The sequence below is a fragment of the Mytilus trossulus genome, chromosome 12 (assembly GCF_036588685.1).
Source record: "Mytilus trossulus isolate FHL-02 chromosome 12, PNRI_Mtr1.1.1.hap1, whole genome shotgun sequence".
In the NCBI taxonomy this organism is placed as follows: Eukaryota; Metazoa; Mollusca; class Bivalvia; order Mytilida; family Mytilidae; genus Mytilus; species Mytilus trossulus.
Window position 1 is genome coordinate 19403649 of NC_086384.1, and position 72089 is coordinate 19475737.

Here is a 72089-nt window from a genome sequence, read left to right on the forward strand (position 1 = left end):
AAGTCGTATCGGACAAGGGACTGACTTGATAATGCGGACTCTAACATTAAGTAAGTCGTATTAGACAAGGGACTGACTTGATAATGCGGACTCTAACATTAAGTAAGTCGTATTGGACAAGGGACTGACTTGATAATGCCGACTCTTACTTTAGCAAGGCGTATAGAACTATACAGGCACTGACTGGGCAATGCGGACGTTTTCGTGTATCAAGGCGTAGGAGAAAAGTGAATGACTCTAGGCAATACATATTCTGACATAAACCAAGGTCTTTCATAGCAGGGACTTATGAATGGGCAATACGAACTCTTGCATTTCACTCATCTGAACAGAGAGTGACCGCATGGGAATTCTAAGCCGGGGCAAAACAGAGAATGACTGAGCAAGAAATACGAACTTATATAAAAATGCTAGTATTATCAGTTGCTTCGGAAGGTTGAGTACATTTGTCTATAATATATAATTGTCAATCACCGAGGGCATCATCCGCACATTATCAGACATTGACCGTAATGATATGACGTACGTAAATCAACTATTAATATTCAGCAATTAATTATCAGGAACTAAGGCATCAACAATTCTTATTAATTTCTCATACAAATGATGAGAATACAACCAATAGCCATCTGCTATCTTAATTCTAAATGGCCTGGTTATTTAACATTGTAGTATAATAATTATTTGTTGTTATGTCGCGATTGGAGTTAATGTTTGCTCATTACATTTGTTAAAAGTAATTATAAAAAATCGGTCAAAATATTTGTTCGCTTTGTAAACATGTCGTTGTGAAAAAACGGACTTACACTTTGTAAAATATACAAATATAATTGATAATACACGATAATCAATTGATATTATAACAAATTTGTATAAATCAATTTAAATTTTTTTTAAATTTTTGTCGAAGATAAAGATCTCTACAGTGGAATCATAGACTTCCGGGCTTAAGTTAACTTTCAGGTGTTTGTCTCTATTGTTAAAATATATGCATATGGTATTTAAGTAAAACCGAAGCGTGCTCCCGTGGTTTTCCTATGATTTTTCCTTCAATTTAAATTATTAATATATGTAACCAATATCCGGTTTAATTTTCTATGCAAACTATTGATTCTTCTATTCTTCAAGGCTCCAATAACATGGAAAAATATTTCCGACTTCAGAAATACTTCACGGGGTCGGTTCTTTTACGTAGGATAACAATTTTTTGCCAGAAAAAACTATACCGACTCTTTTTCCAATAAACAATTTATCTGATTCAAGGTCATTTTAAGCATGTAAACATAACCCTATTCGTTAGTCCAAGGTTATATTCATTGAACGTAAACACAAATGACGTAGGAATGTTTATTATTGAATGGCTTTTTTACAAAATAATTGTCAAGTGGTGGTCGCCTATCGATTTAATTATTTAGTTGTTAAAGACAATTAGATACCCTTTTTAGTGGATAGAAATATTTAAAAATTAATTTTGGTTTAAATCCAATAAAAGTAAGAATACGTGCATTCACAAATTGAAGATGATAAATAAGTTCAATTATCTTTTCTGTTAATAGAAATTAAATTGTTTAAGAATATTTTTTTTTAGTTGTATGCGGTCTTTCGTCATTTTTGGATTGTATAAAAGCAAAACACAATAGATCTACAACTTTTAAGAAATATACATTATTTTTTTTTAATTGAACCATTTTTTATTATTTTTTTTTAACTTCGGTGGCTTGTATTATTTCGTAATGCTACTGGCTTTCCTAAAGCTTCGCTGCCATGTTTTGACATTATTTACGGCTTCAGTATTCACAGGTGAAAATAAAAACTGTAGCTTTGAAACATGGCTGAAAATTCACAAATATGTTTAACCTCACCACACTCTGTTTGTGCCCATATATCCTATACCAGCAGCCTGTTTAAGTGGTTTTGTTGGTAAAATCTGTAAAATCTTAATTTGTAAATTATATCAAATCAAATGTAGCTACATGTATCACATATTTTGTATTGATATGCATATGTATGTTTTTGCATGGCCAATAATAGCCGGAAGTCCCTCTGGCTTGATATGGCTGATACGGCAGGGCAAATATGGAAAATACCATGCAATAATCTATAAGTATTATCATGTTTTAAAATGACGGTCTATAAGACAAAGGATTTGTATAGTTAGAACTTCTAATTATACAAATCCTTGATAAGACCGACTAAAAATATCAATGATCATAACATATGTATATTATATTATGTCAATTCAGGTTGGCAGTGCACTTAATTTTATTCATTCATTTATTCAAATACATAGTTTTAACATGAACGAAATATCTCCAGAGAATTTTATATACCTTTTTTTACGAAATCATCTTGCACTATGAAAGTAATTTCACATGTTTAATACACGGAACATGTACTTTATTGAAGTAAATATATAAATGCACTATTACATAATGTATATCCCAATGGGGTTGATGACATACATGAAACTTAAATAACACATAACTCACGGTGGGTATGGTTGTCCTGCGAGAGAACGTACTGTGCTGGTGATTCGGTCCTGACTGGTGCTGGTGATCAATGAAAAAATGTAAACAAAGACGAAAATGATGATTTTTGACGTTTTCACTCATAAAAAATGGGAGAAAGCAATTGAGATTTTTCAATTTCGTTTCTTATGGGTTTATATATAAACCATTAAAAAAATGACCCTCTAAACTGTTTCAGTTAGCGTAACACAAAAATGCTCATTTTCAGAAAATCTCGAACTGAAAAAATAAAACAAAAATGCTCATAGAGTCCGCTTTCTATACCGCAATCCACACGACAAAACAATTTTGTGAAAAAACATTGCAATTTATTAAAATTTAGCATTTTCTCAATTTATTCATGTCCTGATACTGTGCTGGTGGGTCCTGTCATTGTGCTGGTGGGTCCTGATACGGTGCTGGTGATTTTGGATAAGAAGTTGGTCATATTTGAAACAAATGTTACAAAATCAATAAAATATAAAATAAGTTAAACATTCCACAATACTATATAATTCATTTTATGTGTCAATTTGTTCGAAAAAAGTCGAAAAGAATACTTTTTTTAATGTCATGATTATATGTCAATTCTAGATCTATGCTTAGCATTTATTTCAGATGACCTGGACTCCTCACCCTGATGACCCTGCTGCCTTTCATAACTGTATCCGTATACATATATTAATAGATAAACAAAAGGCTGCATGCAACACGTATTTTTGTCGAGATTTTTGTATTTAAAATGATTAGTTTAAACATATTTATTTAGAGTGGATTGGGAAACAAGTTTTGCATCTTATATAAATCCCTTTCCACTTTGCGGGTGCGAGTGCTACCTTGTAGCGGCATTAGCCTACTCTTTTTCGAAATCTACAAGGGTGTTTTTAACGTGCAAGAGATATGGCTCTCTCTTAACACGGGTCAGACATTTATCGTCCCCTTCCGACGGACTATCATCGTTTGGACCATACTCGCAAATGGTGTCAAGAGAGAGCCGAAAATTGAGTTCCTGAAATTTTCATCCCAACGGGAATCGAACCAGGAACCTTTGTGTTAGCAGTCCGATGCATTAACCACTACACCACGGCTCTCATTTAAAATGATTCGTTGTAACGAGAATATTTGTGGTGAATGGAAACTGTCAGGGTCACAATCTTAAATTGCTTATAAATGTTGCTGGAACCAGTTTCGTTATCTGATCTGAATTTTCTGAAATGTGCAAGGTAGATAGACATTTTAATTTTTTTTACTCGGTAATGAACCATTGTGTTGATCCCATGCTAAACATAACAAAAATCTCTGTACAAAGGTCTGTGAATTTTCTACAAAAATAGTGATTTTATTTTCACTAAATTCTCTTTTTCTACTAAATACAATAATGAACTATAAATAATAATGCTTGCAAGACGTTCCTTTTGATATATATATACAAAATTATATCTCTATTATTCATTGTCTGTGCTGTTTTGATACTATTGCAGTTTGCACATTTCGGAATTGACAGGCCACAGGAGGGGTCATAAACCGAAAAGATAAAATATTGATATAAGTACTTAATTTGCATCTTTGAACCCCCACCCCGGCTTGTTTTTTTTTTTTTTTTTTTTTTTTAAGAGCCTGGAGTGTCTAAAATGGTCGATTACAGACAGCCGAGAACGCATTTTACTTTTCAGGCGTGTTATTGTTGATAGTTAAAGTCCTGAAAACGGATAGATGGAAACAAAAATGTTTAATATAAATGGCTTCAGATTCAGTTTTTTTTTAAATATAAATTAAGGCTACATTTTAATATAATAATTCTATTATTCACAATATAAAAAAATGCAGAAAAAAAATGAATGAAGTGACATATCTTAGTAAGGAGTCATTACTACAGAGATGGTGTGTTTGACACACAAAACTTAAAAGCTTAGTGTTATTACCAATATTAAAATAAAAGTGTATTTTAGTTGGGTATTTTTTCCATTCACTCACTTTCAATTATAATCAAGGCACATTTTATTTTTATTCATGAAAAATATTTATATATAGAAAAGAAGGGCACATTGTTCACTTCCTCCCCCGTAATTCTTTATCAAAAATATTTATTTTGAAATGAAAAAAGCTAAGAAATCTTAATTTTATTTGTGTTCTCTAGGTTATCTCGTCTTCATTCTCTGACATATTCTAGCCTGCCCTTTCATAAAATAGTGATTTTTTTTAGTGTTCTATCGAGATTTCGAAAAAAACAACCTGATAACCGTTTAGACAAAAAGAAATTGTTGGAAAATTCTTACAGCAAGTGATTCTTAATAGCTATAAGATACATTTTTCTTTTACAATACAACTTTTAAATCTTACGTTTAACTATTCCAAGCTTTCACTGTAACCTCGCTCTAACCATCCCTCCCCCCCCCAGAAAAAAAACCACACTAAACAAACAAACCCGCAATACTATTGTCATTCTCATAGTAAGCACTCAATTGTTCACAAACAAATGTGTTTTAAGCTGCTAAAGACATGATTCAAACGCTCAGAAAGTACTTTGTTCTATACTTTTGCTCTCAATTTTTATGCAAAACCTTTTACATTTTTATTTTATGGGTTATTGTTGAAGGTCGTACGAAGGTCGTATGGTTGTTAACACATACTTCCTTTGGTTTCTTATGGAAATTTGTCCATTGACAACAAACATACCACATCATCTACTTTATATAAGTATTGTATAAATTACAACGTATTTTGGTGATCTTGCAAAATGATCGTAATCCCGAAAATTGTAAAAATATTTTCTTATCTTCAAAGGGGGCAAGAAGGGTTCCATTAACAGGCCAATAAATAAGATTACAGTTAGTTTAAAAAAAATAAAAAAATAGGTTTTTTTTTCTCTCATAATAACAGTAAACAGATTCACAACAATGTCAATTTCAAGAAAGCAGACAACAGCTAATAAGTCAATAACAGTACAGCATCAATGATCTTGAATATATGCCACTTTTAACTAAAATATAAAAGCACAGAACCAGGACATAGGAGCACAGAACCAGGACCGTTTTTCTTATCACCAGCACAGCGTCAGGACAATTCCGTTTAACGAACTTGCACGACTTTTGCAATACAATATTGTTGTAATATACTTTGCAAGGTACTTGTGACACATCAGAGAAAAATTAAGCAACAAAACAGTCGTTTTATTGCCGTTCTGATACAATGCAAACCAGCACAGAATCAGGACCCACCAGCACCCGTCAGGACCAAATCACCAGCACAGTACGTTCTCTCGCAGGACAACCATACCCACCGTGTAACTTAATATATCACAACAAGAAAGTGTCCTAAGTACACGGATGCATCCCATCCGCACTATCATTTTCTATGTTCATTGGACCCTGAAAATGGGCTAAATCTCTAACTTGGCATTTAATTTAGAAAGATCATATCAAAAGGAACATGTGTACGAAGTTTCAAGTTGATTGGACTTCAACTTCATAAAAAAAAACTACCTCGACAAAACACATTAATCTGAAGCGGGACAAACGGTCGAACGAACTGACAGACGCACATACCAGAACACATCATCCCCATAAATAGGACACAAAAATAGTTTTAAAAAAAGACATTGATTCATATACAACATATCATGCAGTTGACTTGTTGAATCCACGCTTCTAAGTGAATACGGCTTTTTAATAAAAGGAGCCGTATACCGCATAACTGACGGAGATAAAAGACATTAAATCAATTTAACCAATTTATTTATCTCATATAATTTAAATAGATATTTGTACTTTTCCTTAAGAATTTAAGAAGGTAGACCTAGGTTAAGGGAAATAACTCTTAAAATCATCAGTACGTTTGTGTCAACCATTTTCATAAATATATTCTAAGCTTCAAGGCTACATAGATTATTTCAATCTGTTTCAGGTAAATGCTTAAAATACATTGATGAAACAAACGTAAAACTGACTAAAAGAGTTGTCTCCCTGAACCAAGGTTTACCCCCCTTAAGTCTGAAGTGTTTTTGAATAAATGATGATATACATAAACATAGGGTAATTTCATAACTGGATCATTGTAGGTGGTGGAACAAACATTTGAAAACTGTTGTAACAGAACATTATCTACGTAAAACATTAAAAAAAACTGTAACAACCTTTAAATAGGCGTAAATAACATGTTACAATTGACAACACTGGACCTAAAAACAGTGTAGCAAACATTGTAAGACTGCGTCAGTATCATAGAAGTTGACGAAAATAATTCAAAACTGTCCTATAGCTTAACATTGAAAGGTTAGGACGAACATCATGCAATTGATACATCTTTTGGTAATACTGTATCAAACATATTAGATAATATAACCACTGCATCAATGATTGATGAAACAAACGTAAAACTGATTTAAAGAATTGTCTCCCTGAACCAAGGTTTATCCCCTTAAGTCTGGAGTGTTTTTGAATAAATAATGATATACATAAACATAGGGTGATTTCATAACTGGATCATTGTAGGTGGTGGAACAAAAATTTGAAAACTGTTGTAACAGAACATGAACAGAATCGTAAACATTTAAAAACTGTAACAACCTTTAAATAGGTGTAAATAACATGTTACAACTGACAACACTGGACCTAAAAACAGTGAAGACCTGTTGATGACCTTCTGCTGTTGTGTTTTTTTTATTTTGGTCGGGTTGTTGTCTCTTTGACACATTCCCCATTTCCATTCTCAATTTTATTGTAAGACTGCGTCAGGATCATAGAAGTTGACGAAAATAATTCAAAACTGTCCTATAGCTTAACATTGAAAGGATAGGACGAACATCATGCAATTGCTACATCTTTTGGTAATACTGTATCAAACATATTATCCAATAACCAATAACCACTGCATTTTTTATGCATTTTTTAATGCATTTTTATTTTTGTGTATATTATTCTTTAACTTCTCTGTAACCTTTGTACTTGCATGGTTTGATGAGAATAAACTATCTATCTAACTACCAGTACTCATATGACTGTGGGTAGAATTTTTTTACTCACAACCGCTAAAATGTCGAGACAGACATTATGATTATCAAATTAACTGTCACAACTTTTACAGTCATTATCAGTAATTATCAGTACATTTGACAGACAGTCATTTTCAGTCTTCCAGAAAAAAAGACAGTTTTATAATAAGACTGTTACTGGTATAGACATTAACAAGTCAGTTGCTTTTTCCAATATTTATGTATAAACGTAGGGTAGGAATGGGTACATGAGAACGCCCTTAGGTTTTTCTTTTATGGAGTTTGTGTTGCTAAGTCTTTTATTAGTTTTCTATGTTGTAATTGGTAAACTAATCATAGATACCAGGACTAAATTTAGTATATACGCCAGACGCACGTTTAGTCTACAAAAGACTCATCAGTGACGCTCGAATCCAAAAAAGTTTAAAAAAAAATAAAAAAAATAGGCCAAATAAAGTACGAAGTTGAAGAGCATTGAGGACCAAAATTAACCGACTGTAGTTTGTCTATTGATCCTTGTTTTTGTTTCCTGCAAAGGCTTCTGTCTTCGACTTATGACTTTGAATACCCTTTTTTTGGTATCGGCTCAAACACAGAGAGATGATTGTTCTCGGGGTTGGGGGTAGCTAAATTCAGTGTCTTACCAGCCAGTAGGATAACCTTGAATGTTCGACCATTAATAAGAAGAAATGAAAAGATTTATTGACGGTCTTTATAACGTAATGGTATTGGGAATTTGAAAAATGGAAGTCATTTAAGCATATGTGAGATGTTACATAACTCACTAAGAACGAAGTCTGCATGGAGTCAAGGTTGTGTACAGCAAAGGCTCGGAAACAATTGTATAGTAATTACAGTTAATTACATCAATAAATACATATATGACGCACGAGACATACGTACAAGAATTTACTATTGTATGGAGAACTGCCAGGGATAATGTATTTATCAAAGTTCACAATAAATATGTTCGCAAATAACCAAAGTGCGGTGTAATAATTAACTTATATTGTATGGAAAAATATGATGGTTATTAAGTTCGATATCATCAATCAATGACCATGTCACGTGACTCTTTAATTATAATTTATTTTCTTAAAGTACATTCTCAGAGATTGTTGAACTAAAAACGATCCTTGAAACTTACAAACATGTAATGAACAATTTAACTAAGTATGTTAAACGATCTTACATACAAAACCATATATTTGTCGTTTCGTGTTATGTTAGTGTTATCTCATTTCGTAGCTTTTACTTAAGTGCCAGTCTTTATAAGAATCAGGCAATTTAGGTAAAAATCAAAACATGATTAGAAAAAACCCACCGAGCTAATCATGCTATTTGATACTAACCATCATCCTGAGTTAAAAATTATTAGTCTTTCTTTTGTGTGTGTCTGGTAATATCAAATAACTTGGTTAGAAAATTGGTTAGAATGATAGCAAATTACAGAGTTATCTCCCCTTATTCGTTAATTTCTAGTGCATTTCAACCAAATTGTATCTTCTATTACCAGAACAAAAAATGGTAATGAATGTTATTTTTGTGCTTAACTACATATTATGAACTGAAATCAATGTCAAATTGGGTGGGTTTTTTTGGTCATGTTTTCACTACTGCCTGATTCTTAGGCAGACTGGCACTTAATTGTAATTATTTTAATTTATTGATTTGATTATTGATTTGTTGTTTCCATTCTTTTTTGTGTTCGACTATTTGAACACTACATTAAATAGACTAAGTCACCCTCAAAGTTGACTAATAACGGTTTACTTTTACAGAATTTGACTTGGATGGAGAGTTGTCTAATTGGCACTCATACCACATCTTCTTATGTCTACTTAGACGAATTGTAGCTATATGTTATAGGTCCATGATCGTCAGGCTTGCATATATCCTCACGTTTTCATTGATATATACGTAAATACAGCATCGGCTCTTAATATTTTTAGTTCTTGTTTTGCTCCCCAAAGTAAAAGAATAAAATAATATGTGCATATTCGTCTATGGGATAGCAACACACATTAAATTAAGGATAGGCCCTTTTAAAGTTTTATTGAAATCTATATGTCCACGACAATTTTTCTCATTTTTTTTTTACTTTTGGCATTTACATTTAGTTGAAAATGAATAATTCGTGGAAATGTAAAGTTGTATGCCTTCAGTTATTTCAACAACACCAAGCTACATGTATTATTACTTTAAGTCGGTACGGCCTTCAACAATGAACAAATCCCATACTTCAAAGTCAGCAAGACGTTTTAAATAGACTCCGATATAAAAAAAAAAGTAAAACAGTTCAAACGATTTAACTAATGACATAAATCATATAAAAACAATATTAAACGAAAAAATTATGATATACAAAAAATGACAGCCACTGAATTACAGGTTCTAGTCTTGGGCTTGGCATATCAGAAAGTATCTGGGTTAACATGTTTGCCCGGCGGGCACCCACAATTCCCCTTACCTAACCAGGCTTGTAACAATACATCCTGCCATTGTGTTAATTCATATTAAATAATAATAATCTTTATTTGTCATATAAGTAACATTATACTTGTGACATAAATTAAAAAAACTTTAAGACCTAACAAACATATACGTTTGATCATATTAATTATAACTTAAATTTGTTGTTTACGAACACATGCTTTTTACTCTTTTAATTTTAACTGAAATAATAACAAATAAATTTAAATCGGATGTTTACGAACAATTAAAGTCATTATTAAAATCTCAAACTATTGTTTTGGTCTATTTTTCGATTATTTTAATATCGACAATATGACATTAATAACTTTATTTGTAAATTTTGCAGCTAGGAAAACAAAAATAAATTGTCGTCTGCTGGTTCCAACTGTTTACGAAGAACCATAGTGAAATGATGTATAGCAATATAAAAGGAATGCACTGCATAGAACAGTCTCTGTCCTTGGATTTCTATCAACAAATAAACATATCTGATTTTATAATGATCAATTCAACATGTTACATGACGATTTGGATGTCGTCTGAATCCTAAAACCGATATATTAAGTACATGCGTACTTGAATTATATCCAGCCTAGTGTCACGAAATGAAATTGTATATAGTGTTTTATCTTTCTCAATCCTGAAATAAGGTTAAATTCCTGATTGAAAGACCCCTTTCTAAATGATTGAAAGTTAAGAACGTATTTATATAACGTTTATAAATTATATTTATCCCATTGGTTTAACGCCCACTGAGGATTTATTTGTATAAAGATTTTTACCAGTAGTAAATAGCCATTACTTATGGTTTAATGTTTTCTTTATTTAAATATACATTTGATCAATTAGAATTAACTGAAAATAGCTGATATGAATAATAATAAGTAAAAAAAAAAATTCTTCCACTTCATGTTTGATTTAGATATCCAACTGTTTTGTTCCGAGCGCCAGTAATGAGTTCTCTGTTAATAAAACGCGCATCTGGCGCGCAAAATTATAAGCATGGACCTGATATTTCTGATGAGTTTAAACGCATTTAAAAAGTTTCTTCTTTGGTTTACTTTGGATGATTATGATGTGATAGTTTCCTTTTACTTTAGTTAGACCGAGCCCCAACAGCTGATGATGGTATCAAATTTGAAGGACAAATACCGCACTCAAACAAAATATTACATGCGTAGCCAATTTTTCCTTTCCTTTTAACCGCTTGCAAAAATAAGTCCGTCTGCGTCATAGTTATGAATAACATTTTTATTTCCGCTAAAAGAAAATTACTTGTATTTAATGTTAAAGATAATTTTCGATTTTAAGAAGTAATTTGAATAAGTACAAGAAGATACGTGTATAAATAAATACAAAGAATAACATAAATTACAATAGACCACCGTGACCAACAACTAACACTACCAAAACTTCATGTTTTCTATCAGTCAGAAACAAGATGAACGCACTATTAGAGCTGGAACTACTTTCCTTTCGGAAGGTCGTCGCCATGATGCCACATGAACTTGGTAGACAGTTATAGGGATATACTTATTAAGCTTCTATTGTTTATATCTCTTTTTAATATTGGCCTTTGTTTTGGTATTTTTTTCTGTTCTTTTTTGTGTGCTCAACAACTTTTCATAATTTTACAGCTTTTGATGTTTAGTCTTGAGTAAAGGAAAAGATTACATGCACCTTTTTATTTACATGCCTGGTCTGGGTAAATTACTACTCGTAATACATGCAGTTGTATGAATATGGCCTCCAATTGTTGTTGAAGGTCTTCTTATATTTTCCGTTTATTTATAAGCTAAGATCTTGGTATAATCTACAATTCCTTAACCTAGTAATATTATGCCTTTAATTGTGGATGACCCCTGTTAATATAACCTCTGAATGTTCTGTGTTGTTTGATTCCTGTCTAACTCTTACTGTTGTTCACCTTGAACACCTATCGGAAGATATAATAAGGAATAACGGGCAAAACAAAATAACGAAGATGCCACAAGAAATGATCAGGAATTAAATAGTAGAGGAAATGGACCTATTTCCTCAAACCCAGGCCTTCATACATGTACATGTATTCAGAATCTATCCACGTCATGTGTACATATCACGAAGAAGCACAGTATAGGTCCTACCACTTCACGTCAACAATTAAATCGATATTGTAATAGCAGGATTGGTCTGGATAAACAATTCTACGAAAACCAACCTACAGTCAATGATCTGCACTTCAGAATGCATAAAAACAAATTACATTGTTTGTTTTTAGCAACAAGTACGTCTGACCTTCACTGACCTTCACGCTTGTATGGAATCATTAACTTGTTTTCATCAATAATTATCCAATATTTGGTCGGAACGTGTGGGAGGAATTTAACATGTTTGTAAAGTCATATTTTCTAAGCCTGTAATGCATCATTTAATATTAGACATTGTTTGACAAATTAACTTTATATCTGGAAATATATTCACAAAAGTACAAAAAATGTATTTTCAAGTTGAAAGTCAATAAAAGTTGGAGCATATTGCATCCATCTATGTCATTCACATTGGTGACGGCTGTAAATGAGTTTATAGAACTTTAAATGAATGTACGTATATTTAATCGAATAAAAGCTTCTCATTTGGTATTATATAAGATAATATTACATTCATTTCCAATAGAGGACCCGTGACGGGCAAAATACGTATAACACACAAATTGTATCATAGAACTAATTTAGTTCAAATCTGAAAAACAGCACGAGTTAATTATAAAACATATATATTCTATAATCATGCTTATAAAATATGAACTCCAGACGGAAGTATTTGGGAATGCCATTAATACTTTTTTATGGTTAATCATGATAAACATGTATAACTTTTAATTCATGTGAAAAGACAAAAACAAGTAGAATTTGAAAAAAGTACTTTTATTGTTGACAAATTGTTGAATTAAGTTCGTTCATACATTAACCAATCAGAATGAACGAACTGTAGATTAAAAATTTGTTTATTTAAGTGACACATCAAAACTTATCTTTATATACGAAGTATCAAGGTGGCAATAAAAAACATAAGATGGAGAAGAACAGACACAAACACCGACAAAATGGAGAAAAATGAATGAACGAAATCGGCAGTCGACACAAAAAAACTCCAAAGATTGAGTAAAGCTAATCCAACTGAAAGCAGGGATGAACTCCGTCTTTCCTCGAGGGTATACACGTTTACCCGTCTCAGTGTATCCCAAACTCCGTCTTTCCTCGAGGGTATACACGTTTACCCGTCCCAGTGTATCCCAAACTCTGCCTGACCGACAAAAGATATTTCGGTCAGACCGAACTTTTAAGAGTTTTTAGTTGAATTTATAGTCATGCAAGTAGTAGAAGAGTTCACTCACATTTCTTTTCGGTCAGACAAATCCTAAAACAGTTTTGTCAAAGACTGTGTGGCGTTCATACTAATGTATATATAAGTTAGAACATTTGTTTGAAAGCCATAGAGTATATTATACAATGACAAAGTGTGCAGTAGAGTACATTTAAGGTCAATCAGTTTTTTCAGCAAATTGTTTAAATGCTTTCATTGTTAACAAAATGTTCAAGAGAAGAAGATGTACTGTTAACTTATTCATTTTCTTGGAAACTTTTCTTTTTTAACCGACTTTTTTTTTCATTTTGAGGGGAAACTTATTTTTTTGTTGTTCTCATATTAGTATGATACAGTTAGAGACATATTTCGTGACGATTGCTACGCACTTTTCTATTCAAGAAATTTAGACGGTAAATAAATCGTTCACGAAATTCTATTGGTTTACAGTACAAGTATACATATTTAGGTTCAAAATATTATTGTCAGAAACGTGATGTAACATGTAAAACTATGGTGTTATTGAATGGTTTTGGATATGTACTGTGAAAGTGCGGTTAAAGGGTAAAAAAGATTACAAACTGACGTAAAAGATCAGGCGCGTTTACGACAGATCACTTTAAAACAACTGTTTATTTAAACCTCAGCTACAAGTATGCGTGGGTTACAAAAATGCGGTTAGAATATAGAATGGTTAGGGCAAAAATTCGATCCATGACATATCATTGATTCTCTTAATTTCTGTTTTATAGACACGTACTATTTAAATTTTCCCCTTTAGCGTAGTAGGGGATATATACAAATGATTACAGATATTTTGCATACGTTGCCACAATGAGTTTATATCATACTAGTTTTTAACATATGATAAAAAAAAAGTAAATAGGTCACCTACCTAGTGTTAAAGCTGCAGATTGAGGAAAAGTTTACACTATTTAAAAGGATGAAAGAAAAGTTCAATAGGCATCATTTGGATTTATAGAAAATTAAACGACAAAATATTGAATTGAATATGAGAAAACTTTTATCTTTTTTAGTTCCATCGTATCACCATGCTTTTAAAGTTTGAGAAAAAATGGATCAACGTATAATTTTTCCTTGTGATACTACAAAATTAAAAAAAAAATGCTGTGCGTTCTAATATTAAATTGAATTATATGAGTTATCTCTATGGAACGCCGTAACTGCCTTATGGTACTTCATTCTTTATCATGATGAGATTTTTCTTTATCATGATGAGCTTTTTCTCTATCATGATGAGATTTTTCTTTATTATGATGAGCTTTTTCTTTATTATGATGAGCTTTTTCTCTATTATGATGAGCTTTTTCTCTATTACGTTGAGCTTTTTCTTTATTATGATGAGGTTTTTCTCTATTATGATGAGGTTTTTCTCTATTATGATGAGCTTTTTCTTTATTATGATGAGCTTTTTCTTTAATATGATGAGCTTTTTCTCTATTATGATGAGCTTTTTCTTTATTATGATGAGCTTTTTCTCTATTATGATGAGTTTTTAAAAAATATGAAATTAAGAGAATTAAGATTAAACAAAAATCTCAATATCAGAAATGTTGAAAGTTCTACGGAAAGTTGGCTTGCTCCAGGCGCGGGAAATATTTGATAACGAAAAAATAACTCCTAATATTGTCAGCATGCTTTCAAAAGTGCATACCTGTCAACTGTAACTATTTGCGGGGGATTTTCCCCATAGAAGCTCCCAAAATGATTTTTTGAAAGAGCAATTTTGTTCACAATTTTAAACAAACAATTAATTTAACAATGACTTTAGGCTTCTTAAAGTATGATTCTCAAGTATGAAGAAGCCAAAACACAACATTAGATATATTTAAAGGCTGCCTTGAAGGATTATAAGTCCCATCTTGCACATAAAACCCCCATGGGCATTTTGAAAAGTTGGCAAATACTCAAAACATGAACTGAAATATCTAGAAGTTACCATTCCAGCGCATAATAAGAATAAGAATAAGAATAAGAATTTTATTAGTTTGAAATCCAAACAATAGGATTGTTACTAAAATACACAACAAAAAAAACAAACAAACAGGCATATTAAAATTACAAAACGATAGTCAATAAACAGTTACACTACAAACATGTAGCATTGAAAGAAAAACAAAAACATAGATTAATAGTATTAATTATAATACTATTTTTGACAGCATGCCTCCTCTTTAAAGATATGATGACACTGCTTTTCTCACTTCTGCCGCCAACTATGCTCCTCACGACTATGCATACGTTATAGAGAATTCGTTTCCACAAATACCTTAAAGTTTACTTAATTCTTTCATATACACAAACATTAGGTTTCAAAGTTTGGTTGTACTTTAAAACTTATTTCAAACGGGATACATGTAGCACATCCTCAATTTTTACAGAAATTTTGTTTGTCGTGCCCGGCACTTTTGAAACTATCCTGGTAAACTTATTTATCCTTTAAATAAACTCATTCTAAAAGGTTACCAATTCAGCACTGTAATTAGATCATTGAATATTGTTTTATTGGTATTGATATTGATTTTGTTATCAGTAAGACAAGTAAATATCATTTTTATATACATATATACACATTCATGGATCTGCAATATGACGACTCATGTATCTTAGCATAGCACAAGGTCAGTTTTTTCTCGGACTTTTTATTGACGTCTTTGCACTAAATTCATTGGATGTTTGATATGTACTGATTAATTATTTAGTCTTAGATGCATGATTTTATTTATTAGTTTTTTGTCTCTTTGTTGTTTAGATTTACAAGTATCCGGCCCATGTCCGCTTGCATTTGTAGTATTTGCATGTTTATCCATCTGAGGATCGATTTGAGCCTTCTCAACTTATTTTTATTGTTCGTTCTTATGTTGTACCACTGTCCCAGGTTAGTGGAGGGTTGGGATCCCGCCACATTATGTATGTGTGTGCCTGTTCCAAATCAGAAGCCAGTAATTCAGTTGTTGTCGTTTGTTTATGTGTTACATATTTGCTTTTTTTTTTCCATTTTGATGCCCCATTTATAGGCATTATGTTTTAAGGTCTGTGCGTTCGTTCGTTCGGCCGTCCGTTCATTCGTTCATTCGTCCGTTCTTACGATCGTTCGTCTATTCCACTTCAGGTTAAAGTTTTTGATCGAGGTAGTTTTTGATGAAGTTGAAGTCCAATCAACTTGAAACTTAGTAAGCATGTTTCCTCTGATATGATCTTTCTAATTTGAATGCCAAATTAGATATTTTATCCCATTTTCACGGTCCATTGAATATAAAAAATGATAATGCGGATGGGGCATCCGTGTGCTTAGGATACATTCTTGTTTGTATATAAATTAGGCCGTTAGTTTTCTCGTCTGAATTGTTTTACATTGTAATGTTGAGGCCTTTTATAGCGGACTATGCAGTATTAAATTTGCTTATTGTTGAAGACCGTGAGGTGACATATAGTTGTTAATTTCAGTGTCATTTGGTCTCTTGTGGAGAGTTGTCTCATTGGAAATCATCAAACACTTTCTTTTGGTATAAAGGTGTACCAGATGAGTTCTATGATGGATATAACAAAACCAAGACTAAAATGGGGAGGGGGAGGGGAACAGGCCAAAAAATTATAGACAATGATCATTTATAACATTGTTATTGTACGCAAAAATAAGGACAGTTCAATCAGGCTTGTGCAGAAAGGATTTCAACACAATTCAAGAAGTCATTGATGCCAAAGTTGGTACCTGTCCTATTAAAATCTGCTCTAGTTATTCGTTAGTCATTAATTGCAATGTTCATGTGGTTAAAAAAAATTGCCTTCCATCATCCATAAGATTAGCCGCATCAATGTTTCCTTCTAATTCATAATCAACTAAATCTCGTTCATTGAGCTGTGTACCAACTGGATTCTGTATGTGACCGGTAATCCAAATATTGACAGGAGATGATTTTGTTGTTCTCATTCTATGGCTTGCCCAAACTTGAGTTCAAATATAAAGACTTCTGTTAATTTTATATATGTAAATGTAGAACAGGGCTATTAGATGCAGTCCATTTAGTTGATCGGAAATCCCCTAGTCTTCCAAAGGATAGAATAAGTTATAGAAATAGCACAAAACACTCTCGTTAACGTCCCTTCACAAGAAGGCTCTCTATTCTCTGACTGTGCGTGCTTGAGTCTGTAATCACTGCCGTCACCATGTTTTGTCAACATGAAATCCGCCACATATAAATTTTCTAGTCCCTTATCTGACCAGAGGCGTATTAAGAGGAGACCTAGGGGACCCACCCCCGTTTTTCTGGGAAAAAATTGGTTGATTATATTGGGAATCACTGATGCATGACCGGAGCGGGCCCTCTCTTAGGCAGTCTTTGGGAGGACTCACTTATAAAAATTTCTGGATTCGCCACTGCTGACAGAACGTATACAAAAAACCTACTCCTAAATACGTACGGTGGCGGAATTGTTGTTGCTACGACAATGTAGAAACATAATAAGCCTACTGAACCCATCAGCTCCACCCAGTATAATGATTCTCCATCTTACTAATTTAAGGTTAGTGTATATGTGCCATAAGTGGTTCGGTGCCGTAATTTTATATACGAGTCTGTGCAGTCGGCCTTTTTTCTCTCTCTCTCTTGGGTACCAGCGAAGTATATTCTAAGAATGGCATCTCTTTACCTCAATCTTTGTGCTATTTTCCTTTCAGTATTTCACGCAACATGCGTTCGCCACAACGAGAAAAGTCAACGACAATGCCAAAAGTATACTGTCAAGGTTGCCATCTTCAATGTCAGAAAAGTCTCTTTCTGTAGTCCAAAATGAGACACCCGTTAATATATTGTTCTCTCTGAGAGTTATAAGAAATTTCCAATGTCGATATCTTGAAGTCACATTCCAACAACGATTCTAATACATTTTTGTCTACAGGGTATTTTTGATTGCCATCCAAATTATCAGTTTTCACAGGTTTCATGTTTCCATACTTGATGCATTCCATTCGCAGAATCATCATATGGGCTGGAATGGTAACTCCTAGATATTCCAGTTCATGTTTTGAAAGCATGCTGACAAAATTTGGTGTTATTTTTTCTTTATCAAACATTTTCCGCACATGGAGCAAGCTAACTTTCTGATTTGGCCATTTTTCTTTTTGTTTGACAGTAATTCTCTTAATTTCCCATGATTCCCTTCTAACAGCTCATCATGATAAAGAAATTTCATCATAAAGAAAAACCTCATCATAATAGAGAAAAAGCTCATCATAATAAAGAAAAAGCTCATCATAATAAAGAAAAAGCTCATCATAATAGAGAAAAAGCTCATCATAATAAAGAAAAAGCTCATCATAATAGAGAAAAAGCTCATCATGATAAAGAAAAAGCTCATCATAATAAAGAAAAAGCTCATCATAATAAGGAAAAAGCTCATCATGATAAAGAAAAAGCTCATCATAATAGAGAAAAACCTCATCATAATAAAGAAAAACCTCATCATAATAGAGAAAAACCTCATCATAATAAAGAATGAAGTACCATAAGGCAGTTACGGCGTTCCATAGATCTCCCTATTTTGATAGCCTGTATGTGTTTGTGATAAAGAAAAAGGAAAATAATGGATGTTAGAAGATAAAATGTGTCTTCATTTGCATCATAAGTCTTTCAATTGATTGTTTAAAAGTTCTGCTAACAAAACGGTTATTTCGTTTTTTAGAAATCAAATTCGTCCATTTATGAAGAAATATGTTTTTACTGACTACTGTCAGGAAGTACATTAGTAACAGACATCAGACATCGGAATGTCATAATATAATTTTCACAAAAGACCATTGGGATAGTTACATAACAACTCTGTCGCTATCATTGCTGAAGAGAAGAGACGTTTTGTCCTGAATTTTTTGTTTTAAATTACAACATATAAGGTTTTGTTTAGAGGCTAACGATCTGTTATATATTGGTTAATATATTCTGTTAACTCCCCATTATTGACCAGCATAATAAAAATAGTTTACCTTTTTTTTTCTTTTATCATGACAAATACGTAATATGAATCCATTCAATTACCACGAACGATGTCCGTTAATAAATATATATATGAGTTCCATATTAACAATGGGATATTGAACCGAGATAGTCATTATATCTCGACAAATTAATTGTAAATTGGTATGGCGGATCTGAAATACATGTATAATATAAGGTGGGAGATACAAAATAAGGTTAATTATCCAAATTCATGTTTTTAGATAACAAGGAAAAAATTAATGATTGAAATATGACCCTATTCATACTAAGGATTTGTATAGTTAACTATCCATGTTTATACACACAAAACATTGTATCCTTCAAGAATTTCATCTAGAAACCTCGAAACCATGATAACTTCGTGTTTGACCAAGGATTTGAAAAGAGTAGGTTCAAATTCGATAAGGCTCTAAAATGGCCCCAAATCTTAGCGTAAATTTCGAATAAGGATAATATATTGACCAATATCACAATGAAACATAGCTAATATAATGACTAGATAGAGAATACGCCTTTTTTGTTTAAAATTTACGTTCCTGCGTTTTATTCATGATGCACAAATAGAACTTATTTTGATTTTCCACGAAAAAAAACCCAATGAAATGGGTAAATTTCGATTGATTATTGGACAGGAAACATAAACGCATACGTCGACAAAAAAATCTTTTAACATTGACCTTCAGTTTGAACCATAAAAATTATATCAAGGTCAGATGAACCATGCCAGGCAGGCATGTACAGCTAAAAAAAATCCATACAACTAATTTAGTTGACCTATTGCTTATAGTTTAAGAAAAACAGACCAAAACACAAAAACTTACCACTTAGCAATGCACCGTGAAATTGAAGTCAAGGTCAAATATAATCTGCGTGACTGACATATAGATCATAAAATATTTCATGCACCAAATATAGTTGACCTATTGCATTTAGTAATAGAAAAGACTAAAACTCACAAACTAAACTTTGACCACTGAACGATGAAAATGAGGTCAAGGTCAGCTGACACCAGTCCTGCCAGCTAGACATGTGCACCTTACAATCATTCCATACACCAAATATAGTTGAACTATTGCATATAGTATCAGAAAAAAAGACTAAAACTTAACTTCGATCACTGAACCATGAAAATGAGGTCAAGGTTAGATGACACCTACCAGCTAGACCTGTACACCTTGCAATCATTCCACACACCAAATATAGTAGACCTATTGCATACAGTATCAGAAAAACAGACCAAAACACAAAAACTCAACTATAACCACTGAACCATAAAAATAAGGTCAAGGTCAGATGACACCTGTCAGTTGTTTATGTACACCTTACAGTGCTTCCATGCACCGAATATGTAAGACCTATTACTTATAATGTCTGAGATATGGACTTGACCACCAAAACTTACCCTTGTTCACTGATCCATGAAATGAGGTTGAGGTCAAGTGAAAACTGTCTGAAGGGCATGGGGACCTTACAAGGTACGCACATGCCATATATATTTATCCTATTACTTATAATAAGAGAGAATTTATTAACAAAAAATCGGAACTTTTTTTCAAGTAGTCACTGAACCATGCAAATGAGGTCAAGGACATAGATCATGTGACTGACGGAAACTTCGTAACATGAGGCATCCATATACAAAGTACATGTATGAAGCATCCAGGCCTTCCACCTTCTAAAATATAAAGCTTTTAAGAAGTTAGCTAACGCCGCCCCCGCCGCCGGATCACTATCCCTATGTCGAGCTTTCTGCGACAAAAGTCGCAGGCTCAACAAAAAAAACACCCGCAAAATCAAATAAAAACACCCATTATAAACAAAAACATAAAAAAAATCGAACATACACACACGAATTCATTGGACAACAACTAACGGAAGGCCATACCATAACCCAAGTTTAAACACATTTATCTATTAATAGTGGATTTGGAAAGAAGTTATAACAACTTATATTAAACTTTCTCCAATTTACGGGTGCGAGTGCTGAATAACCCAAGTGTACTAGTATACAAATGTAAGTCATGTCTAATGATATTTCGTGATATATCTGATGTTGCCCTGCTATCAAGATCTATCAATATAATTGCATGAATAATTTACTTTCTTTATAAATTCATAATTATAGATAAAATATATTAAGTTATTTTTTTAATAACAGTTGATTTTATTTATTGATCTTTTGACTTAAGGAAATAATTATAGCTTCCCTGCACTACTTTAAGCAAACTTTGACCTTGTATATACATTCTAACATCATAGAAAAACTATTTTTAGACTGACATTTAGCTTCTGATTGGTTTTCATCTCGACAGCGACAGAATTAATAAAACTATGTTCATGTTTTATTAAAAAAGTACACAAAGGAATTTCGATCGTATTTTACGTTCGACTTGTTCCAACATCTTTACCATTAGTTGGCAATCTTTTGACATTTTTCAATATATGTATGGCGTATTTTATGTATGACAAAACACAAGGATAAGTTCACAAGCGTCAGAACAAGCAGTGCAACTATGTCAAGGTTAATGTGTTAACTTAGTACAGAATACTATAAAGACGTTTATAGTTTTTGATGTTAATGTAGAAAACTGCAATTCCCTATTAAGGTTTACATCTTTTAGACAAAATCTATGTTAACATGTACAGCATACCTAAAAATACTGGATGTCACTAATCACCACACTTTAAGCGCGGAAATTCGGTCACTAAGATCAAGAGATGAAAGAAAAAATCTCGTAGTCAAGAAAACATAATTTATGTTCTTTCAAGGGCAAACAGGTTATTTTAGGTCATTTTTATAAGTGAAGTGCAATACAACAATAGTTAAAATTAGAATATTTTATTGTCTATTCAAGGGCACATATGGGACATACGTCATATAGCAAAAAGTCAAAAACAAGTACTTCATGGATCAACACAAAAACGAAACACATGAAAATCATCAAATAAACAATAAAACAGAAATAGTATAAATTAAAATGCACTTTAAAATACGTCAACATTGTTCGTTTTTGGAATGGTGAACGTCCGGGTCACAACTGTCTTAAAATTATTCAAATTTAGTGCACCATTGGTTCTAATTTGAAAAAAAATCTATGTTTATGTTTATTTTATCTGAACTATACAATATATGTAGTTAATTAAGGGACCTTTTATAGATGACGGTACATGCAGAAGGGGTTTTGATCATTGCTGAAAACCGTACGGTGAACTATTGTTGTTTACCTCTGTGTCATTTGGTTTGTGGTAGAGTGTTGTTTCATTGGCTTATTATTCTTATATTTACATCAAGAATAAAAACCGAGAACTTTTTGATTACTTTTAGAAAAAAAGAGATGTTTGGATATCTGCCGCAAAGTATAATGAGGAAACCATTGATGGTTACAACAACAACTTACGTACCTGTACAGTTGCTGGTCTATGTTTGAGGAGAAGATAGAAAGGGACAATAAAAAACCATAAGTCGAAAGAACAGAGATAGTGCCACAATGACCAAAAGAGAAAAAGTTGAGCAGTCAATACCGAAAATTAGACATTGAATGGCAATGATCCCATCCAATACCGAAAACTAAACATTGAATGACAAAGATCCCATCCAATTCCGAAAACTAAACATTGAATGACAAAGATCCCATCCAATACGGAAAACTAAACATTGAATGACAAAGATCCCATCCAATACCGAAAACTAAACATTGAATGACAAAGATCCCATCCAATACCGAAAACTAAACATTGAATGACAAAGATCCCATCCAATACCGAAAACTAAACATTGAATGACAAAGATCCCATCCAATACCGAAAACTAAACATTGAATGACAATGATCCCATCCAATACCGAAAAACTAAACATTGAATGACAAAGATCCCATCCAATACCGAAAACTAAACATTGAATGACAAAGATCCCATCCAATACCGAAAACTAAACATTGAATGACAAAGATCCCATTCAATTCCGAAAACTAAAATTTGAATGACAAAGATCCCATCCAATACCGAAAACTAAACATTGAATGACAAAGATCCCATCCAATACCGAAAACTAAACATTGAATGACAAAGATCACATCCAATACCGAAAACTAAACATTGAATGACAAAGATCCCATCCAATACCATGTGCTCGAGATTGAACTAAATTTCTCTTTTTAATTGTTGTACATATTTTGTTTCGGTGCCTTTCATAGTTAACTTTGTGGTATGGGTTTTACTCATTGTTGAAGGCCATTCGAAGACCTATAGTTGTTAATTTCTGTGTAATTTATTAACTTTGGTGTGGAGATTTGTCTCACTGGCAATCTTACCACAATGAAATCTTCTCATTTTTTAACACTGATTTTTTTCTGACATGGATAAAACAACAGGCATCTTCATTCCGAGCCATTTTGAATGTTTATCCACATCAGCCTAGGAATGAATAAAACCAAATACATATTTTTTTTGTGGGTTACATAAAAACATATCTGTACTATATTTGCCTGTTAATATTAAATGTAATTGTTTTGCCTTTCTTTTTAACTTATCATGTGCATGGCTGTGATCTGGTCTGTCTAGGGCTTATAAAATCTTAGAATTGAGATGATTTATTCATTATATTTTATATTATTATCTAAATCATTGTAATAAATTTCATTTTTTTCATGGTCCCTTTAATTGGAATAAGAATATCGTATCTAGAGAACAATACTTTTACTTATGTGTCACATGAATGACATTGCATTATCTTAAAGCAAATGTAATTAATTTTCTTACATAAACATATATAATTTGTCCGTAATGAATGACATAGTATAATTTCTACATAGTATTGGATTTGTATTGTTTAAGGCATTGTATAAACATGTTTATTTGTCCACAAACATAAAACCAAACCGGATGCTAATGTCCTTTAGTCCATAAAAAACGGTCACGAAATCTGAAAATAAACAAGTTGATTAAATTGAACAATTCAATAATTGCGGTATTAACTACAGTTTTATAAGCCATTGTACATGGTATTTATTCTTGTCAAGGTTAACGCTCAATATAGTCATTAACCCTTTGAATCACAATTAATTGAATGTGAATACACGCAGTATTGATATAAAAAAAACAAAAATAAATGATTCATGGAACGAAGAAGCCAGTGCAGATAATTTAAAGTATTTACAAGGCTATTAAATAAAAACAATATGGGTTCGATCGCTAAAAATAACAACAACAAAAAACTAAACAAGAATTTTGAAGAAACTGATCATGACCACATCATTAGGATGAACAACGATCATCTGTTAGATTTTGATATTTTCATTTACACTTACTCGAATAATTCAAGCCCTTTCCGTGTCCTATTTTCTCCCACACGAGGTTAATGTTGCCTTCGTAGATCAGCGGAATATAGCGACTGAATTATTCGGGTTACATTTACACATGATACTCATATATGTCAGTAACCCCAATAGGACTTTGAGTATAACTGTATCTAAATTTAAACACGCTTCAAATTGATAATTCAACAGATTAAAACATAAACATAGAATGAAAACATGAAAACGAATTGTTTTTACTATGATAAAATGATTAGTATGATATTCCCCATACCATTTCCAGGTGGCCAAACACAATACACCCTTTCACCATACGCCATATACATCACCATAGTCACAGGTACTGTGCCTGTCTCAAGTCTGAGACCTGTTATTCAGTGTGTGTCTTTGTTTACACAATTATAGGTCAAAGTACGGCCTTTAACATGGAACTTCGGCTCACACTAAACAGCAAGCTATTAAGGACCCCAAAATGAACAGTGTATATCTATCGTAAAACAAGTTTATTGTTAACGGTCTTATCTATGTATATTATAAAAGAGTAATCGAGAAACACTTTGGAAAAAGACAAACGACAAATACTGAACAATGGGCTCCTGACTAAGAACAGGTACATAACAGGCACCAATTCCTTTCCTAACAATCGGTGTATCATTTGGAAAAAAACATTTGGTACATAAACGAAAGTAGATTTTAAAATTCTCTCAGGGATTTCATGAAAACATGAAAAAAACTTTTTCAGCTTTGTTCCTTATTTGTTAAGATTGTATCTGCTCAACATTTACGGGGTTCGTGTTGTTTATTCTTTAGTTTTCTATGTTGTGTCATGTGTACTATTGTTTTTCTGTTTGTCTTTTTTCATTTTTAGCCATGGCGTTGTCAGTTTGTTTTAGATTTACGAGTTTGACTGTCCCTTTGGTGTCTTTCGTCCCTCTTCTTTTACAAAACTTCAGCACATGCATGTATACACGAAACGCAACATTTAATAGTTGGTTTTTTTTTAAAACCATGACAGTAATTTATCAAATGGATCGACACAGTTTTTCTATAGTATAAAGGAAATAATTACTCGATATTTTATTAATGCAATCTGGGTAAATTTTTTTAAATGTCCTATCTGGACTGAACCAGTATTAATCAGTTGCACTAAGCCAATACTAATCAGTCGCACTATTAGCGCAATATAATATAGGAATATACAATCTAACACCAAAAGTCACTCTGGTTCGCTCCTTTACAATAGCTATCCCAGACATCTGAACAATTGTCGATTTGAAGGCTAATATCAAAGAGTACTGACCATGTTAACCGATATTATCAACTTTATTATCATTTTCACAGTTTATCCTGGTACAATAGAAAAACTAGGCTAAATCGATCGTCCTGCTTATATTAATGTTACTATTATGGTGCGATGTCTGTGTCTGCACAGATTACAAACATCTTTTTTCTGGCATAAAAATCTATATTCTGTAAAATAGACAGACGGGGCTATCTGTGATAGGTCACGTACTTTTAAGATCTGTTATTTTACCGGATTGTGTCATATTCAAAATCGAAACATGTTTGAATGAATTTGAAATTGCATGCCGGGATAGCAGGAGAACCTGGTCTTGATGACACACTCGTTCCGTTTCCAAATCATGCACTTTTGTCTGATTTATGATTATTTTTAGCTCAATACTTGCTTAAACAAGTATATAAAACCGAACTATTTATAAGTCTTGTAGTGGCCATCACGAATTGTTTAGTACAGGACTTTAGAGACAACTCAAAGGTGGATCTAGACATTTTTCAAAGGGCGGTTCTTAACCCGGTAGAAATTGGGGTTCAAACTATATGTCCCCATCCAAATTCATTGATCGCCAAAAAAAGGGAGTTCCTTCCCGCAAATCCCACCTTTTGAGTCCGCCACTGCATGTTTATTCTGTCATACAGAGTGATTGACATAAAGCCACTATGTACAACATAACATTACTTATATCTTTATTTTTTTATTTGTTTATCATTCAGTATTCAATTGAGAACCCTTTTCAACCGGATAATATAACCCTCGTCAATTCATGGCAGGTTTTCTATTTGGTCGGTGCACGACAATTGTTGGTTCTATTGCGTCTTTGGGTTTCATTGAAATTGGCTTCTGACTTTACAATATATCTTTAAGTTAAATATCGGTAACTACAAATAAGAAAATGTGGTATGAGTTCCAATTCTCCATCCAAGTACACGGAATAACTTTATAGTTGTAAAAAGACTGTTGGCATGGTACAGTCGATCTAATAATATTTGTACAAAGATACTGTTGGCATGGTACAGTCGATCTAATGGTATTTGTAGAAAGACTGCATGTTGGCATTGTATAGTCGGTCTGGTGATATTTGTGTAAAGAGACTGTTGGCATGGTACACAGTCGATCTGATATTTGTAGAGAGACTGCATGTTGGCATGGTACACAGTCGATCTGATATTTGTAGAGACTGCATGATGGCATTGTCAAGTCGGTCTGGTGATATTTGTATAAAGAGACTGTTGGCATGGTACACAGTCGATCTGGTATTTGTAGGGAGACAGTCAATGTTGGCATTGTAAAGTCAATCTGATGATATTCGTCCAGGATCCGTCGACCTAAGGATAGTATTTCATTTGGATTGACTGTTTTGATCGCTACGTAAAAGTACAAATGTATATGATGGATTTTCGTATAAAAATATCTAAGCCTTTGATAAAACATGCTCCTTATAGCAAGATTGTTGTCTTTAATTTTCTCCCACGGGGAAAAAGGTTGTCAAAAAGTTCGAAATGATAATTTACAAAATTTGTAAATTGAGAAATGGTATCTTACAACTCTTCCTCACAGGAAAAATAATTTCCTCAACGGAAAATTTGTTGCAGCAAATTTTCTCACAGAGAAAAGGATTTCCGCAAAAGAAAAAAACATGCAGCTAGTTTTCTATGGTAAATCCTTAAGGAAAAATCTGTTTCCGTTAGGAAAATTTGATTTCCCATGAGAAAAACAACTTTTCCTCTGATAAAATTTGCAATCAAAAGGGACATAACTATTTCAACAGTGGTGCTAGAGATATTTTTAAGGACAAATATCAGAGATCCAATACTAACCAAATTATCAACTTCATTTTGACAACTTCATTTTGATAATAATACCTCCCAAAATTAAGGTGACAATTTTTGCACTGGAATTGCAAACTTTTACCGGACTGCTATTATTCCAAGAACAACTTTCATTCCTTCTCTTTTTTTTTTGTTCAATGAATTTAACATATTAAGGTGGTAACTTTGTTCAACAAGAAACTGTATGCTTATATAGGACCTTTTAGAGTACATAGTGTATTGTGAATTATGAGTTCCAGAACGAGGACAATTATAGACTATTCTTTATTTAGAATTCAATTGTAAGGTTGTGTAACAACAGAAAATATTAACTGAAATAGTTTTCCCCGTATATTTCCTAATCGGTATAGATCAAAGAAATAAGTCTTATTTAATTACACTCGACTTTCTTTATTTTTATCAGATCTAGTTTATTTTCTGATGCATCCCTCCGGTTATTGATTGAGTCCCAACACGGAAGTGCAAGAACTCATTTGATTGGATGGTCTATTAATCTACGTCATTATCGACTTTGCAAGGAAAAAAAGTTCAAGGTTAATTAGGACGCATTTCCCAACAGAAATCAATTAAGGAGAACATTTCAAAGATCCAACATTAAGAGCAGACAGAAAAAATGTCAGCCATTCTACATTGTCGGTTTCACCAAGAGCACCGCTGCGCAGGCTTCAATTTTGCTATTTTAGACGGAAGCTAGCTTAAAATATAAAAGTTAGATTCAGGTATAAAAGTACTGAAGGTACTCAAACGTGTCAGGGGGTTGCTTGTTGGGTCAATCAACTTTATTTTTTTTTTAAATATGTGACTGAACTGATATTACACGTACTGTAATATCAGTTCAGTCACATATTTAAAAAAAAATGCAATGCCATACCGTTTGCGAGAATATAACAAACCATTTGCATCCTTTAATAAAAAAGATTCATGTTCGAGTTTCGACGGTATTATGCGGTGCTGGAACATACAGATAAACCTCTACATATTGGCGGCAACAAGTTTTTTTTATTATATTTTTATTATCAGCATTCTTGGTTTGAGTTAATTCAGATTTTTGTCATTATTTTAGTCATTAGTAAATTTTACAAATACTATTTTAACCAAAATGAATGATAATCATATTGCTACCGATGTACACGTATTAGTAGATATTTTACCGAAAATCTTTTCCAAAATCACGAAAATAACAATTTAATTCGTTTTTGAAACAGTATTCCATTGTGGAGAAAACAGTACTGGATTTTGGCCATGAAGCGTCATTCGGCTTATATAGTTTTAATACCTCTTAATAGTATTATAAATGTGATAACGTGTTAATATTAGCTCAGTAACTATGGTAATATATCGGTCATTGTGTTGTACTAATAGTTAGTTTACTCAAACCAAGTGGATCCCATTTTCCACGTTCGACTCGTGTTTATGCCCAACTTAGTGGCAGTATGTTTTTTCGGAGTTGTGTGTCCGTTTCTTCGTGCGTCTGATCCGCTTCATCTTAAAATTTTTGGTCAAAACAGTTTTTGATAAAGTTGTAGTACAATCACACATATGTTCCCTATGATATGATTTTTTTTCTATTTTTTAATATCAAATTGAGAGCTTTGTTCTCAATTTCCACTGATCATATAGAAAATACAAGTTCGAGTGGGGCAACCGTGTACTATGGACAAATTCTTTGTTTTTAACTTAGAAACAGGCATGAAAAAGCGGTGGTAAACAAGGTGACCTACCGAGTTACACTGATAATGGGTCTGTACTGACATTAGTAAAATGCTACGGGTGCCGTGGAGTAGGATCTGTTCAATTTGCGGACCACGTGATATAAACCCCGGGTTTTTTTTATTGCTTAGTCTTTTGGTTATTAGGGTGTGTGTCTTTTTCGTCGTTTTCCGTTTTTATCATGGCGTTTTCAGTTTGTTTTCGATCAAGTTATGAGTTTGAATATTTCTTTGTTATCTTTCGCCTCTCTTTAAAAATACAGACGGTTTATTAAATCTATCCATTGTCTTGAGATAAATTGTTTTTTATAAACTTTTTTGTATTCTTGTATGTCTACTTTACTTTAACAAAGATTCCTCGACGCAAACAGACTAGCATGAAATGGGTTAATCTCTAAACAAGTTTTTCAAACCTTCAGAAGTACATAATTTTATTTATTTAAGTAGACTTTTTTTCGCATTCCTTTGTTCAATGTGTTGTAATATGTAAGATCATATAAAACAATCCGTTATAAGATCAACTGTAATGATAAACCTCATGATCCCGGAATAAACTTTTAGTTTGCGATAATCTATATAATTATGGTTGTTGGTTTATTAGTTTTTCAGCTCTTAATTGATTTTATTTCATCTAATTTTTTTTAATCTTTTTTTCATTTCCTCTATGTAATGGTTGGCTTTGACTTAACGAAAGACTTTAGCTATCTATCATGCATAAAGTACATTTATGCATTTGTTTCTGAAATATACATTTTGAAATGATCAACTGCATTATTACACGGTTGTGTAACAATATGCATTGCATCAATATATCACTTTAATGCAATTGTACTTTACCAAAACTTCCATTAGATGTATTTTAAAATTCCAGGTTGTGTTGAGTAAAAGACTGGAGTCATCGCGAATTTATAACGTATACAATAACAGATGGTCTGGATAGGTGGTAGAGTCCTTAATTAATACCTGTATTTCAAAACAATTAGTCATTTGCTTTATCTTTAAAAATATTGCTCATTTTGTAAAAATTATCATCAGCTCATAAATTTCATTTTAATATTTTCGGCAGCAATTATATTCTTCTTCTTTTTGTTTTGCTATGATTTTATCCTTCATTTCTGTTATCAATATTGTTTTACTTAATTGTTGTATTTCACAACATTTATTATTTATTCTAACTTTTGAATATCGTCATTCCCTTTTTTATCAATTTTTGCATATTTTTCTCTATTTTACTCTTTTTGTTTTATTGTTTGCCATAGTTTTCTATTCTATAAATTTTTGCATTTTTTTCTCTATTTGTTGTATTGTTTGTCGCAGTTTTCTATCCTATCAACTTTTGCATATTTTCTCTATTTGTTTTATTGTTTGCCCCATAGTTTTCTATTCTATCAATTTTTGCATATTTGTCTTGCTCCACTTTATAATTAGCCATTATTCTGCATTCTATCAATTTTTGCATATTTTTCTCGATTCACTTTATATTAGCCATCATTCTCTATTCTATCAATTTTTGCATATTTTTCTTGATTCACTTTATATTATTAGCCATTACTCTCTATTCTATACCCTTCCTCTAGATCCTCATTACAATTTGGGCAAAGACATAATAGAAACAGTATTGTTTCTGTCATTAGGATGATCAAGTTGCTTATTTACAGGGTCTTTTTTGTCTTATAGATAAAAGTACATACGTTAATAACTGAAACAATTGATTCAGGTTTTAAAGTACATCATATCATTGCCCTCTATTGATTAAAATAAAGAATGGTTTCAAATAACATCCGGGTGCTGCTTATAAATTGGTTTATTAGACTAAAGGATGAAATTAAAAATGACAAATGAAATGAATCATGTAACTCGAGCATCTTTTCAACTGAAGTATAAATCCAGAGTACATTGAATGTCATTGCAACAATTTGTAACCCGGACGAAATGGCGGGAAACATCTATCATAAAATTATTTACTACATGTATTAACAATTGATAATAACTGTAAAGTTTTACATTCGAGTCATTTGAAGTATTATAGATAGTTTTAAAATATACTGGAATTTCAAATGTTAAAAGAAATCCCAGCTCTTTATTCAACAATCATAATGAAGTATGATATATTTATTTTGCTGGCTGATATGGTTATTTGGAAAATATTAGGCTCTACGTCTTGTGAGTTCTTGGTATGGTAATTTCGTCAATGTTTGGTCCTTTAGTTATAAAATATAATGTTTACTTGATATAGGAACTTCGCCAATATTGAGGATCTCGTAAGTTTTACTTATTAAATAAAGTTATGTTGTGGTGTTATACTATTGTATCAAAAAAAGGGAGAAGGTTTGGTACCATTAAAACGTTTAATTCCGCTGCAAATGTTTGCACCTGTCCTAAGTCAGGAATCTGATGTACAGTAATTGTTGTTTGTTTATGTAATTTATAAGTGATTCTCGTTTTTTTTAAAATAGATTAGACCGTTGGTTTTCCCGTTTGAATGGTTTTACACTAGTAATGTTGGGGCCCTTTATAGCTTGTTGTTCGGTGTGATACAAGGCTATGTGTTGAAGACCGTACCTTGACCTATAATGGTTGACTTTTATAAATTGTTATTTGTATGGAGAGTCAGTGGTCTCATTGACACTCATACCACATCTCCTTATATCTATTTCGCCAATGTTTTGTCTCTAATATAACCAATATTATATGGTAATTTTTAAAATATTTTGTCCTCCAATTTCCAATGTTTTGCTTCTTAACATTTATCTGATATGGTACTTTCATCAACGTTTGGCTCTTACAAGATTTTACAAGTTCCCTTGATATTGCAATTTTGCCAACGTTTGGACCTCCAATCTGCACTTAATATGTCAAGTTCCGTTTATCAAATTATTCTTAATTTGGTCAATGTGTAACCTTCGAATAGTAACTTATGATATGGTTATTTTGTCTATCTTTGAGAACAAGCAAACCTGCTAATCGAGATCGATTCGTTAATGTTCGGTGCTCGAGTACTTTCTACATTTGGTATATTTGAATTGCGTCTACGTATGCAGTGCTCGAGTACTCTCTTCATTTGGTATATTTGAATTGCGTCTATGTGTGCAGTACTCGAGTACTCTCTTTATTTGGTATATTTGAATTGCGTCTATGTGTACAGTACTCGAGTACTCTCTTTATTTGGTATATTTGAATTGCGTCTATGTGTGCAGTGCTCGAGTACTCTCTTCATTTGGTATATTTGAATTGCGTCTATGTGTGCAGTGCTCGAGTACTCTCTTCATTTGGTATATTTGAATTGCGTCTATGTTTGCAGTGCTCGAGTACTCTCTTCATTTGGTATATTTGAATTGCGTCTATGTGTTCAGTACTCGAGTACTCTCTTCATTTGGTATATTTGAATTGCGTCTTTGTGTGCAGTGCTCTAGTACTCTCTTCATTTGGTATATTTGAATTGCGTCTTTGTGTACAGTGCTCTCTGTACTCTCTTCTTTAACTCGGTCAATTTCTTATTTCTTCTTTTTTGTTTGGCAACCGCCTTCTCCATTTTAATTTTGATTTTCAACTTAAAATGTCAACAGATGTGAGTTCGTGGTCTAGTGGTTAAGACCGATGGCTACAGTGCTGAAGGTCCCGAGTTCGATTCTCACTCGGGGTGCTAACAATGTCAGTACATTAGTAGGGTAATTTTCACCCTCTCACACACATCTCTGGTACCTAGACCGGAGTTTAAACTAGAATGGGTACTTTGGGGGCCTCGGTTGGCCAAAGTGTCCCTACTTTGACCTGGAGATCAATCTTCTGATATCTCTCTGGTTTGTCTGTTTCCACCGAGTGGCCCGGTGGTTCTCTCCGAGTACTTCGGCTTCCTCCACCACAATAACAGACTTCCCGGTGTCCTAGCACTCCCTTTGTGTTGAATTGGGTGGGGATTGATTGTCCTTGTAAAAATAATTGTCGTATAAATATACGTTAGTGACACATCTCCATTAATCCCGTTAGGGAGTGTACATGGATGCCACTGTACCCTCGCAGCTTTCGAGGGGTTCTTCGGATATCGGAGGCATTTACCAGTACATACATACATACAACAACAAAAAAGAAAAAAAAACGATTAAAGATGAAAATGAGTATGAACTGCTTGAATTATGGTCAATTTAGTCGGAGGCGTTTTAAATGTGAACAGTGACTTATCTGCACTTTGATTTATATGTGGCAGCTGATTAGATATAATATACACGGAAGTGAACAACTCTCCAGTGCATAACTGGAGCTTGGAGCTCAGGAAATCCTAAACCCATCAAATTTGTTAAAGCAGAAAAAGAATAGACAAAGAAAATATTAATAAACGAAATATCCTCTCATCTGTTCAGCCATGATAGACAGTTTAACCTGCAATCAATTTGCTTCTGTAGTTCTCAGGAACAATTCCAACATTTTCGTTTTACGCCTTTAATCACGCCATATCATGAATGAGAGAATTTCTTGAGACGTGCGTCAATTCATGATTATATAATATCATCCACGATGTCTAAAATTAACTTCCAAAAGTTATTTCTAGTACATCATTCAAACTCTCTGACTTTCAGATAATATGTGTTACTATTTATAGAAGAACATTGATTAACTACATGTACTTCAAAGCGACCAGGTGAAAAACTGAATAGGTTCACTATCATTAATATTCCCGTTGTAATATATATTATTATAAGTATAGAGGTAGTTTTTCGAGATTCATTTGGAAGTACAATTTGTAAGTTAGGCTTAGTGGTGGGTCGTTATTCATCTTTGAGAATCGATGCACATATGAACTCGTTACTCACTCGTGTTTAGACTTTGGACGATTAAGAGCTGTTATAAAAACAAAAATCCTTTTTTAAAAGCTTTATATTGTCCTCTAAATGTTTAGTTTGCAAAAACGTGTCTTTGGGATGTTGTCTTATCTACCGCTATGTTTACCCAACAGCTTCTATTCATATACTAGTATGCCGTATATTGTACTCAGATACTAGTCAATGGTTTTGATACTTAATCAGTGATCCCGTTGCTGGTGAATGAAGGTGAAAGGTTTTCAGTCATTCTTTGAGCTGGCCATAATCCTGATTGTTGACAAATGATGATAATAGCCGGTCAGCCATAATCCTGATTGTTGACAAATGATGATAACAGCCGGTCGTGGTGTAGTGGTTAGTGCATCGGACTACTAACACAAAGGTTCCTGGTTCGATTCCCGTTTGGGATGAAAATTTCAGGAACTCAATTTTCGGCTCTCCCTTGACACCATTTGCGAGTATGGTCTTGAGGAAACGATGATAGTCCGTCGGAAGGGGACGATAAATGGCTGCCCCGTGTTAAGAGAGAGCCATATCTCTTGCACGTTAAAGACACCCTTGTAGATTTCGAAAAAGAGTAGGCTAATGCCGCTACCAGGCAGCACTCGCACCCGCAAAGTGGAGAGGGATTAATATAAGTTGCAAAACTTGTTTCCCAATCCACTCTAAATAAATATGTTTAAACTAAACTAACAGCCGGTCAGCCATAATCCTGATTGTTGACAAATGATAACAGCCGGTCAGCCATACTCCTGTGTGTTGACAAATGATGATAACAGCCGGTCAGTCATAATCCTGATTGTTGACAAATGATGATAACAGCCGGTCAGTCATAATCCTGATTGTTGACAAAAAAGTAAAATCACAAAAATACTGAACTCAGAGGAAAATCAATTTGGAAAGTCCATAATCACATGGCAAAATAAAAAAACAAAACGCATCAAAAACGAATGGACAAGAACTGTCATATTCCTGACTTGGTACAGGCATAATGATGATAACAGCCGGTCAGTCATAATCCTGATTGTTGGCAAATGATGATAATAGCCGGTCAGCTATAATCCTGATTGCGGACCAATGATGATAACAGCCGGTCAGCCATGATCCTGATTGCGGCCTAATGATGAAAACCGCCGGTCAGCCATGATCCTGATTGCGGCCTAATGATGAAAACCGTCGGTCAGTCATTCTGTGAGCTGATAATGTAGGCGATCAGTCAAAAACACATGCAGTACATGTATTACTTCGTTTTAGTTGCACATTTGAAGTTCTTTAGTTTATGAGAACATACATATCTTTTGTGAGTATATTTTATCCCCTCCTTCAAAACACCCCAGAGTGATCTCAGAGTAAGTTCTGTTAATATTTTAGATAGAGATAATTTCTGTCTGATTTTCTTATTTTAATTTACCACTGGTCATATCGGTCCTTGAAAAATGAACTTATATGATAGACCATGTAATAGAGGAACCGATGTGACCTTTTCTGTTAGATATAGTCCGTTCTGATACTTAGTACGATAGGGTCAAGCCACAAAAAAAAGAGGAACCTCTACGTTACAGACTTTTCTATATATAAATTTGTACATCCAACCTTCATGAATAATAACGTCACTATGATCATGCAGTACCTAGCTTCGAATCATGTTCATATAATGATAAAGCTATGACTTGAAAATTGTAGTCAGTCAAAGCACTAGAATAAGGCAGCAACCATTTGATTTTCGGGGGGGGGGGGGGGATTATGTGTATTATTTTGGGAAAAAAAAGTTTGTTTCCAGCTTTTGGAGAAGAAAATAATTTGTTTTTTGACACTGAGAAAAAAAAATTGTTTGTTTCACCCTCAGCTGCCACTATATGTAATGCTAAAATTGAAAGAAAAAAATGTTTGTTTCACCCTCAGCTGCCACTATATGTAATGCTAAAATTGAAAGAAAAAAATTGTTTTCGACTTGTCGACAAAAAATAGATTGTCTTTTGCCGAAGGCGAAAAAAAAAAGTTTGTTCAGAAAAAAATCCATAGCCCCACCTCCAGAAAATCAAATGGTTGCTGCCTAAGAAGTTTTATGACCTTGTATTTGTATATGTATACCAATGACTATGGAGAATAATATCAGCATAAAATGAAAGTTGAATATTAATCTCTAATAAGCAAAATCTTTTGATACATGTTTAAGTCAAGGACCTGTAATTGGGTGATTGTCGTTTGTTGTTGTTATTTATTATATTTCTCAAAGGTTAGGAGGGTAATATGTGTAACTCCATCACATTTATTTTTAGACATGTACCTTTGCGAGTCAGTTTTTCAGTGGTTGATGTCTGCTGCTGTATTTCATGTTAGGTTTTCGATAATTGCTTTGTACATGTATCAGGCCGTTATTTTTCTCGTTTGAAAGTTTAACATTTTCCATGTCGTGGAATTTTATAGCTTCCTATGCGGTGTGGGTTTTGCTAATTGTTGAAGGTCGTACGGTGACCATTATTTGTTAACTTCTACGTCATTTGATTAATACTTGAGAGTTATGGTTACATAAATATTTAGTGGGTTTTCATTGACATTCGTTCCACATCTTATATAAATATATACATATATGGCATTTAAGCAATAAACCGTAACTTGAGGCCGATATCGCCCACCTGGATAACTCGGTTGAAGAAATATATGATATAATGTCTAAAATCATCAATCCTATAAAAGTTACAAAATTAAGCTTTGAAGTTTCAGAGTATATTTTAGAAAATTGGTCAATCGGTCTGGCGGCCATATTTTTCGTCCGATCAGAACCCTTTTAAATCGGTTAAAATCACATGGTCATCCAGAAAAGGTGATATAAAAAGGAAACCAGATATGACCACAAATATTGGTACAGGGGACCACGTCAACCACTTACCACAATATATGTGTAAAAAGAGATAAACAAAATCCATCAGAAAGCCTTACTATATATTTGGTGGTACGTACTCATAAACCTGCCCTATCAAGAGCATGCGTTTAAAGATCTTTAAAAAGAACCATATTTCGACCAAAAACTTGCATTTAGTCAATGGCCAACTGCAATAGGGTAACTACTATATTGAACAAGGAAATAAAAAATGGAGATTAATTAGGAAAGCATGCATGGTCAATATGTTCTAGCTTCAACAGGAAGCTTGCATTTAGAGAGCCCCGCAGCTGTGGGCTAGAAAATGTCATTGCAATTAACAAGACTTATAATAAAAATACAGCATTTAAAAACATAAATATGTGAACTTAGCGTGATATGATGTCAATTTCTTCTTGAAAGAATGCAGGGAAAACAAAAAATCTCAGTAAGAACAAATTTGAAAATTCCAACGTCAAAAATGTGCGCCCAAACTATGATATTTGTACATGATTCATGATACTATTTAAATGTTTCGTGCAAATATAGTTTTTACTCTCTGATATTATCGGAATGTGCTAATTTAAAAAGGAAATGTAGTATGCAAACTTGACTTGTAATTTATATCTTTAACAGAACAATTTGTTTTACTATTCGTACATATAACTGTCGCACTGATTATATATAATGATGATTTAATTAGATTTGTACATGTAACACATATATGGCAGGAATAGATGTTTAGATATTTCAATAATGAGCAGACATTTTTCTATGCCACATATTTCCGTTGGCATTTGGTGGTTGTAGATCTGTCCTTCATATGGTTTGATCTCTCTCTAGGCGCAGCTTTATTTTAGAGGCAATTTAAAATATGATAATTTGATATATATAATATATCTGACTTGTGTTTCATTAATTTTTATCTCTTGTTTGGTACTGTGCAGGTGTCGGTCTAGTTATGATATGACAGAATATGGCTGTTGCAAGGCAATATTAAACCCAAAACTTAAATTTCCCTACTTCCTTGTTATTAAATAAGTCATGTTTGAAACCATGAATCGATCACTTATTAAAAATAAAATAGTAATAGACTGTTTCTAAAGTATGTACTTTCAGAAATACGTGTGCACTATATGATAATTATAAGTACAATGTTTGGCGTAAACAAGAACAAGATGAATGAATAAAGAAAAACATTTAGAGAATTTACTAAAATTTAGAATGTGTCAAAAAGACAACAACCCGACCATAGAAAAAACAACACCAGAAGGTCACGAACAAGTCTTCAATGTAGCGAGAAATTCCCGCACCAGGAGGCGTCCTTCAGCTGGCCCCTCAACAAATATATACTATATAGTTCAGTGATAATGAACGCCATTCTAATTTCCAAATTGTACACAAATCAAATCAAATCAAATCAAATCATTTTATTGGTGTAAAATCCAAATATTGGATTGTTACCAGGACAAACATGACAATCATTACAAACATATAATATATAAATTTAAACAACATTCATATTCTTATTTAAACGTTTTGGAGGAGGTGATACCTTTGCAAATTAAAAGTCCAAGTACAAACATTCATATTAATGCAATTGTTATAAAATATATCATTACAAATACTATAAGAATACAAATACACAAGAAACTAAAATTAAAATAATAAAAGACTAACAAAGGCCATAAGCTCCTGACTTGGGACAGGCGCAAAATGCGGCGGGGTTAAACATGTTTATGAGATCTGAACCCTCCCCCTATACCTCTAGCCAATGTAGAAAAGTAAACGCATAACAATACGCACATTAAAATTCAATTCAAGAGAAGTCCGAGTCTGATGTCAGAAGATGTAACCAAAGAAAATAAAAAAAAATGACAATAATACATAAATAACAGCAGACTACTAGCAGTTAACTGACATGCCAGCTCATGACTTCAATTTATTTCAGACAACCATCGATCGAAAATCTATGGAAAAAGTCGAAATTTAATAGTGAATATTCAGTAAATTACGTATTTCGACGGATGGTCCAAGTTGTACAATAACTGCTTACCCTTCTACGGGTCAACCCAGTTTTTGGTGCGTTAGTGTTTCTTAATCTTCAGTTTTCTATAGAGTGTTGTTTTTGTTTGTAGACGTGTTGTCTGTTTGGTGTTGTTTGTTTTGTGTTGTGTAACATATTGTTTGTGTTCGTGTTGTGTAGTGTTGTTTGTTTGATGGTGTGTGCTGTTAGTGTAGAGTGTTATTTGTGTAGTGCTGTGTAGAGTATTGTTCGTGTAAAAATGGAGTCACGGTTGTTTGTCTTTCGCCTTTTTTTTCTAATTTGGCCATGGTGCTGTCTGTTTTTTATCGACTTGATCTTTAGTTGCACCTTGATATCTTCTCTCATATGCTATCCACTTGACTATCGGTGCTGTATAACTGCCTACGAGACTACCATTAAACTTTAAGGGGGAAAAAGGGGGGGTATATGTTTATTTCTCCAATAAAATCCGACTCCGACATAAAACTATTACTCCCCCTTCCGTTTGAAGTTAAATGCTCCAACTTTCAATACTAGTAAAGTTGTGTTTTGTGTTGTATATCACAATCATTTTTTGTTGTTACCGTGTACATTATGTTATTTGAAAATATTCATGAAACTTTCTTATTTATGGTGAGTTTACTTATCAAAACATGCTCTTTCCATAGGTGTTTATACAAATATGTAGGACAGTTTGTCTTCGTTCCATTTGAAAAAATCTTAGTTTAAATCGAAAATTCAAGAAAATGTCTTAAAGATCGAAATTCGGAATTGTGCATTACGTAATGATTCGATCTGTGTGTGACGGTACGCGCTAGGCTTTTTTTTAAAATTGGTATTCCTGCTCTTAATTGTGTTCTTATTATCAGTCCGTGTCCTCCAGACCGTTAATGTTGTTTTTTTTTAAATTTGTTTTGCGGAAACAAATTTTTAAAACTTAGCGACCAGCCATGATTAATTTTCAAATCCATTCCAGCTTTAATAATGTTAGGTGAGGTACATTCGGATGTACCTGTCAATGTTTACGCACTGCACGCGTTGTGATCTTACTTTTTTGTTAACACTACATGATGTTAATTTCCGTGTTGTCTTTATTGGTACAACTCTGTGATTACTTGTTCAGGGTCATGTCTACGATTTAGGTGCAAAGAAGTAACGACACGAACTTCCGAAGTAAAACGAATATTCTGACCTGGTATGGAGCAACGTATATATAACTCGTCTAAACATCAACCCAACAATGTTAGATCTGTAAATTTTGTTCTTCCCTCGCCAGGAATTCGAACCTATGCTACTGAGATATCGTGACTGACATCAAATCGCCTGACTGTAGCCGTCCCGCTAAACCACACGACCACCTGGGCTTCATAAAATGAAGCTTTCGGTGGCCGGGTGTTACCTTTCCACGTCAGTATAAATCTAGCGTCTAGTATGTGTTTTGTGGTGTGCAGTTACTTCACTGTTGAGCCTGTCCATAGTAAGAAGTCCAAGTTTTTTTTTAATTCTACACATATTTTCATATACAGAGGCTGTATCAGTAATGTTAGTAACTTTTCATAAAAAGTAATTTGTTTAATATTTATTTTTGAGTTAAAAAAGTACACACATTATCTTTCAAAATATATCCTTTTACAAGCGTTTAGGACACAATTTAATGGTTATAGATTTGACTAAATACGATTTCTTAAACTTCAGAGGATACCTTATTCTGAGATTTTGTGGAAAATAAGCAGATAACTAAGACATTTATTAAAACGATTATTATGATGAAATAAATAAAATTTTCTTAAAGTGCACATGAAGTGCATCAAATATTTTCACTGGCTGGAAGTGAAAAAGAAATTTGTCTGTAGGCCGCTAGGTATATAAAATAGTACTTTTTGTATTATATTGGCTTGGACTAATACGTCTGGAATGTTAATACATGTATTTTATTTCTACGTAATTATGGTATAAATACAGGGCGGACAAAAAGTGCTTGTGTTTGTGTAAGAAAATGTCTAAAACAAAGATGCACTTTACTAAAGGATATTGTTCCTCTCTGAATCATGCTCTTGAGACGTCAGCTTACATTACCTATGTTATATTTATTAACGTTTTATGTAATACGGTCACACAACAGACTAAATACCTTCTTACTGCTGACGTCACAGACGATCCTAGTTATTTATATAAGCTATAAAAATAGTCGGTACGCTGATCAGAGAGGTACTACAATCACGAGATGTTTAACCTTGGTTAACCGCCATAGTTTTTCCAAGGTCAACTAAATGTATATGTACTTTGTGTTGTTGTTCTGCAAGTAGTGTAATTGATTTGTTGATTTGTCCTATTAAAGATTGGAAAGACAAATATGTCAATTCTACTGACATTGATCATTCCTTATAATTATGATGTCGGTATTTTTACGAAACTGTAAAATAATGACAAATCATGCACTTATCTATTTTCGAGGTTATGTCTGCTGTTTTCTATTATAGATGGGTATAAATTAAACACGAATGATAAATGAATAAATATAACATGATTGATCTTTATCTGAACATTTTCAAATGAAAACAATCACCCAAAACAAAACAAATTTCTCTTTTGTGTTTCAAAACATTGATTCTAAAAACTTTTCACGAGCAGTGAGACAAAATGATACTTCTACAAATTACTGGGTAATGTAGATTAAGGCTTTTCTGCTATATTTCAATTTGTTCATGTCAATGTGAATAAATGTCTGATTATTCGTTTTGTCGATATTTCTTATTTGGGCAGTGACTTTTATGCACTGGTCATTGAAACTATGCATGTTTAAAACCCATTATTACTGAAGTTAAATTAATCGCAATGCCAGTAAACAACTCAAATATCTAACACATGAGATTTAAATTAAAAGAACAATAGACAGCGACTAAGACTGAACTCAAAAAATGATGCAACCTTGTACATGTACGTGGGCGCCGTCAGTAATGATTTTCAATTGTTTTGAACGTGTCACCGTTGGTGTCTGGGGTTTTGGGAAATACGTGAGTGTTTCTAACAATCTAGCTCCTTAACTTCTTTGATATGCCAGTATTATAACAAGACACACAGTTTTTTGTCCGAAATATTAGTACCATAGAATAGTACTCATGATGCTGATGATCCGTGATGGGTGAGTGAGAGAAAAAAGAAATAAAAACACCAAAAGGTCGGTCAAAAACCAGACGATGAAAAACAGACAATTCATTGACACTGAGAATCGTGATTTTATGCAAAATAAATAACCACAAATTTAAGCAAAATAAATAACCACAAATTTAAGCAAAATAAATAACCACAAATTTAAGCAAAATAAATAACCACAAATTTAAGCAAAATAAATAACCACAAACTTATGATAACAATAACCAACGTTGGTACATCCTGGTATCTATGGTGAGTTTATTTCAAGGTAAACTAATAATCGTATAAACCATCATTTCTAAAAATCTTATAGAATCCACCGTTTATTCTAAAAAAAATCTTTCAAAATCCACCGTTAATCTCTAAATTACACCCAGTAAAATCATACACATTTTTCGACACAAGTTATTTTAAGCTGTATTTGTATGAGTGAATGTTTATATCGGAGTCCAGGTGGACTTAATTTAAACTACATGTATGCAGATAAAAACAGATTAAAATGTAAAGCAAACTGATTTAGTACAAGTATGTACTTAAACGTGCTATACAATATTTCGGTCATGATATCTTAAATCATCATACCGGTCATTGAACTACTTGTTTTGTGTTCATACGTAAGGTTTGCGGGAAACTTTACAAGTGCCTTCAAGAATTTAAGATTTTTAAGAATTATTGTTTTGTTAAATAGAATTCAAGAATGGTAAACAACAATAATTTAAAACAATGACTTATCAGACAGACACATCTTGGAAAACTCTCTAAACATATAGTTATACAATAAAACACATTCTGTCAAGACTGCGCGGCTTCATGATCTTAAATCAGATGTGCTTTATCCAACAACTATTTGAATTACTATTAAAACACAAGAGCAATCGCGAAACTGATCACTGAATTTTAAAACCTCACCCATGATAGTTACGGTTGTACAAAAATGCTACGCTACACGAATCCTCCCCTGTGCTGTATATTTGGGGAAATCTTACAAAGTACATATATATCAAAGAGTTGTGTTTTTTAGATGTGTGATACATTTGTATTACCCCAATAAAAATTCAAAATCCCATGATTCCCATTATAATGAGCAAATCAAAATGGCGGTATAATTTGCTCAACCACACGCAAAAAAGGAGTTTTTTTGTTTGTCACAATACTGAAAAAAAAAATCAAAGTCCCATAACTCCTGTTCAAATGGTCTGATCAAATGACGGCCACGTGATGACGGCAACCAATCGCAATAAGTATGAGAATTTGCTGTAAAAACTGAGGATTTGTGGTCGGTGATAAGGTGTCATCTTACAATACTGTGGTCAAAATGTCATAATATCAAATCACTGTCCGGGTCGCTCACCTGCATATTCAACAATAGTCATTTGTTTTGTTAAAAATCATCACGAAAAGACATTTACAATGTTACATTGAAATTAAAGAGTCAACTGAAATTTTCAGTCATTTGAAATACTTGTATATCTTGTCCTGTTAATAATTTTGCTTTTTTAAAATTCTATCTACATTTGTATTTATAACACTGATCATGATAATGGACAAAAACTATAAAAAAAATGGTAAAAACATAATTAAAGGGAAATAACTCAAAGAGCAAGTAGACTTAAGTTTTCAGCCATCGTGACTTATTTGTAGATCTAATCATTTGTGTAACACAAAGTTTCAATCTATCTATAATTATAGTTTTTAAAATACTATACAAAAATGCAAAACATTGGGAACAAGAATTTAAGTGATAGAACTGCATTTTCATCAAAAACTACCTTTACCAAAAACTTTAACTTGAAACAGGACATACGGAAGAACGAACGGACGCACAGATCAGAAAACAAAATGCCCCTTCAAAATCGTAGATGGGGCATAACTTATCATTAAAAGGCAATAAATCCAATAAGGAGTCAATTGACGATTTCGGTTCAGTTATTTGTAGATTATGACTTGTTGATTATTTTGACATTATAAAGTTCCTATCTATATCTACTAACAAACGCAAAAAATTGGTCAAATTCTTTTAAAAAGCAATAACTCCAATACTGAGTCGTGTAATGATTTCAATAATGTTTGACTTATTTGTAGATTTTTTTAATGATTATTCTTTCATCGGGTAGCTAGATACATCAATAATGATTAGGGTCAAGTTTGGTGGTTAAACTTGGCGCAGTAGTTTAAAAGTAAACGGATGACGACGGCGTCGGACATCAAGACAGTCACCAAGTATTCAGTATAGCTCACTCAACCTTTCAGTAAGGTAAGATGAAGAGAAGTTTTAATGGATATTGGCGTTGCTTGCCTTATTGATCCCCATCCTATGGTAAATAAGTGAATATCAAGAACTAGTTTTTATATCCTAGATTTGTAATTCACATCTATAAACAGGAGTCAAAATGACATTGATATATATTCCTAGTCAATATAATATGCTTTCATTCATTGTAAAATGAAACAAATTAACTGAACTGAATTTTAATGTGCGTATTGTTATGCTTTTACTTTTCTACACTGGTTAGAGGTATAGGGGGAGGGTTGAGATCTCACAAACATGTTTAACCCCGCCGCATTTTTGCGCCTGTCCCAAGTCAGGAGCCTCTGGCCTTTGTTAGTCTTGTATTATTTAAATTTTAGTTTCTTGTGTACAATTTGGAAATTAGTATGGCGTTCATTATCACTGAACTAGTATATATTTGTTTAGGGGCCAGCTGAAGGACGCCTCCGGGTGCGGGAATTTCTCGCTACATTGAAGACCTGTTGGTGACCTTCTGCTGTTGTGTTTTTTTATTTTGGTCGGGTTGTTGTCTCTTTGACACATTCCCCATTTCCATTCTCAATTTTATACTATTATGACATAAATATAATTAAAAGGATGCAAAAATAAACCGCGTATTCAAATATTATTCCGATTTTTATATGTTTGACATTGAAAAAGATATCTAATTGTCAAAGAAAACAACAATTTAGACATAAATATAACTCGTAAACAACATTCATATCATATTTTCTTCTACATTTCACCGAATATTAAATTGATTTCATTGGATTATTTTAGGGTTAAACGCATTAAATAAAAACAAAAACCATGTGCGCGCAGCTGTACAATATCCTTGAACAAGGTTACTATATTTACACTCATTCATCATAGACATAAATTAACTTAATTCACAGTCGATTGACGCAAGAAGAAGTTTGGGATATCAGTTCATATAATGCTTCTATTTTATGGGCAGATAAAAGGTGGTAAAATTGATTGAATATCGTTTTTAAAGTGGTGAAAGGATAAATTATCTTGCCTTGTATCTTATAATTTTAATAAATCTAATAACAAAACATTTTCCAAAAAAATCGTCTTCTGATTTAGAAACTTAGAATTTACTTCATCTGTTTGTTAAGGTCCTTTTGATTGCCATGCTTTCAGAAGGTTTTACAGTTTTGACTTGCAAGCCTCCTTTTGATATGCTAAAGGTCCATACAGAAACCTGTTGGTTGTGTGCATAGGAACACATTCGTTTCATTGTTTCGATTCAGTTTGATTTATGAAAATACGCAAATATTAACATTTTTTGTCTGGGTTTGTTTTTTTATTTTTCAAATTGTATTGGTTCTATTTTGTAAAAAAGTGTTGAAAGAAATCAAAGGCACATTTAAAAACGCAAGATTTGTTTTTTTAAACTGACAACGACATGGCTAAAACAGACAATCAATAGCACACAAAACATCACATCGGAAACAAAAGACTGAGCAACACGAACTCTCAACCAAAAGCTTGGGGATATCAGGTGTTCTGGATGTAAACCAGATCCTGCTCCACATCAGCACTCGTCGTACTGTCTGATAATGTAAATTAAAACCCGGTTATAAGTTGATTTCGGCGGAAAGGGGTCCGAATTGAAGTTACGAAGATTGGAACATATCCGTCGCCTGACATGCATATGTGAAACAGATGTTCCATAACGGTCAACCAACTCGTGATGGCGTCCGTAAAATTTTCGAGGGATCATATATATTCGCCACTTGGAACTGTTGGTTTGATAGTTCATTGTGAGCAGTAACCAGCTATCTACGAAATCATGTTAAAACAATCAAGCCCTTGACTTTTGCATTGTATCATTAGAAATTTATTACTCGAAAAAGACTTGGAAACACGCTTCCGTCTTTCGTGTGCTCAGCATTGACTCGGTCAGGTAACAGTTTAATCTCCAAACTAATAAAACGAAGACTCGAAAATTAGTACATCAGCATTTTAGCATACGCATGGCATTTGTGACATTTCCAAGCAAGAAAAACGACTAAAGAAAGTCAAAATTAAATGCCCGGGTTGGGTACACAGTAGTGAGCGGGTGCGAGAATTTCTCGCTGCATTGAAGACCTGTTGGTGACCTTCTGCTGTTGTCTGTTCTATGGTCGGGTCGTTGTCTCTTTGACACATTCCCCATTTCCATTCTCAATTTTATATTAACATGTGATCACCCTGTATGTAATATTTGTCACTGAATGTAATCGATCAACCAACCCAACAATCAGTCAATAATTTCTATTTATTTGTTATACATTTTATAAATACACATTCAACCTTGTGTCAATAGTTCACTCAATTAGAATTTGTTTTAAATTTTATTTCATGAATAAAGGAATGGACACATATGAGTTGACCCACGACAACTCCTTTTCTAACTCTATAAAACTAAACCAAGTGGCGGCCTTCAGATATCCATTCTACTTGAACAGTGTTAAACTATACCAAGTGACGGCCTTCAGATATATCCATTCTACTTAGACAATATTAAACTAAACCAAGTGGCGGCCCTCAGATATCCATTCTACTTAGACAATGTAAACTAAACCAAGTGGCGGCCCTCAGATATCCATTCTACTTGAACAATGTTAAACTAAACCTCATGGTGGCCTTCAGAAATCAATTCTACTTGAACAGTGTTAAACTAAACAAAGTGGCGGCCTTCAGATATCCATTCTACTTGAACAATGTTAAACTAAACCAAGTGACGGCCTTCAGAAATCCATTCTACTTAGACAATGTTAAACTAAACCATGTGGCGGCCTTCAGAAATCCATTCTACTTAGACAATGTTAAACTAAACCATGTGGCGGCCTTCAGAAATCCATTCTACTTAGACAATGTTAAACTAAACCAAGGGCCCTCAGATATCCATGATATGTAAACAAAACTTAACCTCGAAGCGGCCTTTATATTTACATTCTTACTCTACAAAACTAAACAATGTGACGGCCTTCAAATATTCATTCTACGTACAAGTATACAAAACTAATCCTCGTGCCCATTCTTACTCTACAAAACCTCGTGTTGTCCTTCAGATATCCAATCTGTAGTTATTGACATATTTAATAATCTTCTATTGTACTTATTAATATTTAATCTGAAACCAATCCCGAATAATTTTATTACGGATTTGTAACATAAACAGTGTTAAAAGTTCAATAAATATCAGGTTAATCATTTAGGACCTTGAACTCCTTTTTTTCAACGATAAATTGTATAGGACAAATCTAAACCATTAACATACAACATCAATTGTTGATAGCTTTGTATATTGGAATTTAACTTTCTTCCTCCCTCTTTTTAAATGTTTTTATGAACTAAATGTGTAGTCAATACACCAACGAGTGGAAAATGCAAAAACAAAGCAATCCAGAAAAAAATATTTGCCAATCAGCATAGTCCAAACCATATTTGAAAATAATGTGCAAAACGTTTAGAAAAGGTAAAAAGGTAAAGCACAGAGAATATTTGTCCAACAACAAAGATTTGAGAATATTTCGGTTTTGAAACATAAAGAATAGAGAAAACGGGGGAATTAAATAAAGAAATTATAAAAATAAGAGCGTCACAGATGAGTCTTTTATAGACGAAACGCTCGTGTGTGGCGTATAACATGTTTGGCCTGGTATCATCGAGGAATATATATCAACATTGGTTTGTGTTTTACGTGTTAAGTGCGTGATGTACCAAATAAATTTCGCATTTTTCTATTTTAAATTTGGCAACAGATATTTGAAACATTTGTTTGTGACATTGTAAAAAGCCATATAAAGAACATGGCATAAAATATTGTGGTTATATATAAATAGGTAATGTATGACTGGTATTTGAACAGTTTAAAAATATAATAATACATTTATAGTGCAAAATATTAGCATATCAAGTAATTTGTTCTATAAAAAATCGATGCAAGTTATTTTCATCCTTTGTACTTAAATGAATATTTCACTGATTGTTACTGTCTTGACTACTCGCTATATCATTGTAAAATTAAAACAAAGATAAACACTATAAATAGCCAGATATGGCTAAAACAGAACACAAATCAGTATGGTATCAACAAAGATTTTATAAACAAATCTTGAATTTACTTTGAAATTGTGTGGAAATCAGTATAATTATAGACTAGATTGAGTACTTGTATTTTTTTTCAGAATAAATGTATTATTGCAACTCTGTAAAAAGAAATATTTACCACGTTTTTTTAATGTGAACAATATTACCACGTTCCTAAATGAAAACAGTTTATTTCAAAATTGATAATATTCATAGTACTTGTGTGTCGTTTGATCGCCAAAAAAAAGGGTAATTTTACGTTTCTGAATTTATATAGAGTAAGTATTTGTTAAGATTCCAAATACAGGCATAATTTTCTAGCTTCTGGATTCAGACAGTCACTGATTCCCCACATTTCTGAATTATACGTACAGAATCTGTGCGCCAATGCTCCGTGTTGAGGCCGTACTTTGACCTACACTTGTTCACTTTTTACACTTTGTGACTTGGATGGAGGGTTGTCTCATTGGCACTCATACCATATCATGTCTTAGTTCTGATTGTAGACAGTAGTTATCAAGTTTGTGAATGTATGGAATATGTGTCATGTTCCTGACTGGAAAGTGTGCATGTGATGTTTCTGGTTGTAGATATAATTTGTCATGTTTCTCACGATTTGTAGAATTACACTAAGAGAAACGTTTCTGAAAGTAGAAGGTATTTGTCAAGTTTCTATAGAATAGTTTTTGTCAAGGCTTCTGAAATAGTATTGGTCAAGTTTCTGAAATAGTATTTTTGCAAATTTCTGAAATAGTATGTCAAGTTGTAGATAAGCTTTATAACATATCTCAAGCTTTAATTTGATTGCAGACATTATTTGTCACATTTCTGATTCTAAAAAGTACATGCATTTATTAAATGTCTATATGTAGATAACACTGTAGCTTTTAGATTTTTAAATTTAGACAGAGGCTTTAAATTTTCAGTTTAGACATTGCCACGATTTTGAAAGTACTCACATGGTAGTAGTGTATGAGTGTAGACATCGTTTGATGTGTTTTGTCATTTGATCTTGCCATGTTATTAGGGACTTTCCGATTGAGTTTTCCTTGGATTTGAGCTTTTTTGTGATTTTACTTTTCACTGTGTAGCGATCCCTGTCAAGTTTCTTATTACAGACAATATTTATCACGTTTCTGTTGTAACAGTAGCTGGAATTTGTCAAATGTCTGAATGAAGATAGCTGTCCAAATTCTAAATGTAGAGATGTTTTGTAGTTGACGGCCATTTTCACTGAACTGGTACGCAATTGCATTTAAGGACCATCTGAGGACCACCTTCGAGTGCGGAATTTCCCCGTTGCGTGCTCTTTGGTCTGGTTTTTGACATATATTCCCCATTTCCATTCTCATTTTTTAATTGTCAAGTTTCTGATTAGTAATACAGATATTATTTTCCATATTTTGGTAGTAGATGGTATTTGTCATGTGCCTGGTGGTAGACAGTAGCTGTCAAGCTTCTAAATGTTGATAGACGCTATCATGCTTCTTATTACATTTATATTCTTACATCAATGTAGGGGCGTACAAAATCTGTCAAAATCTGTGCATTGTGGGTATTTCACTTTCAAACAGTCACGGTCAAAGTTCAAATCATATTTTTTAATAATAGTATAACTTTTTAGATTTGGACTTTTCATAGATATTAAATTGAAAACGGTACACGAACAGAGTACTACAATTGGACAATTTCTCGGACTCTAAGTTTAGCCATCATATTCTACCTAACTGCCCAGGAAAATGCTAAAGTTGCTTTTTCAATTTGTAGTAAGGATATGTTGGCGGAAATATAGTATACAATTGTAGCACCGTCCGGATTAAAAATAATCAAATGTAACTATTTGGTTCTATTTGGTCACCAAGGGATATTTTTTCTTTGCTGATTTCGATCAACATTTGACCTTGTGGTTATTTATTTTAAAAACAATGCCCAATTTGAAAGACAGCCAAGATACAAAAGACATAAGAACGATGAATCAAGAAAGGGGAAACACCAGATTCGACAACAAACAAAAACAATTTCTATGGGTATTGATCAAGACTGCAAAGAAAAACAATTCTATACGTATTGATCAGGACAGATTTCTAGGATAATCTCTTTCTTTTCATATTGTCATTAAAACTATCTTCCTATAAGAATAGTTAATTTCGCCTGCCAATCAAAGTCCAAGATAACATCACCTGGGTAATTTACATATATATATGTAAGTGCAGCAATGTCATCGACTATTTGAACAACAGATGTACGTCGACAACAACAGATAGACAGAACTTATTTCACTTATAAATAAAATTGGCTTAATCCTTTTGAAAGTATGAATAAAAGTCAATACAAAAAGGCTACGAGTAGTTAGTTTCCGACACATGTTCATAAAAAAGTTTACTCCAATTCAAAAATTCTGTAATTCAAAAGTCCCTCCGAATTTGCATAGATTCAAACCGTTACCATCATCAACCAATCAACATCTAAGATGTTATCACATAGGAAATAAACCTACATATGTAAGTGCAGCAAAGTCGTCGACTTTTTGAACAACAGTATGGACTCTATACAACATAACTATTTCACTCACAAATATAAGTGTCACAAGATTTTCGAAATATGAATTAAAGTAAATAAAAAGATGTTATTTAGGTTCTGAAACATGTACATAAACAAAATCTATATATTTTTGTGAGCATATTTCAAAATCGTTACATGTATCATTATCGACCAATCAATTCAACGATGATGAGTGTAATCACAATTGAAATACAACAAAGCCGTTGACTATTTGAAGATGACCATGAGAGGGCTTACATTGTACCAGCTGGTAAAGGTCGTTACCTCATATTCGATTTTATTATGCCGGTCCTCTTCCGGTTTGTTGCTGAATAAAGAAGAGCTAACGTTTCTATCATGAAAAACTAACGAAATATGCAATACGATAAATCGATCATCCGATTTTGATGATATTGGTATACATTAAAATATCAGATTCTAGATAAAATATGAAGCTTTTCCTAACTCGTGCGATGCGCTCGCTCGACAAAAAGTGTCATATAATTTGACTCACATGTGTTGTTATATATTATCATCATGATCATTAAGCACAGAAAACCTGATATTCGGTACTCACAAAATATACCATGGCGTCTTGATTTTGTACTCAGTCGGGCGTATCGGCAAAGACTCTTCAGTGACGCTCGTATTATTAATATTAAATATCGTTTCGGGGGGATTGAGGATGTTTTTCTGCTAAAACGTAACTTCCGTGTTTCAGAAGAGTTTTTTTTTTAGTACATATGTACTTACTTAATCATATCATAAATATTAGATGTTATATTTTTTTTTATATCCGACGGCATCCGTAATTTAAATGTTAAAATGTGTTTTTGTAATATAAATCACCACTATGGCAGAAAATAGAGAAAACCATAAATCGATATCACGATATTGTTTGTATAAAATAGTTGTTAGGCAGCATCTTTTAACGTCAATATTCCATTCCCAAGTAACTAATGAAATTACCAGAGATAAAAAAAAAACTAATTCCGACCGGTTATTTTGACATCAATGATGTAAAAGTACGAGAGACTCGAAATAACCTTGACTAATATCGTTCAATGATCGATGTTCTTGTACTAAGATTGTGAATAATTATGTCTTATTTGCACTGGCTATTTTACTGTTAACCAATAGCATCTTGGCAACGATCATGAAACATCACAGGGAAGATCAGCTTTAAAATAGAAAATAGTAATATTGAATAAAATATTCCTAGATTATAGTGGAATAGTTATTTTTGATCGAAAAGATAATTTCTGCATTTATTATTTATCTTTTTATAGATATAGGTTGTCTCATATTCAATTTCTAAAACAAAGAAGTCAGAATATATATAGAGGACGTTGTTTTTTTTTATTGAATTTTTGAATATTTGGCCAACTTTGAATCTTATAATTAAGGGATATAAATATTGCTCATTGTTGAAAGCCGTACGGTCACCTATAGTTTCTTACATTTTCGTCATTTTGTCTCTGGTGGATAGTCATCTTGTTGACAATCATAACACAACTGCTTTTTTAAATATTTAAACCAATATCTGGCGCTCTTCATGTCTCATCTTGATAAGTACAGTTACACTCAGGGATATTGACTAAGTAACTAAAAATTAAAATTAAAATCACAAAAAAATTGATTTCCGTTGAAAATTCAAAATAGTCCCTAACCAAACGGCAAAACCATAAGCTCAAACACATCTATCGAATGGACGACAACTGTCATATTCTTGACGACTTGCTTCGTGCACTTTCTTGAGGTAAAAAATGGTAGATGAAACCTGGTTTTATGGCTAGATAAACCTCTCAGTTATATGACAGTCGCATCAAACTTCATTAAATTGACAATGATGTGTGAACAAAACAAACAGACATAAAACTAGGTAAAAATGTCAAAAATAGGGGTACAGCAATCATCATTGTGTTATGATTTAAATCACTATATGTAACGAAGTAGCACAAACAGGCAATATACAAAGTACATAAGCAAAAATGAAAGACGAGAATACAAAAACTTACGGTAGCAAAATAATACAATGACGTGATGAACAAGTACAGAGTGTGCAAAACAAAAGCGGTCGTGTTTGATTCAAAGAGGAGTCACACAATATCACACACCTATAACCCCCCCCACAAAAAAAAAATTATCTTCAATTTTTGACCCCCCATTTTAAAGAAAAAAAACCCTTTTTACATCCAAAATAAAAATTTTACCAACATTTTTGTGTGATTTTTAACTTCAAAATGAAGAAGAAAAAAAACACACTTTGCATTTATACCCCCCATAAAAAAAATAAAAATTTTTTTTTGTAAAGAGCACACCAAAACCTTAATCCTGGGGCTTTTTATAAAACTCATTTTTTCCCCTAAGGGGAGTAGTATAGTACTTGAACGACCCCAGCGCCCCCCCCCCCCCCCCCCTCCAAAAAAAAAAAAAAAATTTGACCCCCAAAAAATTACCCTCATTTCAAGTAAAAGAGCCCTAAATTTTCATAAAAAAGCAAAAAAACACCCCAAAAAACACCAAATTTTCTTACTCCCAAAAAAATTTTTTTTTTACTTTGGAAAAAAACGTTATTAAAAACACCCAAAAATCAACAAAAAAATTCCAAAAAAAAATAAATAAAAAAACCGGGAGAACTGTCAGAGAAAGAATTCTGTGGGATTTAAGAGAAAAAATAATTTCCCCAGTGCACCCCAACCTTGATTTTTAATTAATTTTATCAAAAGACAGTTATTGATCAACGGACATGCATGTCCGCCGAACAAAAGGTGATTCATGATGTATGAACTATTGATGAAATATTGATCAGACTGTTACTAGATCTCTTAGCGGACATGCATGTCCGCCGAACAAAAGGTGATTCATGATGTATGAACTATTGATGAATCCGTGTTGACTAGAAACCTAATTAACAACCAACAATTAACTGATAATGGATTTTGTATTTCTACATACCTGAGTGACTGTTATATGTACATGAATGATAATGTGTAATTTTGCAAATACTTTTACAAATGAGTGTTATAATAAAGATTTAAAACTTAGTCATCATTAATTCTTGTTCATAGAAAGAACCTGTTATTTCTTCGCCTTTTAAATCAATTATTTTATAAGTAAAAGGAATTGTATTTAAAACTTTTTCAATTACAAATATTTCTTTAGTCCAACGAGTAGTATAACCCTTTTCAAATTTACCCTTTTTTTTTGTTATTCTTACTCTATCTCCGACTTTGAATTTAGCTTTTTTAATTTTCTCTTCTTTTTCTGGATATAAATTTTTATACACTGTTAATTCATTTTTTAATTTACTTGCTTCAACAGGTGTCATTTTAATTGAAGAATGTACTGTATTATTATAATTTTTAACTAATTTATCTAATATATCATAATATTTTAAAGTTTCATTAGCAGTAAAGTATTTATACATATGTTGTTTCATTGTTCCTATCCATCGTTCCACTACACTGGATTTTTCTTCATTCTCAGTTGAATATAACTTTATGTTATTATCTTTTAACAATTCTTTTACTTGTCGATTATAAAATTCGGATCCTTTATCTGACCAAATATATATTGGTTTTCTTTCTTTAAATAATGTTTTAAATGCTTCACTCACTGCTACTCCTGTTTTATTTTTCAAAGGGCTTAACCAACCATATTTACTAAAAACATCTATAACTGCTAATAAATATTTATAGTGTTTATTTTGTTTTGAATATGGTTGTATATCTATCAAATCAACTGCCCATGTTTGATCTATTGAATTAACATAAACACGTCTTTTAGGAAAAGATTTTACAACTCTATGATGTAGTTCATCTGCTAATTTATTTGTTAGATTTGTTTTAGACATTTTGAAGTAACTAAAATGTTTTCTTAAAAAATGGAGGCAAAAAAGGATAAAATTTTATCCAAGCGAGGAGATTCATATAAACTTGTTTTAACAAAAGAATATAAACATAAAGCAAGTATTTATGTATTTAATTATAAAATTAGTCTAAAGGATGAAAAACAAGAAACATTTACAAATGCTTTTGACCACATGGTAGACTATTCCATAAAAGATTACCCTAATGGAAGAATTAAAATAGTACCTATTCATGAAATCATAATTACTAAACATAAAAGCTGGCCTATAAGAACATATAATACAGTTAAAAAGTTATTCATGGATCAAATGGAAAGATTATTAAATAGTGCTGAAGAATTAAATTTAGAAGAAGTTATTTTTGAAGTTACTATTATACCCAATAAAAGAGGAAAAGGTAAAGCTTTAAAAATATTAGATGTCATAAATAAAAGAAGTATTATCAAAATAAAAAATGATGATACAATATGTTTATCAAGGGCAATTGTAACTTCTTTAGCTTCAAATAAGTTATTAAAAGATTTTACAGATTCTCAATTAAAACATATCAATGAAAGTAGACCATTACAAAAAAGATTAGCTAAAGATTTGCATGAACAATCAGGAGTAGAAATAAAAGAAGAAGGTAATAATTTAGATGATTTAAAAGCTTTTGAAAATTATCTTGATATTAGGATAATTGTTTTTACATCAAATAGTACAGAATATATTGTATATGATGGTAATGAAGAAAATAATGAACAAATATATTTATATTATCATGATGAACACTTTGACACTATAACAAATATAACAGGATTTTTAGCTAAACGTAGGTTTTGTAAAGTATGTTTAATTGGTTATACTGAACAACATACATGCAAAGATAATACAGTAACAACTATCAGAAAACAACATATTTGTGATAAATGTAACAAAACATATACAGGTAAAAATCACAAATGTGGTGAAAAAATATGTTTAATATGTTATGAAAAATACACGGAAAGTAATGAAGAACACTTATGTTATATGAAACCATCAGTACCAAAACAAGTAAAAAATAATAAATATATATATTTTGATTTTGAAGCAAATCAAGAAACAGGAATACATATAATGAATTTTTGTATAGCTTACGATTTAGAAAATATTTATTGTTTTAAAAATAACTATGTAAAAGTATTTAAATGTGATTTCAATATTGATAATTTAAACTTGTTAGAATTAGACATAGATGATTGTTTGAGTGATGTAGAAAAAATTAAATATGAAACAAATTCTGTAATAGACAACTTTTGTAAATATTTCATAAGAGATAAATTTAAAGACTACACTTTTATTTCACATTATGGAAAAGGTTATGATATGCAACCGATTTTAGGATACATTGTAAAAAATAAAATTGAACATAACATAATTTCTTCTGGACTAAAATTAACAGCTATATTTATTAAAGGAATAAATTTAAGATTCATAGATTCTATAAATTTTACATTATGTGGATTAGCTGCTTTCCCAAAAACATTTGGATTTGTGGGTAACAAAGGTTATTTTCCACATTATTTTAATACAACAGAGAATCAAAAATATGAGGAAATTTATCCTGATAAAGAATATTTTGGTTATAATACTATGACAATTAAAAATAAAGAATTATTTGATGAATGGTATAATAAAGTTAAAGAAAAAGAATTTAAATTCTATAAAGAAATATTTTATTATTGTCTATTGGATGTTTTAATTCTTGCCAAAGGTTGTACCTTATATAGAAAATTATTTTTAAATATAACCAATAATTGTATCGATCCATTTCAATATATTACAATTGCTCAATGTTGTACAAAAATATTTAAAACATTAATGTTGACAAATGAAACAATTGGAATTCACAAAAAGATGACAATTAAAGAAGTACATTCGCAAAAATCAATACAATGGTTAGAGTATATTTCTTTAGAATATAATATAATGATTCAACATGCTAAAAGGGGAGGTGAAAAGAAATTATTCATTAATAATAAATGTTATAAAGTCGATGGTTATTATTATGATAGAGAAAATAAAATGCGTAATGTTTATGAATTTTTTGGATGTTATTGGCATGGATGCACAAAATGTTATAGTCCTGAAGAAATATGTAAAAAAGATAGAAATAAAAAAACTATGAAAGAGTTATATGACCAAACTAAAGAAAGACTTAAAACTATTGAAGATTATCTAAAACCAAATGTAAAAATTCATACAATATGGGAATGTGAGTTTGATCAACAAAAATATCCTGAAGTTGATCCACATTTAAAACCTATTGATAAAAGAGATGCATTTTATGGAGGAAGAACAGAAACTATTCAATTATACAATAATCTTTCTGATTTAAAAGGTAGATATGTAGATTTTTGTTCTCTGTATCCATCAGTAAATAAATATTGTAAATATCCTATAGGGCATCCTATTACATCTACAGAAATATCTGTAGATGATTATATAAAAAATAATTATTTCGGAATAATGAAATGTAAAATATTACCACCTAAAGGATTGTATCACCCTGTTTTACCTTATAAACAAGTAACTAGTGATAATACACATAAATTACTTTTTGGATTATGTAGAACATGTATGAATAAAATATCTTTTAAATGTAAACACATAGATGATCCTACTTTAAATAAACATGATAAAATACATGAAATAAAAAGATGTAAAGAATGTAAAAATATTAAAAATGAAGAATGTATACATTCTGATGAGGAAAGAGTTATAGTAGGTACATGGTCTACAATAGAAATAGATAAAGCAATAGAAAAAGGTTATGAATTACAAAAAATATATGAACTAGAACATTTTGAAAAAACATCTACAGATATATTTAAACTTTATGTAGATACGTTTATGAAATATAAACAAGAAGCTTCAGGATGTAAATGTGATCCTAAATATTGTAAAAATGATTGTAAAAACGATAAAGAATGTAAAACAAAAATACAATACATTATAGATAATACTGCTTATGATCTAGATATTGACAAAGTTAAGTACAATTCAGGATTAAGATTTATAGCTAAAATATGTTTAAATAATTTATGGGGACATTTTGGTATGAGAGATAATTTTACACAAAAAGAATATTGTTTTACTTTAGAACATATAACTAAAATAGTATTTAATGAAAAATATAAAGATATAAGTACTATGATATTAGATGAAGATATTGTTTTAACAGAATATAAAAATAAAGAAGAATACTCTAAACCTAATCCAAGTGTAAATGTTTATATAGCTTTGTTTACAACAGCACATGCTAGATTAAAATTATACGAACTATTGGATATTCTTCAAGAAAGAGTTTTATACATGGATACAGATTCTTGTATTTATAATGATGATGGTTCTGAAGCTTGTAAAAAAATAGAAAGTATGATGGGAAATAAATTAGGAGATTTAACAGATGAAATTGTTTCAAAACATAACGCTAATCATATAAAACAATTTATATCTGCTGGTCCAAAAGATTATTCTATGAAACTAGATACAGAAAAACTAGTTAGCTGTTGTAAAGGTTTTAGATTAAATGCTGAAGTAGAAAAAAAGATTACATTAGATAAAAAAATAAAAATAGTTACTGATGAAAATGAAAAATATGAAACTGTTAAATATAATAATATAAAAATAGGAAAAGATCATCAACTTAAAACAGTTAAACAAGTTAAAGCTTATGATTATATGTTTGATAAAAGAATGGTATATTGTAAAAATGAAAATTTAATTAGAAGTTTTCCTTATGGATATTAAAAAATATATAATTTAAATTTTTATTTTAAAAAATAAAAGACTAAAAAATGATTGAAGCTTATACTGAGAAAGATGATCCTGACGCTAAAGTTATATTAGGAAGAATAATGTTATCAGATTATCAGATATGTTGTTTAAGAGATGATGGAGAATGTCCTTTGACTCCAAAACAAATGGAAGTAATGGAAAAGTTTGATGGTAAAAAGTTATCTAAGTTTCCTCCTGGTTGGGATGCTTTTATTAGACCAGATAAAGTTTATGAATATGTTTTTGAAAAACCATGTCCTGAAATTTAATTTTTTATTTTATTTTATTATTTCTCTATACCCCTAAAAACAGAAAAAGTACAGGAATTAGGGACTCTAATTTTTATCAATTTTTTCTTATTTTTCCAATTTTTCATACAAACGTAAATTGTATTTATTTTTTATTTTAATTTCCAAACAATAAAACCAGTTAATGTCATACCACCAACAACAAATGCAATCTCTCTATTTTTCTGGTCTTCTGATGGAGTATAAAAATCACTTAATGTAGGTTTAGGTGATAATGAAGTTAATTTTTTATTCGTGACACGATAGTATAGTTTCATTGCTTGGTCAACATTATCAAAAGTCTGAACCGCATGATGTTCCTTTTGTAATTGTTCAGTTATAAAATCTAATCTTTGTATTCTTTTTTTATTCCATTCTGATTGTGCTTTTTCTAATTTTTCTATAGCTTTATCATGTCTTATTTTCTCTTCATTTGCATTACTACCCATATGTGAAAATAAATAATTACTCCCTGAAAATGCAAAAGCATTTGTTATTGCCCCACCAAGCATCATTGTTAAAGCACTTGCCATTTTATAAAAACAAAAATTACTTCATAATATCAGCAGGTATAATACCTTGCTTAATCAACATATCTTTTGTTGCCATTGCAAGTAATATATCAATGGATAACATTACAACATCATTCATGTTAAAATCCACTTTTGGTGCTGGCCTCCTTAATACCTTTTTACCTATTTCTGCATATCCAACTGTTAACAATGTTTCCACTCCAGCATGATATAACATATTTGCTATTTGTTTTCCGTCTTTTTGAGTTGTCATTTTAATGTACTAAATTTAATTAAATTCAAAAGGATCAATTTCTTTCTTTTGTTTTTCTGGTTTTGTTATTTCTTTAATCATTCTTTCTGGTTTCTTACTTTGGTTGTAAAAAAACAATCCCAATCCAACAATACTTATAGGAAAAAGTACAAATTTGTAATCAACTAGGGAACTGGAGTGTTTCTTGACAGAAGGGATATGTTCGTTTGATTCATAATCTGTTTCTGTATCAGAATCTTTTGTTATTTGTTTGATTTTTGAATTTTCTTTTTTTAATTTTTCCACTTCTTTTTTTCTCAATTCTGCATTTCTTATTCTTACTTCTGCACCTTTCTTACCAGCAGCTACTCTTTTTGGGTCTTTTGGTTTGGGTTTTTTAAATACTTCTTTTTTTTCTTCTTTGTTTTCTTTTTGTTTAGGATTTTCATTCATCATTTTTTATGTCATTATTTTCATCTTTTTTTCGGAAATCGAGCGAAGCGAGTGGTTCAATATGTCTTGCTGTTGTTAATATTGCAGTAAAAGGAGCAAGATACATTCCATATCTATAGTACAGTTCACAACATGTATTAGTTAAAGCATTATTGATAAAAGGATCTTCCTCTAAGTCTTGTATTAAAATTGGTGGATTAACAACTTTGAAAAACTTTGATACACCCATGACATATAAATTTATAAAAGAATTTCCTAATGTCTTGGTCATACTAGCTCCCAATCTTGCTTCATATTTACAGTATAGTTTGTTTATTTGTTCTGTTGTCATTTTATCAATATCTGACAGTTGTAATTCTTTACCCAGATATTGTTTACTACTCCCACCAGCAACAACGGATGATAATCTTTCGCGTTTTTTTTCTTGAAGGGAACCGTTCACTTCGCTCGCTTCATCATCAATATTTATGTTTTCCACAATTTGCTCGCTTAATAATTCTTCAGCATTCATTTTATACGTTTCAAAAAACGGATATAATTTATTTTTAACTTTAAAAAAATTAAATACAACATATCCAACTAATGATAAGACTGCAGTGTTTGTTGCAATTGTTAGTATTTCCAACAGCATTGCTTTTTTTTATTGCTTATTTTGGTTAAATTACTTAAGTATTATTTTGCTTATTTTGGTTAAATTACTTAAGAATTACTTATTTTGGTTAAATTACTTAAGAATTACTTAAGCATTACTTAAGCATTACTTAAGCATTACTTAAGCATTACTTGAGAATTGCTAAAAAAATTAATCAAGTAACCAATAATCAGTAGGTTGATCTGTCTTTAATATTAATTTACGATGTTTCTTTTTTTTAAGTTCTTCCTTTATTCTTTGTCTTTCTTCCAAAGTAGGAATAACATCATTTTCTCTTAGACAATTATCAAAACTATCTCTATCTTTTGTGTAAAACATGCATAACCATTTTGTTTGTTCTCTTAAATCTTTTAAAACAGAGTTGTATCTCTGTGAAATGACCCACACTGATTGTTCCGCATGTCTTCCTGAAAATGCAAGCTCGGACAGCATATCTTTTTTCTTTGTTAGTTCTTTTGTTGCACTGCAGTCATCAATGATATATAATGTTGGATGACCAGCATATTTTTTAAAGAACATTCTTAGTAGTTCTTGTAGCTTCTCTTCTTCATAAAGGGAACCGTTCGCTTCTCTCACTTCAACAATAGGATTAACAATTATTAGATTTTTTGTTTTTGGTTTTCTAACATCATCAATCCATTCACGATTTTTGTATGCTTTGTTCCATTGGATGGTTGGACAAAGTATGACTATATATTTGAACACTTCACTATATTCTTTTTCTAATAAATCAAGAACAAACTCTGTTTTTCCACATCCTGTTTGTCCACATATAATAGCACAATGGGGATATTTTGGTAATTCATAAAGGGAATCGGAGTGTATCTCGCTCCGCTCGTTTGTTTCCATTTTTTAAGGGGAACCGCTAGTAATTAACTTCTTTAAATCTTCCATCTTCAAAATTAATTTGTGCATCTTGTATAACAAACAGATAAACATTTATTAATTTATTTGCTCCTGCTGTTTTAGTTATTTGGATAGTAATACCTTCAGAAGCATTTTCAATTCTTCTACCTGAACCGTGTAATGAGTTGTCATCTGTTGAACGTAAATCTAACCATAATGCATAATTAGTTGTAAGATATTTTTCTAATGTTGTATAGGATAAATTTAAATCCTTTAAAACTTCTTCTGTTGTTTTATTTCTTTTTGAATTTAAAGCAAAGAATTTATTTATTTCATCCCATTGTTGATATGCTTTCATTCCTTGACTGTATAGTTGATTTGGAACACCTTCTATTGTCATTTCTACTTTTGTTATGTTAGGATTATAATAAGTTTCGGTACTTGTTCTTTCAGGATCTTCGAACAACATTAGAATTCCTTTCATACTTCTAGCTGGAACATTTAAATTTATATTCCACAATGTATCAGATTTGTTTTTGGTTATTTTTCTATGTCTTAGTATTCTATCGTACAAAATAACCATCTTACCATTAACTTGTTGTCTTATCTGTCTTGCTAATTCTGCATCAGTAACCATATCAAATTCTAAACAAATGTTTTTGATTGTATAACTTGCAGATGTATCTGTTGATTTAATAACATTGCTATAATTATTAAATGTAAGTTCATATTCAAGTCTATCACCAAGACCTGCTTGATAAAAAGGCATATGAGTTTCTAATAGTTCAAAATCAAGTGGGATACAAAATCTTGCACCATATGCAGTTGCAATTGCTTCATCCCCTATGTTTGATGCTTTATCATCCGCACCAACTCTGTGTTTTAACATGTTTGTTTCACCAATTCCTTGGTATGCCATATTTAAACGTTCAGATGTAGATTTCCATAAATCAACATAACAATGATAAATATCACTATCATCAATTGACATAATTTCATTTCCACTTATACGAATTGTTGTTTTTTTAACTATTGTTCTTCCTATGTTTTGATATATAGTTGCATTGTCGTCTGTAGATGTGAGTTCTATTTCAAATGCCAATCTGGTTGTTCCAGGAACAATAACATCATTATTGCTTAGATTGGGGAATCTCACTAATAGCTGTTGATTTTGATCAATAGTTGAAGGATTATTTGTTATTGATACACTTTGACGAATACCTTTCACACCACGGGGTTCTCTTATTTTTCTGTAAGGATTTAATTTGTTTCCGTATGCCGACATTTTTAAGGATTAAATTTGTTATAAAAATAATTCAATTACCACTGATACTAGAGTATTGATACATGTAGAATTATCACTCTCACTAACAAACCCTATAATATCTCCAGCCTTAACTTCAAAAGGTATATTAAAGTTATGATAACTGTGTGTGTCACCATTACTTAAACTTATTCCGTAACTATATGTCTTATAATTATTAACAGTTATCATAACATCTATATTATCTGAGTTTGTTCTTAAACTTACTAAACTAATACCCAATATTTGTCCTGGAAAGTTCATTACATAATAACCACCACCACCATCACCAAAATTAAACTTTTGTCTTGCATGTATTGAACCATCAATTCCAGCATTTATACTTATTAATTTTTTGTCTGGTTTATTTTTAATATTACTAACTATATTTTCAACATTTAAAACTCTGATGGTTAGGGCAGCGACACTCCGGCGTAAATCTCTATCCTTAGTATCCATTGTTTGAAGCTCACTCTTCATATTTAATATTTCCTTTTTTATTTCCGATGTATCTACGTTTTTTTTTTTGACACCAAGTATGCTCATTTTATTAAATAAATTATATAACTTCTAAAACACAATTAATTGGTAAATGATTAATTATCTTGTTATTATTTTCATCTCTTATTTCTAATTTCAATTCTGTTATAACATCATTTACTAAACACTTATATTCCGGATGCTCAAATCTCGCTGTTATAACTTCACCAAACTCTTTATTCTCGACTGGAATAACAGCCAATAATGTACTTGGCTTACCATCAAGATAATTATGAGAAGTGCTAACTTGTTCCAAATGGATATATAATGATTTATGGATAGCAAAATCCACAAATTTGTTTCCATAATGTAATTCATTAGGTTCGAATTTACGTTTATTATTAAATCCTAACATATTTCCCAAACCCTTACTTATCTTTAACTCAGTAGTAGTGTTTAATGAAGCGATACCATTTGCTTCATTTACGGATAATACAATATTTTCTTTTTGAAATTCATCCACTATTTGTTGAAAACTATAATAACCATTCATAATCCTTTGTTGTTCCTCTCCGGTTTTTGTTATAAACCCATGATAAACATTATACCAACCTATACTGTATCTTATAAATTTCAAACCAATACGTTTATTTCCATTTCTGTTATTTATGTATTGTTCTAAGTTTATTGTATTATCAATATTTGAAATAGTATGAAACATTTTTAATATAAAAAAATGATAACAAAAGAATTTAAATATAATCCTAATGTTTCATATAATCCAGGTATTAAATATTCTGAAAAAGATCATCAATTAAAAACAAATCTTGTAAATCAAACAATATTTGTAAATCAAAAAGAGAACTTTAAAACATCTTTTCCTGATTTATTTCAAAACTATCAAAACCCATCAATACACACTAACGAACCATGGAATGCCTGGATTCATTCTTCATTTGATTGGTGGCAATGTCAGTTAAATTTTGCAGTATGGTGTGCAAGTACAGGATGTGGGATTTCTTATAATGATCATATACAAAATACTTCAAATCTTACAAAGTCTTTTTATATGTTTCATTTATATTATTGCATTGCAAGAATTTTAAAAGAACTTAAATCACCTTTACCAACAGATTCTTCTTTCTGTTATTACAAGAACCCATATGACAAAGCTGCATATCAGAAATTATGTGATGAATTTAATATTTCTCCAAATACAGATTGGAGACAAAAACTAGAATCATCATGTCAAGGATTAGGAAGTTTTGAGCAATATTATAAACCAAGTGGTGAATATAGACAAAGAAATAAAATTAAAGGACCTTTCTTTAATATTCATGATACAATTTATCATGAAAAAGATATAAGTATGGCTTGGACAACATTTATTTTAGATAATGGGAATGGATTTACACAATCTGGTGTTGAACGTATTAATGAAAGTATTAAAATTTATGTATGGGCTTTGTTAGGTGCACAATCACAAACAAAAACAGAAATTTTAAAAGTAGGAACAGGATTTGATGCACAAAAACAATTCTTAGCAAATGTACAAGATGTAATAAATAGTCCTATCGATTTACCCACCCAGATATCGAATTATGAAAATGTTTTAAAATATGCAAGAAGTAAAGTTGATTATGCTTATGGACTTGGTTTATATATGTCTCCCAGTGATATGGTTTTACAAATTGGAAGTATTGTTGGTTATAATAATAAAATTATAATTGCAACAGAAAATCAAACACTTGGGTTAAATGACGATTTAAATAATAAAAATTTTGATCATGTTGATTTTAAACCAAAAGAACCTGTAAAACCACAAGAACCTATAAAACCTGAAAAGCCTAAAGAACCAAAAATAGATCCAATAAAAAAAATTGAACATGAAGATCATGAAGATAATAAACAAGCAATAATATTTGTAAGTATTGTAATAGGATTTACAGCACTTTATTTTTTCAAATAATCTCTAGCAGCAGTAAACAATAAACTAACAACTAAAATAAGCAATGCCCATAAGTTGTTTGCAAACCAATTTACTACGTCTTTTGTTGCAGACAATAACCAAGAAACAATAGAACCTATAATACCTGGTAATGCAGCTGCTAATTTTCCTGCAAGAAAAGATAATAATTTTCCAAGATTTTTTAATTGTTTTTTTATCCAGTCTTGTACACCACCACCTTTTGATGGAGGAGAAGGAGAAGGAGAAGGAGAACCAGTAAATGCCTCAACAATAACACCAATAATCATTCCAAAAGCAGTTAAAACACTAACTATTGTTATTCCTTGTTCTCTGAATAATGTTCTTATTCTTTCACCTAATGTTTTGTCTTCGTTTAACATTTTATGTATTGTTTGTTTAAATCTATCTAATTGACTACGTAGTTTTTCTCTATTAATATTAATTACTTCTATTCTTGCACTTCTCTCAGATTCCAACTCTCTCATTCGACTACTTATTCTTTTTATTTGAAATTTTAAATTGTCTTCTTTAGCTTGTTTTAATTTGGCATTTTCTTTTGCTAAGTTTTTATTTGTTTCATTCAGTTTTGCTAATTCATTTGCAATCTCTTCCTTTACTGATGTCATTGCACTGATTATTCCATCCATCTCTCTTTTTGTCATTTCTGTTTGTGTTTCATTATCTACTAAAGATGTTCCTTGTTCAATAAATGAAGTTTCTATTTCTTTCACATATGTTTCTGCATTACTTGCTGTTTCTAATAATTCTTGTCCTTCTTCTTGTGTAGATATTTCTTGTAATGGAATTTCTATATTATCGAGTTCACGAATTGGTGATTTTATCGTTCTTTGAAAATCTTGAAAATCTGCTCTAGCTTCTCTTAAATTATCAGATATTTTATAATCATCTACACCTAAAACATCCCTGACAAAATTAACACCGTATTCTCTTTGAAGAGTGCTAAATTTATAAAACTTTAATACTCCTTTTTGGTAATATGTTAATGCATTATCATTACCTTTTTCATCTTTTACATATAAGATTTGTCTTTCATTATGATCTTCCCTAACAAAAAAACCTACTTCATTACGTGTAGTTTCACCATTTTTTTTATAAAATTGTTTAATCATTTTTTTTGTAGTTTCTTTTTTACGAATTTTAGCATCATTTTCTGATAAATCTCTTGTTACTTCAATTTCTTTATTTATATACTTTTGAAACTCTTCATCATTTTGAACAGACGTTTCTTCTTCTTCTTTATCATAATCATTATCAAACTCATAACCTCCTTCAGCCATTTTATTCATCTAAAATATTAGATAATAAACAATAAAAAGAACCTGTTAAAAACAACTTAAGATAAAAATAATTAAATTTTTTATTTAACATTATTTTTACATTTTTTACTAATTTTTCTTTTGTTTCTTCATCCATTTATTTAATTAAAAATTGATTCATAGTTTGGTGGATTTCCCACGTTCACATAGTGGTGATTTTCAACTAAAGTTATTTTGTTTATAAAAATTATAGATTTTCCATTTTTTTTTTTATTTCATTTCTTACTCTATTTTCTGTTTCTTCTATAATTTTTCTTCTTTCATCTTCTGGTAAACTTTTTGAAGTTTTTAAATTTGCCATTTTTAAATTTTTTTTCATCTCATTAAATTTTTCTAGTTCTTCTAAAATAAGTTTAAATTCTTCTTCACTTATTTTATTGTCAGTTAAAGATCTAGAAATTAAATCTTTAATACTATTTAATTTACACTCTGCTAAAGTTTTTATTTCATAATGTTTTTTAGCTTTTGAAGTAAGCTTTCTTCTTATTAATTTTATTACACCCCCAACACTACCGCATGCGACTGCTGTAATCTGTAATGGTAATAAAATAGGAATAGCAATACCTATACCTGCAGAAATAACTGATGCTGAAATTAAAGTTGTATCTATTCCATCTGTAAAGTTTACTCCTCTTTTATATTTTTTATATAAAGAATTTCTTTTGTCTCTTTCATTTTTTAAAGAATTTTCTATTTCTGAAATTTTTTGTAATCTATAGTTTTGTCCATCTTCTATAGGTAATTCTGGATATAAATCAGGAGCTGTAGGTTGTTTCATTTTTTAAAGTAAAAATTGATTTTTTTATTTTTCTCTTAAATCCCACAGAATTCTTTCTCTGACAGTTCTCCCGGTTTTTTTATTTATTTTTTTTTGGAATTTTTTTGTTGATTTTTGGGTGTTTTTAATAACGTTTTTTTCCAAAGTAAAAAAAAAATTTTTTTGGGAGTAAGAAAATTTGGTGTTTTTTGGGGTGTTTTTTTGCTTTTTTATGAAAATTTAGGGCTCTTTTACTTGAAATGAGGGTAATTTTTTGGGGGTCAAATTTTTTTTTTTTTTTTGGAGGGGGGGGGGGGGGGGGGGGCGCTGGGGTCGTTCAAGTACTATACTACTCCCCTTAGGGGAAAAAATGAGTTTTATAAAAAGCCCCAGGATTAAGGTTTTGGTGTGCTCTTTACAAAAAAAAATTTTTATTTTTTTTATGGGGGGTATAAATGCAAAGTGTGTTTTTTTTCTTCTTCATTTTGAAGTTAAAAATCACACAAAAATGTTGGTAAAATTTTTATTTTGGATGTAAAAAGGGTTTTTTTTCTTTAAAATGGGGGGTCAAAAATTGAAGATAATTTTTTTTTTGTGGGGGGGGTTATAGGTGTGTGATATTGTGTGGAGTCGAGTGCGACTATGTTACTGGTAAGTAGATTACGTTATTTGTAAAAGTGTACGACGGACATGTTCCAATAACTACATTGCAGTCTACTTTTCCCCAAATGAGACCCATACCGAATAAAACTTATCATTAAAAGTAAAATCACAAAAATACTGAACTCAGAGGAAAATCAATAAGAAAGTCCATAATCACATGGCAAAATCAAATAACAAAACGCATCAAAAACGAATGGACAAGAACTGTCATATTCCTGACTTGGTACAGGCATTTTCAAATGTAGAATCCGATTTGTCAGAAGTGGCACATGGAAAGCAGAATAAGATTATTTTTCCGGGGCACCTGATATTTCCTCAGTTTTTGCGGGATTCGTCTTTATTTTCATGATTGTGAGTTTTGTGTACTGTTGTTTATATATATATAAAAGAAGATGTGGTATGATAGCCAACTATCCTTGTCTGTTTGTCTTTTAGTTTTTGTCCAGACGAACGCAATGCAAAGACCAACGAAAACAGACAGAAAATGACTTTTCTTTATATCAAACAGTTAAAAGTGAGTTTTCGTGTCCCTTTTTCTTTCCCCTTTTAGACGGAAAGAAAACTGTATGGATTTCCACAAATCTGACGAAAACACGCAATTTTTCGTTCTAAGTTTCATCAAAAGAATGTACATACGAACGTACGACACCTCCACACAATTAAAAGTTCACACAAAACACCCCGAAAAGACGAAGTGAATCATACTTTCTCTGAGAACTTCTCTTGAGGTAACTTTCGCCCACCATCGGTAACCGACAACTCAAAACTTTGATAAGTTAAAAGAAGAAGTCTGCGTGGATGTTCCAATAGCTATTTAAGTCCCCATTAGTCTGTCTATATCAATATTTCTCCACAGTATTCATCCATAAAAAACATGAAATATAAGTAATTATACATTTTTATAAAAGAATGGATTTGTGTTAAAAAAATGTAAAGAGATATTCTCAGACGAAGATAAACTAAGACTATAAATGAGATTTCGTGTTTCTAAAAAAATAATTGGCAGTCTGTTTAGAATTATATAATGATTTGTATAGTCTGTGAGAAATAACAACAGTTGACATACAAAAATGTCTGTCTCTTGGAATAATTGAATAATTTCAAAGTTCAAATACTCTTCGTTTAAGGTCATGGTCGAATAAAACATATGAATTCAAATATCAAAAGAAAAAACGACCGAACGAAAACTAATGACGCCGATTTCCGTCTAATAACTCTGACGTTTGATTTCATTGTTTACTTAAACTAACCAAACAAATTTGCAGAAATGAAAATTTTGGTGAAAGAGAAATATATTTAGACTATTTTTAGACAAAATGCACTTGTCTATGAGTTTGTATTACAAATTCAGGATAAATGCGCTACATAATAAACTAATTTGAGATTTTCAGAAAACCAGGGGTTATTTTTGGATTTATTTAGTTTTTTTTTCCAAAAGGCAATTCTTTCTTAGAAGATTTTAAACATGTGAAAATTGGCATGTAGAAAGATGATTCATGTACGATTCAGGATATACCTGGTGTCAATGAAGTTCAACCTAAGGTAATATATTTAGAAAGCTGTGAAAATTGAAAATATTTGGTTAAACAGATAGGGATTTTAAATTGGTGGTCTGACACCCAAAAGATACCGGAACCAAGTCATGTTTGTAGATATTTTGAAGAGATGATGTCTTCAACAATGTAAGTAAAACTTGACCCAGTAACTTACTTGAAAATAACATTCAGTTGTGGAACAATCAGAACCTCTATTGGTTATATTATCAATCTTCTGATGTAAACTCAATTTAGATCTAAAAAAGAAGATGTGGTATGATTGCAAATGAGACAACCGTCTACAAGAGACCAAATTGACGCAGAAATTAACAACTATAGGTAACCGTGCGGCCTTCAACAATGAGCAAAGCCCATACTACATAGTCAGCTGTAAAAGGCCCGAAATGACAATGTAAAAGACCACTTTCGAGTTCATCCGTCACCGGCAAAAACTCGTCAATTATACACGCCTTTATGACGTCATTTACCAGATAGAGGGGCTCGCCTGTATCCCTGCACTATTTACGTTCATCAAGCGTCTTAGTGATCGTCTTTGTGCAGGATAAACTAGAAATAATGATTGCTCAGTAGGTACTTGCTGACATTTCCATAATGACAGCAGTGTTGATTGTCAATTTTGAGAATTCAATTTGCCGAATAATTCGTACAATATAGAATTATAGTTTTCCAACCACTCGCTCAACATTGGAAGGAAGTGACGACGCCCCTAAACGCACAAATGACGGTGATAAAGGCGCGTATAATTGACGAGTTTTTTCCGGTGACGGATGAACTCGAAAGTGGTCTATTCAAAGAGAAAACTAACGGCCTTATTTATATATAAAAAAATGAACGAAAAAAACAAATATGTAACACGACAACCACTGAATTACAGACTCCTGAGATAATTCTAGTGTTACCACTAAAGTATAAATTCCTAATAAAAGAATAATTGAAATCGCTTTTCTTTTGTTTCAAACCTCTAAACCGAACCTCGTCATCTATTTCTGGGTGTATGTCAGACTTATAACTCGGTTATCCTTATTCCAAGTTCATACAATCACCAGACTGTCAACAAACTGCATTATCTAATGAAAAATCACAATCAATTACTAGTTATCAGGAAAGGAAATTAACAGAATAGATTTGTTTATTTGTTTCCAATTTTAATGATAAACAACAGTGTTTGCCGTATTCAACTTAGATTCTGCTAGGTGAGTCGTACGACAAGGAATAGGAGGGGAAATTTCAATTTGGTTTGCCACTAGAAAAACAAGTAAATTGGATGCAAGGGCAGAAATGTTGACCTACAGCAACGCCACAGCCGGATCCTTTAAGAGTTGGTGTAAACATTCAGCAACGTACTGACCATGGGGGTTTAATACTTAGGTCCTCTCGTCTTAGATATAAGTACCAACAAGAATTTAAAAATAATCTTCTAGTCCCAAATTTTGCAAAACTCTAAAATGATAAACCATAATAATTAAAACCTTTATTTGAAATTAGTTTTATCTTCAATGATAAACAAGACGAAATATACAAATCAATTAAGTATGAAATAAAAAAAAATCCGGTTAGGAAGGGGGGCAGGACCTTTTTCTGGACGGGTTAGGGTGTTTTTAAACTCGGGATTTCGGGCTTGATCCTTTCGGGTTCTGGGAATTTGTGACCGCGGACATTGCGCTTAAAAAATTCAAGGATACAATTTTGTTAAATTTCCTAGCTAGAATATGAATGCTGATATACTTCAGATATGCATCTTACAATTTTGTATATCATGGTTAACATAGAAATAAGAAGATGAGGTATGATTGTCAGTATGAAAACTCTTCACCAGAAACCAAATAGTTTTATCAGTAATAGGTCACCGTACGGCCTTCATAAATGAGTAAAACCCATACCGCATAGTCAGCTACAAAAGACCCCGAAATGACTAATGTCAATGAATGTGAAAAAATTCAAACCATAGGGCTATTTACATCTGAAACGTAAAAGAAGCGGCATAAGTAGGTTACCGTTTTTCGTATCTCGCAAATTCCTTTTGAATATATTTCCTTAATCTGGTAATAATATCTGAGGATAACAAGTATATTTTTTTATGAATCGTTTCATCGAGGGATTCTACACACTAACAACCAA